At 39.2% G+C, this 72,089-nt stretch overlaps 1 protein-coding gene and 1 pseudogene across 1 annotated transcript in view; both read right to left on the bottom strand.

Annotated features, from left to right (window-relative positions):
* LOC120312444 (acyl-CoA (8-3)-desaturase-like) overlaps positions 1 to 18,789 on the bottom strand; it is a 19,084-nt gene extending 295 nt beyond the window's left edge. Inside the window, exons 1-11 of the mRNA XM_039353173.1 lie at positions 18,208 to 18,789; positions 12,857 to 12,967; positions 10,156 to 10,353; positions 9,510 to 9,611; positions 8,098 to 8,226; positions 6,899 to 6,956; positions 6,343 to 6,419; positions 5,161 to 5,258; positions 3,024 to 3,120; positions 821 to 900; positions 120 to 245 (exon numbers count right to left, since the gene is read on the bottom strand). Of these exons, the coding sequence (XP_039209107.1) occupies positions 120 to 245; positions 821 to 900; positions 3,024 to 3,120; positions 5,161 to 5,258; positions 6,343 to 6,419; positions 6,899 to 6,956; positions 8,098 to 8,226; positions 9,510 to 9,611; positions 10,156 to 10,353; positions 12,857 to 12,967; positions 18,208 to 18,429 (1,298 nt within the window). The 5' untranslated portion in view covers positions 18,430 to 18,789. The remainder of the gene's footprint in view (positions 1 to 119; positions 246 to 820; positions 901 to 3,023; positions 3,121 to 5,160; positions 5,259 to 6,342; positions 6,420 to 6,898; positions 6,957 to 8,097; positions 8,227 to 9,509; positions 9,612 to 10,155; positions 10,354 to 12,856; positions 12,968 to 18,207) is intronic.
* Positions 18,790 to 36,237: 17,448 nt separating this feature from the next.
* On the bottom strand, positions 36,238 to 57,259 carry LOC120312490 (annotated as a pseudogene).
* Between the last annotated feature and the right edge of the window lie 14,830 nt (positions 57,260 to 72,089).

The raw sequence follows: 72,089 nt of genomic DNA on the forward strand, positions 1-72,089 counted from the left end.
ACACATTTTCACAGTAGTGAGTTCTTTCCCGCCACTGTCCACTTGAGATATTCTCTTGCCCACTGATCTCCCCATGATGACATGCCTGCAAATGGACTTTCCTGTGGGCTCGTACTTACCGCCATATATCTGCAAAAGCAGTGATCATGGGCTTGCACTCATACTTAATGTTATGCTTGGCACACAGGGATTTCACCAGGGGAGCCACCTTGTAATAATTGTGACGAGGCACGGTTGGAAAAAGACTGTGGAAAATATCAAGAATAAAAGATACTTCTGTAATAAGGATCCAGCTGTCATTAGTGCCCTTCCCATCTCAGGACATACAGGCAGGTTCATACAAGAGATAATCTTTCACCTGCCTGGTTCCCAAAGAGTTTGGGACAGGGATGAACCAGCTGAGGTTCTTCAGATTATTGCAGAACCACGATCCTTCCTAATGAGACCCTTTGTATTAGGCTATTAGGAGCTGTAGTTCAGCCATATTGTGGAGGTGCTTACAGGTTTTGTAAACTTAGTTAAGAATTTTGAAGGTTGAAAAAAACCCCAGCATTTGACTTGGACCAGAAATGAATTATAATTATCAACCATTTGATCTGCTATAAAACGTGAAGTAAGATATGAAAGTCCCAGCTCTAGACATCAGTTTCATTGCTGTATTTTGTATGAAATACTGCTTCTAGGCATTTTTACATGATAGGTCCCAAAGTCTAGTCTGGAATAGCCACAGCATGTATAACTGGAACAAGATATCTGCCTTCTTTAGACATAGCCAAAACTCTTGGCCACAGCCATAGTTTGGATTAAACCTTGTACTTACTGATGTTCAATCTGGAAATTTAAGTGCCCAGTGTACCAGTCATTGAATAGAGATTGATCCACATTACATGTTGCTGTGAGCTAAGGGAGAAATTAAAACATGTAGAGTTTCAATGACTTCCTTCATGTTTCTTCCTAGTTTCTACCAACAGTACAGTAATTCTATCAATTTACAGTATTATAGACCATCATTCATTTCCAAATGGTTTTTTTTTTTTTACATTTCTAGTATGGTCACTGCCCAGAAAGACATTAGAAATATTTCTGAATCCAGGCCAGGCAATCCAGGCCAACTACTCCACTGATGCTATATGCATGGGATGAAATCCAAAATGACTTCCCTGAGAGCCATCCTTATTGAACTATTTCTTTAGAAGTAAACATGGAAATATTATGTGATTATTTCTGTGAAAGTTAGAACATTAGTTTAGGATCAAGGACAGTAGCATCCAATTCTCCAGCCATTAACAAACAGATTTAGACCACTTCCACGATTTTGGAATATATTCAAAATAATATTTAATATAAAACTTTTCTTCATAAATCTACTTTTATGGGCTTTAACTTTATTCCAAACAGAAATCAAAACTGGGTATAACAAAATCATATGAATTAATGTACCCTTTAATTTTAAATAAAAATAATAATATAAACATGCATTAGCAGTTAACAACTTCCCACCCCCAGGAGTTATATCATGCTACTACAAATATAAAACAAAACAAAGCAGAAATTAGAACAGGAAAACTGTGTATGAATAAACCAACTTTAGAGCCACCTTAAAAACTGGAAGTAAACCCCATAAAGAAAAGGTAGAATCCAAATGAAATATATACATGGCTAACACAAGGATGTACAAACAATAATTATATAATAAAGAATGGCACTAGTTTATATTTGGAGGACCTACAAGATGATATACAACTAGCAATGATTTACTGTTAAAAAGATAGAAAACCTGTCTTCTCTTTCTTTATCTCTCATTCTCATTTTGTGATAGGTCAGGTTATCTATGCAGAAATCATCTGTTATTAATGTTACAACAACTATATGCTGTTTTTCTTGTTAACTTACATCACTGTGATCAGGTTTCTAGTATCACCTTTAAATTGCCTAATGCTTGCCAGAGGACTGTTCATATAATCTGTTCATTTAGACTCATTCCTTAATTATCTTGTCTAAACAACAATGTGAAATTGTAGTGTTACAGACACAGAATGTATTTAACACAATCTCCAGTCCCATAATATTTGATACAAAGCTCTAAAGAAAAAGGGCACCAAGAAAGCATTAAAAAAATGCTTAAAAAAAGAAAGAAAAAATCATTGGGTTGGTTTTTTCCCCACATGTACACAGTCATTCTACACTTTCTGGGGAGATTGCTGTAACTACCACCAGGAGCATTAGACTTCCACCAATATGTTCTTCTCTACAATATCAAGAGAAAATGGCAGTGTTTCCTCCCTCACCATCAATGTTTGGCCACTCCTATCTGGAAACAATATGTTAGTTTTTTGGCTCTATGTTCTCATTCTGTAGATCAGAGCTGTCAGTCTTGCAACATCACGTGACGTGTCGCGACATATCACAACTTTTTCTCCATTGCTGACAATGGGGTGGGCATGGGTCAGCATGACGCATCCGGCCCACAGGCCTGCAGTTTCATACCCCTGCTGTAGATCAATGCATCTTACAAAGTTAATTTCTGATGCCACTGAAAATCTGGTTCATAACCACAAAAAGAACAATTATGTGAATTGGAGTATACTTGTGGGGACTTGGAATTGTACACTGTCCTTTTGGAGGATGAATAGTATTGGTGCTATTCCTGCCTTACTGAATTGTCATAAGAAGCAAGGGAGATTAACAGGCAATGTACTACATTGTTTATCATCTCATCATCTACCATGGACAATGAGATCATTGTTGGTCCCCCTAACTCTTCTCCATGAAAAGAAAAAGGGCCTCACTGAGCAATTTCCCAGAAACTGCAATATGAGAAGAGATTTCTAGCTGCCAGCATAGACGTTCCATTTGCATTAGTTGCTCTTTATAAGACCATGTTCCCATGAAGATAAGGGCATGAAATATTTAAGAAAATAGCAGCATAATCTCTCCCTATGTTTCAGAACTAAGGACCCAACATTTGAGAATAAGATTATCCAAAGAAAGGAAACTTCCCATTTAAATAGAAACTATCTCACCTGGGCAGAGAACCAATCTAAATTCTGATCATAGTCAATATTCATTGGAATGTGGTTCATCTGTGAGACCCAGATAAACCATGCATATTCTAAATACCTGTGTAGACATACAAGCATTAACAATAGTGATTCAAACAAATTCTTTAAAGAGTTTACTCACTAGAAAAAATATTTTGCTTTTATTAGCCAAAAACATGATAATTACTATTACCACGTCATTGCATTAACAGACTATATGGAAAAGTAATTTTTATAGGTAAAAGCAGAGAATTAAAGCTATGGTGCTTTGCAACAATCTTGTACATTAATCTATCACACTTTAAGCCCTCGTATCCAGTTAGAAGTTTTCAGTATTATAAAGCTGTTTAAACTCACATTCTTCAGAGTTCTCAATTAAGCAAGTAGTATTATTCATTACATAAGCTGATGAACTGCCCACATGTGGATTACCTATTGGGCAAGAAAGGTGGATAAAAGTGCTTAAATTCGGCTTAGTTTCTAAAGAAGGGATAAAGATTTGTCTGTATTTGCTTTCACAACTCCTTTTCCATCATCAGTCTTCCCATTTGCAAATAACTCTCAATATATTTTAAAACCAGCCCGATTTCTCTACTGTGTTCTCACTATCAATTGATCAAAATACTCTTAGCTCAATATTAATTATATATTTGCAAGTTTGGGTTCCACACATTTCACCCTGAGCCGATTGTTGCCCAGTTTGAACTGGCCAACAGCTAACACCAAGAATCCCAGCCACTGAACATTCATTCTTCTGGCTCAAAAATCACTATGTACATTGTCTCCAGAGCTTTTAGTGGGCATATGAGTTACAAACAGCTCCTTCCTCTAACTCAGGGGTGTCAAACTGCCGGCCCACGGGCTGGACGTGTCACGAGGAAACCGCGCCCATCCTATTGTCTGCCAGCAATGGGTGAAAAGCTCTGATACATCATGCAGTGTCACATGACGTCCATGTTTGACATGTCTGCTCTAACTTGACAGAAAATCTCAAAGAGGTTTCTAGTCCTTCCCCATAACGTGCACTATCTAGGCATTTTGCAGCATGTATATGTGTGTTTGTCAGTTTGTTTAGAAAACAATCTTTCAGGTACCGGTAGATTGCTAGCCAGAGTGTAACAGAGGACTGATTTGTGAAAATGTTAAAGAAATCTAAAAATCATTCATTTCCCTGGTGCCTTAAAGCTAATTGGTCCAAGAAGTTCTGAGAGGATTTTAAGGGCTACAAAATGGCATGCCAGCAAAGCTGCCTTTGAAGTCTTTTGCCTTGAGATACACAAGATAGGCGACAGGTTGTATATGCATATGGAAGCAGCTCCCCAAAGGCCCTCATTCCTTGGATAAAGCCACTGAGATGCAGTTTTTATCCAATTATGAATTGCAGGACAAATAAATAATGTTTTTTTCTGAGACTAAGAACTACCAGACCAATCTTTAAAGAAATATCTACTCCTGTACCAAACTGCTCATAGTCTAAGATCGAGCTTTTAGATCCAATCTCTGGCAATTAGTGAAGTACATTTGAAACATAATTAGTGGCTGTAAAAGTTTTGGTAAATAATAGTTTGATAATTGGTGATGACCAAATAATAACAGGAGTTTGCTCAATATCATTGTGGTGAGCTATGTTCTTTTAAATGACATGGTATTTTTCATTTACTTTCATTTTTATATGTTATAAACTAGTCTGAGGTGAGGTTGAGGAAGGATGGCATATCATTTTTTAAGTTAAAAAGCCCAAACAATATAGACATAGACATTACATGTTGCCCTTTGGTGGCATGCATCTTGTGGAAGATTTGTATTGCATCTCTCAAATCTATGTTAAGTAACTACATCCATAGCAAATAAAAGCCTTGTGATTATAATGGGACTTGGTCTCATGTAGAAACCATTGTGTCATGTGAAAAGAACAGTAATAGTGTATGCTAATTTTAACAGGTGTTTATTTGTTTTACATCCCCATATTAAGCCAATAAGAAATGGAGACCTCATTGGAGTTTTTTTGGCTGGTAAGCAAAGCTATGTACATATTGAAGGTCTCCTTTTGGCTTCACAGTTTTTAAAAGCACCAGTTGGGTGATAGCAGCAAGGTAGAGTTTTACATTATTATTATTACCTGGATAACCAGAGGTAAACCATAAAGCTCTTAAATCCCATTAAAGGAACATACATGAGGCAGACACGGAAGTAATAGAAAAGATTGGTAAACAGCTCCTGTCAAAGAACAGAGTGTTAAATAAACACAACTGTAACAACATGTGGATCATTATTATGAGTTGCTTTGTCAATTTCAGATTAATTAGCTGCAAAGTGGCAAATAGAGAGGCTAAAGGCTATAATGCAATAAATGCAGAGTAATAGGCAATCTGCAGTGTAGTGCTGAAGGACTTTCAGGGTCTCTTCATTTGTGTATGTAGCAAAACTCCCACAATGGTGAAAAAGTGAGGATGGAGCATACTAGCCTCAGTTCTGCAAAAACCTTGCTTTACATCAAAATGGAAAGAATTGCTTTAGGACAGAAGTGTAATTCTTGAAGCTACTAAAGGTCTCCATGTCTTTTGCAGTGGCTGAGAATTGCAATGGATAGTGACATGACTTAACCTGAGTAGAGTTATTTTTGCACTTTGGGGAGGACTGAAGTTTTCTGCCCACTCTATATCTAACTGTGGAGCATTGCTGTTATTATTATTAAATTGTATCTGTACTCCCCATATTAGTGCCCCAGATAATCTCTTCCCCATCACTCTGTAAATGCAGCACAATATCCATAGCAGTTAGAAATGCAATCTCCAGGCAATCTCTTCCTCTGCTCCTCATCACTTTCTACTCCACTGTTGCCACTGCCACTGCCTGGAGGAGTGTATGCTTGTTTTCTGTTTTTCAAGTTGGTTTGAAAAAGATTCACAGTCTTGGAAATAACTTCACTAATGTCTGAGGTAACCCAGTGGAACAGGCTCATTGTTAACATCAGGGTAGATACTGTGATCAGGGCTTTGCAGCTGTGACAAGCATTCCTTGGCTTTCATTGTACAATTTGCCTATTGCTCACCCTTCCCTTCCCTTCCCAAACAAACCAGTTACATGTTCTGTTCCATGGTGCTAACTAAAGGGAAGGCCAATGAAATCATAAATGGCAGTGAATGTTCCCATGATATTGTGGAGAATTAAGGAAAAGAAACAAGTTATGTTTTGTAATGCATCTCCTGTAGCTCATTAGAAAGGAGGAGGATTCAGGACATTTACATGTTATACTTGACCATATACCAATCCCCTAAAAGAAAAAGCTGTTATGACTTACCAACCATTTTTTTCTTTGAAATAAATAGCGATAGCAAACCACGTGGACACCAACCGTAAATAACAATGGTGCAAAAACTAATATAAAAATGCAAAAAGAGAATACAAAAATGATTGTGTGATTAAAATAAAGATAGACTATATCCTAGAAGAAAAAAATGGCATCTGCCTTTGAATCCCATTTTGCATTAAATTAACCACCTTAATCCCTGACCTATTGCCCCACTGCTCATGGGGCATTTCTGTAGTGATTGAGTTAAAGATCTGATGCACAGGGAATAGAGAATGGCCTTGAAAGCCAGGAGTTGCTATCAAGGCAATGAGCCCTTTCCAAGAAAGTAATTTGAGTAAATGTCTCAGGCAGCTCCTGGTTCACATAACGGGAGGAAACACATTCATATTCACAAGATCCTGTTACTCTAGGTCTTCCAATAAAAGTAATCCTGGCTTATATGGCATTGGTTTCTTAGTCTGTTCTGCTTTATAGTGCTGATATATGACTTTATTGGTTATTCTCCTCCAAATTTAGGCTCCTGTGAACATAGTAAAACACTTACAGGCAAAGTAATTATGTTGGTACTGGTAAGGCATATACTTCTTTTTCTTCCTTCCCAGCTGAACATGGAGAAAGAGGGCAAACAGTTAAATTGACAACTACGTAAATTCCACATCAGGGTCATCTTGTCATGACCCATTCTCTACAATATAGATTCTTGAAAAGTTTGATCTTTGCATATTACTATGTCACAGATTATTTGATCTGTGTCTCTTCAAATTCTGCCATACACACAGCTTTTGTGGGTTGAGGGTTGCACTTGATCTTTGAGAGAAGCTACCTTTCCAAAATAAACAGGGCCAGGAAAAAAAAAACACAGACAAGACAATAGCAAAATTAAATGTGATTTCATTTTAATTTGATTCAATTTAATTCAGTTTATTTCAATTCATACATTGAATCCCCATGACTTAAATTACTTAATCTTTGTTGTCAAATTAAAAATGATAGTTTCTCAATTTTTGGAGAGGCAGTGCATTTTATTTCAGTCCTAAATAGGCACAAATAACTTGGTTAAATTCTTTGACTTTGCATTCATCTAAGCACAACATTTGGGAAGGGGAATACATATTTAGACTGCACTTTGCAAGAAAATGTGGATCAAAACACATTCTTTAAAAATAATTTTTGAAAAATGTACAGATTAATGCAGAAGTGCAATGGAATTTTGTTTCATTAAGTCAGAATCATTAATACAATTTGGTTGGGGCCAAGAGAGAGAGAAATGTCAGAAAACCAAATATTTAAAATAACTGTAAAATTGATATGTTGGTTGTAAATTTGTACTATGAAATGATGCTCTGAGCAGGAAGGGAGTCTGTGCTGGGGAGCTATCAAGATCTGTTAAGACAGGAACAACTTTCTAATCATGGGGCCTTCTCTTGTAAGCCTCACTAGTTGGGAGAAAATGAAATGTAGCAACAGATTGTGATGTAACTGGCAGGCAAACATGAAGGGAATTGTTATCCAAAAAGAAAAAAGAAAAGAAGTTTGACAGATTCATTACAGAAAATAAGGTAGTACCTGAACCAATCAGCAGCAGCAAGAGTTGCTGTAAAGAAAAATGGGAGATAGAAAGAATCCCTTCTTCCTACTTTCCTAGATTGCTCATCAGAGACATGATGGTGTTTTATTTTCCTTTTAGTACTGCTAATATTTTTTCAGGGTCTTTTGTCTGTCTAGGACTTTCTATTTATTTACCTCCAAAGAAAGTTTCTTCCCGAGGCTGAAAAGGAATGGGTGCGTGTTGAGATCAGGGTCCTTGCGGAAGCAGTTGGGTTTGGCGTGATGCTGGTTATGCATGTGGTTCCATTGGCTCACTGGTCCTCCCTTGAGAAGCACAGAAATACAAATATGAATTCCATCTATTTGTGAATAATGCTGTATTCTATATATTCCCCACTGACTATCTACTTCCTTCCATCTAGCAGGAATTGAATTGTGTACAATGAGAGCACTCTGACCTCCATCACTTCCATGTAAGCTAACTCCATTTCTTCTTATTATTAATCATTATGATAAATATGCATCAATATGATAAATCTTCAGAGTCAGTTAAACCTACAATACAATGGAAGCTAACTGAATAGAAGAATAAACACAAATGGTGAGAGTCAGGAAAAGATAACATAAAGGAAGTAAGATAAACATATAGGCAAAAATAGTTGGGTCTGAGAAAGGAAGAAGAGAAGCCATAAAATATATATATAGTTGTAAAAGGAAATGGCTACCCTGGAAAGACAGGTTGAATGGGAGAATAGGAAACTAAGCCGAATAAGATAAGAGGAAAGGCACACTGAATTGAAAAGCAGAAAAAGAACTTATTGTTTAAAATGAGGACATAAATATCTACTGAGTAACCATTTAAATGTCTAATTTTTCTTATTCTTATTGTACATGTGAATATGATTTAATATGTTATCAGGAAATATGTATAAGCGGACGGAAAGAGTGTAACCTCATATTACTTCAGCCAATGGGGAAAGAGGAGGGATGTGGTGGCCGGGACAAGGGATGTATAAAGAAGGAAATATTTTGGGTTAAAACTTTGGAGAGAACCAAGCTTTGATAGCTTCTCTCCCCGCTTATTGCAATAAACAAAACAAAAGGCCTTCACTGTGTCTTGGCTGGTTATTGATCAGGCAAGCTTGCCTCTGGTCACGAAGGAAAGTAGCCAGGAGCACATAACAATCTGAAAAAAACTGCTTTCAAGACTGACTATTGAAAATTCCAGTTTTGATGCTAAATGTGTGAAACAAAAACAGACTAGAAATACTCCACTAGTTTCTCTTCAGTAGTGAAAAAGTAAACCAAATATAGTGCAGTACTGTTAAAAATGCTTCATAGCTATGAAATATAGACTGGCTATATTTTTCTTAACCCCACCCCTCCTTTATGTAAGGAAGCACTACTAGTATGATCATTTTTTAAGGGTTGTGGCAAAAACGATCTTATATTTTCTTATATTGTCAGCACTTCAGTGCTTAAAGTGTGCTATATTTTTCAAAACCCTAGAGACAGAAAATAACAATGGATTGACAGACCCAATTTCAAATATATAAATCATCACAAATCATCACTTAAACCATCCCTTCTCTTGGATGGATTCTGACCTTAAGAATGCCAAGCACCACAAAGTGAGCTACTCTGTTCCACTTGAGCTTTTCAAAGACTGACACATGGCCAAAATCATGCTGGAGAAAACCATATTGTATCTGGAAGTAAAAATCAACAAACATGACACATATGTATGTAATTTTTCCACATTTTTTCTGAATGGAGTAATTGGTAGAGGAACATCATTAATCACCATTAATTAATCAAAAAGAACCCCTGTTGTACTATATATATTATATGATTATATACTGTATGTATAGATATTTGTGTATGTCTGTGTGTACACACATACACAACTATATAATACTTTATATGCTGTATGCTGTCAACAAATACTATTATCTTGGAGAAGCGTGCTTTCCTTCCAAACATTTTAATTTCAGCAGACAAAACAGATGAAGCAATATCATTCATATTCTGCAATGTAATTTGCTCAGGCACTTTTCTTAATCTGAAGCAATAGGAATAGCACCTTTCTTAATCTGTGTGTAGTTGTATTACTACATTCAGGTTCAACAGCTGAAAGAATTGAAAATCTAAATAAGTATACAAGATGTTAAATTACTAAAGCAATTAAATTGTTCTAAATATGTTGGAGATTGTTTTACAACTCTGCTATGTTCTACTATGCAAAGAGGTTACCTGTCCAATGGTGAACATTGCTACTCCAAGAAGGAAAGGCATCCAGGATTTTCCAAAATACCAGATAATAAACCAAGATGTAATGTCTAGTAGGAAAGCATGCAGAAACATGAAAACAAAAAAGCTCAATCTTGACTTCAAGAGCCCCATCTTCTCCACTGTTGCACGCAGTTCATGAAAATCCTTTACCAGCATTTCCTACAAGAAGTGATGACAGTTTTTTTACTTGCTTCAGAACATAAAAACCCTTTTGATAGACTAGACCAAAAGCCAACGTTGAGTCATATGTATTAAATTTAAGGTTGGATTTGCACCAGAATGAACCACTTGACCATACATCTTATTGGGTGACTTAGTTCCAGTTGTTCCCTCTCAGAGCAAGCTGTAACACAGGCTTGCTGGGATGAATTAAGGAGACCCACATTTATGACATCTGGAGGTTCAAAGAAAGTGCATGATATAAAGGCAAAGTACAGCTAAATAATGATCTATTCTATCATCTTGATTCCACAGCCAAAGGTTTTTGGATTCTCTCATGTGGGGCATCATATCTTCTCAATCATATGTCCTTAGCAACGGCAACTAGAGTGTTTTCAAAAATTACTATGCATTCTCCTTTCAACAAAATAATAAAGGGAATGGAGTTAATACCCAAAGATTTATTTTAATGAAGCGACTTGATGACCAGAAAATATGATCTAGGGTCATTGACTACGTCATTGTTTCATGTGGAAAATGCGTCCCACTGTACTTCTGTCTTTACACTAAGTTTCTTAAAACAAAGAACCAAGCCATCAATATTTGGAGTTAATAATATAATAGCAATAGTAAAAATCTGTAATAGGGATTCCCTGGCTCCTTTAAAAAGCTCTCTTTCAGTACAAGCACAGATACTAATCCTAGATTTTCAACAATAGATTCCTTTTTGCCCCATGCTTCTCACCACTCTGGGCCATAACACTTGTAAGTAACCTCTAAAGAAGCTGAAGATCTCCTCCTCCATTGCCTTGGCCCTTGTGCATTAAGGAATACACCTAAAGCAATTCTCTTTCTCTAGTGGAATGTGCACCTGCAGCAGCAGAGAGGAAGAATTTTGCCAACTGAGAACTTTCCCAGACAGAGACCCAGATCAAGAGACAACACAGTCCAGAGCTGAGGAGAAGGGGGAAAGTGAAACTATACTCTAGATAGAATTTCTCAGGCTATATCAAGTAGTTTAGAAAGATAGAACAAGATCCTGTCTGTTACATGTAAATAAATAAAGGACTGGACTCAATTGGATCTCAGTGTCTCTTCTCTGGGCTTGAGCATAACATTCTCCAATTAATTGTGTTCAGTTTGAGTGAGATAATTGATGATGAACAGGTGCCGAGTGAATGAGAAATCAAATCAGAAGGATCCTTTACCAGCAAACCACTTTATTACTGATAGAAGCAAAGATTTTGTTGGTGATTGGGTACCAAGTCCCTCACCAGGGGACTTGGTAGGGTCAGATGACTGAGGAAGTAGAGTGTGCAATCATTGCTTGAACTGGGTATATGAAGGCACATGATTGTTTTCTGACTGAGTGCAATATTGAAAGCATTGGATGTGCACTACTTCTGACTTTGTTGCCTTACGTTCCTGTCAGACATGCTGTTGAGCCAGATAGAAATTAGCTTGAGTAGATATCAGCTTGCTTTTATAATGTTCTGGAGCTTCATAACAATCACATATTCAAGGTTCTACCATTTAATGCTGTATAATGTACCAAAGATTAAGATAATTTTGTTTGAGAGAGAAAATGGAATGAAGGATTACATTTAAATTCTGAAAAATTAGAGAAAGTACATGAGTTTTTGTCCTTTGATAGAATGTTCATTAAATATAGGAAACTGGATGGAGAAATGTTAGGCTGATAGGAATGGCTGATAGGAATGCAGTGGGTATTATGTGGTGTGTTGCAAATAATATTTTTTTGTTAAAAAGAAGTCAAATTATCTGCACATAAGAGCATTCTTCTGCAAATCTGCTTAAATGGAAATTTGCTATATCATGAGAAACATACAAGTAAATGTAATGCAATGAGAATGAGATACTGAAGAAATAATAAAAGAAAGAGGTAGGGTTAAAAGATCCTAAGTTAAGGTTATTAAATACAAAGGTGAGTGACTGTATAAAATAAATATGGTGAGGTGGTTTGATCAGTGAAAAAGAATGAATGGGGATCCAACTGCAACACAAATTAATAATTGGTGAATTGGTCAAGGGGAAGACTGAGAAAGTTGTGACTGGAAAGAGAAAAAGAGAGAGAAGAAGTTAAAAGTGCAATAGACAATGAATGAAATGGTAAATACAGATGACACAATTACAGTTTGTAAGAATATTTCTTGTCTGTCTATCACATTTGTAGTAGCCATTCATCTTTACTTTCTATAGAAAAATATGAAGAGATAAAGTGGATAGTATAGATGTAACCTAGATTTAGCTGTATTTTTCCTTTTATTTACCTTATATCTTTCATTCAATTGGTTTAATGTTACACTTCTGCATTTTGTATAATGTTGTTTGCCCTGAAAGGGATTAGTGTGATGGGGATATATACATACACATACACATACACATACCTATATACATACTTAAGCATACACATGTGTGCCTAAGTATCTACAATAAAGGTTCTGCAAAAGAAATCCGACAGCTGAGATCACCCAATACTCACATTTTTGGTGGGCTCACAGCACGGTTGATCTGGGGCAAGCTCTCCAATTAGGAGGGAATTCAAATATTTCTTTACCAGATTCTCATCCTTGTGGAAAGCTGCAAAGGCATCCTAAATACACACACACACACACAAACAAACAAAAAAAAAAGGTTAACATGGCTAGGTGTTCTTTTTGAAAATAATGAAAAGTGCAATGTAGCTGATGCTTCTGAAATGACTATCGAGGAGGCCAACTCTATGATCTTGATTATTTTGAGGACTGAAGCTGTGTTTTTGTAGTTTACCTGAAATGAAAATAAGGATCATCTTCCCCTGCAAAGCTCCTTACACAATTTATTTATTTATTTATTTACAAAATTTATATAGCTGTCTATGTGCTCATAGTGACTCTAGGAAGCTTGCAAACAATAAAAACATAATATATAGAAAAAATTAAAAAACAAAAACCTCCCCTGTCAACTGTCACCTTATACATGCTGTGTTTCACTGTTATCTGGTGACAGACTGCCATGAACTGTAGGGGATGAGGAGGGGGATGCTTGTGGAATTGAGACTGTACCTCCTCAAGACATTTCCACAAGGTCATTCCTCTTAGAGGATTATCTCTGATTGAGGGGTGCAATTCACCTCCAATTCTGGCAAGAGTTTTTGAAATTACTAGGGACAACCGAAGGATTTAGTCCTCAGACTAACGGGGTCTGTGAACATACCAATGGAGCAGTACCTAAGATGTTAGTCAGTTATTAGCAAGAAAATTGGACTGACCTACTCCCATTTGCAGAAGTAGCATATAACAATGGAGTAGAAAGTGAAGAGGAACTAAAGAGCCTCTTGATGCGGGTGAAGAAGGAGAGTGCAAAAGTTGGCTTGAAACTCAACATTAAGAAAACCAAAATCATGGCATCCAGCCCTCTCAATTCCTGGCAAATAGATGGGGAAGAAATGGAGGTAGTGACAGATTTTATTTTTCTGGGCTCCAAGATCACCTCAGATGGGGACTGCAGCCAAGAAATTAAAAGACGCTTGCTCCTGGGGAGGAAAGCTATGGCAAATCTAGACAGCATACTAAAAAGCAGAGACATCACCCTGCCAACAAAAGTGCGTATAGTCCAGGCCATGGTTTTCCCAGTTGCAATGTATGGCTGTGAAAGTTGGACCATAAGAAAGGCTGAGCGCCAAAGAATTGAGGCCTTTGAACTATGGTGCTGGAGAAGACTCCTGCGAGTCCCTTGGACTGCAAGGCGTTCAAACCGCTCAGTCCTAGGAGAGATCAACCCCCGACTGCTCTTTAGAAGGCCAGATCCTGAAGTTGAAACTCAAATACTTTGGCCACCTAATGAGAAGGAAGGACTCACTGGAGAAGAGCCTAATGCTGGGAACGATTGAGGGCAATAGAAGAAGGGGACGACAGAGAATGAGATGGCTGGATGGAGTCACTGAAGCAGTAGGTGTGAACTTAAATGGACTCCAGAAGATGGTAGAGGACAGGAAGACCTGGAGGAACGTTGTCCATGTGGTCGTGATGGGTCGGACACGACTTCGCAATTAACAACAACAACAACATGGCAGCACTGGCTTTGCCCCTTTCTGAGTTGCAATCAGCAGAGACTTTGTAGCAATGACGGTTGAACTTAAGTTACCAAAGAACCTTAGAAGGATACACTCTGTTTTCCACTGTAGTCTTCTTAAACCAGCCAAAATATCTCCCTTCAACCACCTGCAAAAGCCCCTCCTCCTCCCAATCTCATTGATGACGAACAACATTTCAAAGTAAAGAACATTTTGGACTACAATGTCTTATTCAATGGAATCATTTCCCCTCCTCTAAAGCTGAATGGGAAGCTGCCCAACCTGTCTGAGCACCAAAGCTTTTACATAAATTCCATGCCCAATATCCTGATAAACAACACTAATTAATCAACCTTTCTCCTTCTCTTTTCATTTCCAAGCCTAATGCCTTATTTCAAGAAGGGAAGAAAGTCAGCTGCTACCTTATACTTGCTGTGCTTTACTGTTATGTGGTGACAAACTGCCATGAACTGTAGGGAGGAGGGAGGAGTAGGGGGATGCTTGGGGAATTGAAAGTAGAAACTGTACTTCCTCAAGATGCTACCCCAAGGTCATCCAGCTGAAAGGAGGAGGGAGCCACATACCAAGCTGCACCTGGACTGACTGTTCCCTTCTTTTGGGTCCCACCAGATGTACCTCCTTAGGGAATGGGACATGCAATATTCCTTGCCTCCCCCCTTAGTACGTTGGCTGGATGTGACCAGCAAGAGAGGGTCCCTCAGATAACCTGGTCCCAAGTCATGAAGGGCTTTTAAGGTGACAAGCAGCACCATCAATTGCACCCAGAAGCAAATTGGCAACGAATCCAACTCTATAGGAGAAGTGATGTATATGCACACTGAGGTCTGCACAAAACCATGTGGGCTATTGCATTTTGAACCAACTGTAGCTTCCAGAGGCTTTTCAAGGGCAGCTCCATGTATAGTATGTTGCAATAGTTAAGATGGGAGGTGATAGACCACGAGTGACCATGAATAGGGATTGTTGGTCCAGGAAAGGGCATAACTAGCACACAATCTGCAGTTGCACAATACTCTTAGCAGGGAGTAAGGCTCTAAGAACAATAATGCTTTTATAATTAAACAAGCTGATAAAGGAGAGATAGTTGTCATTATGAATGTGGCTTATTAAGTTCATGAAGCTAAAAGACGACCCTGTACCACACTGAGTTATCAGAATGAACTGTGCAGTCAGCTGAAAGAATTTCCTAAGTACATGCAAGATTGAATCTATGTGCAGAAACCTTGATCAGGCATCTTTTACCTTCTACCCAAAATACATAAACAGGCAATCCTGTCCCATGTTCCAAACATTGGAAACATTACGTCTAAAAGTCTATGTTTCAGGAGCCTTATGCTACCAGTGCTCCCATGTCAGCTATACAAGAGAGACTACATACTCCCTAACAAATTTGAAATCCACTGACAACATCCCTGAAAGCATGGACAAGCATGGACAAGCATGGACTCCAAATTATCAAGAAAATAATAACCAATGACAATCCAGCTCAGTTTACCACCAGACTTCATGACTTTCATTCATCACTATTCTCACACTGGTAACAAATATATCTGTGTATGAATGGCACACTTATGTGCACATACATCACTCTGCAATACATTCATGGAAGATTTCAAATGTTTTCAACTCTTAACTCCTGAATTCATATGAAATTTATTGATAACATTTTCATGATCTGTACTCAAGAAAACAGTCCCTCATTAAATTCCATCAGGACTTCAATGCTTCCAATACTTCAGTCCCATTATCAACCTAAGCCTTGATATATTCAACAACAAGTCCATTTTTCTGATAGTAGACCATCATGGATGCATAAACTACATAATGGACACATAAACACCAGGAAGCTCATAAATCACCATGCATACCTACATGCTTCCAGTTTTCATCCAGAATATACCATCCAATGCACAGTCTATATTGAAGTACAGATTCACAAAAACCTTCACCAGCAGAAAAAAATGTGAGTCAGCTAAATCTACATATATCAAGAAGTACCAGGCTATCTCAGAAAGCCTTAACAAAGACAGTGGGGTTTTAACCCATCATGATTACAGTAGGTAACCTGCTTCAAGGAACCCTCATCTGCTAATTCCGCAGTTTTCCCCTTTCCTTTCCCATTCCCAGGTGTGTGTTTTGATCATAACAGCGCCTGAATGTCCCATAATGGGTGGTTTAATATAAAGAGAACCTTCAGTGAGAGGTTAATCTGAGGGCAGAATATATTAGGTATTTATCAGATATGTCTAGACCAGGGGTATCAAACTCAATTTCACTGAGGGCCGCATCAGCATTGTGGTTTCCCTCAAGGGGCCGGAGTGGGTGCAGCCTACTGGGTGGGCGTGGATAGAGTGGGTGTGGCCTACTGGGTGGGTGTGGCCAGCTCTACATTATTTGCATCAAGGATGCCTGTGGGGATCTGGGCAGGAGTGGGATAGATCTGAGGGTCTCTGGCAGAAGGGGTTGGGACCGGGGCAAGTGCCAAGGCATGGTCCACTGGAGGATCCTCACTGTTCCTCTTAGGCCATGTGAGCGGGGGGCTTATGGAGCTAAGACTGAATGCATTTCAGCATAGAGGGCCACCACAAAATTGTACATTGGCTCCCGACTGGCCTGGGTCAGGGCCAAGGCAGTGGGGGCAGTTCCCTCACTGTTTCCAAGGTGGCTTCGTGGGCCACATGAAACCATTTTGCGGGCTGCATCCGGCCCCCAGGCCTTGTGTTTGACATGTCTGGTCTAGACGTTACAGTCTGTTTCTAGAAAGAGTGATCCTTTTTTTTACCTGCCGCAGATGCTTCCAAGATTGAAAGCTCTGATAGATATGCAAGAACACAGCTGTTTGCATGCACTGATACTTGTACATGCAAATTACAACAGGTAAATAAAAAAAAGTCCATCTCTGACCTGGGAATTTTTTGTTTAGCTTATATTTATATATTTTATACACTGAAATAATAATGACATATGCTTAGATATACATGTATGTGTGTGTATACATGTGTGTGTATGCATTTAAACATTTAATCAAAATAAATCTTATAAATAAGTTCTGGGTCTATAAACTATTGTTGAAATGTACAGTAGAGACTACAGATTCCAAACTTACATAGAATTCAGTCCCCAGTGTATTTACTAAAAAATCCTAAAATCCAACAATCCTTGGTAGAGCACGCACTTCTCTGCTACCAATATTACTCATATATTTTCACTGAGAAAGTCTTCCTGACTGAATTTTGCTTAGGCAAAATATAAGCTATGTCCATGTCCATGCAAAACACCTTCTGAGCAGGTCTTCAAACCTAAATTGTATTTTGTTCACATTGTCTAAAAGTCAATAAAGTTAAGTAGCTGAAGTGCAGGCAAGCATTGACCCCAAACTGGAAAATTGAAAATCAGCAAATCAAAGCAACTTCTATGTCTGGGGGTCAGCTTCCAGGCCCCTGCCCTGTCCTTTTCCCAATAACACTTCTAAATTTTGTTCAGACACTACAGAATTGCCAAGCAATACAGCCACCACCTGGAGCTTCTTACATTGTGTCAAAGCATTGGACTGTCTAATCCAGAATGATATTCTGTAATGCCAGAATTCCCTATGGCTTCTGACAAGAGAGATTCTTTCCCCTCATTCTGCTATTCGAGACCCTTGGAGAAAGACTGAGGAAGAGACACCCTCAACCTGGAATGTGTGCATGCAAAGCAAGTGTTTTGTGGAAGCCTTCAGGTCATTCCAACCCTCTTTCCCCTCAGCAAGGACTTACCGTGGCATCTTGTCCAGAATAGTGTCTGATGAGACGAGGCCCACCTGGATGCTGCAAATAGAACTGACTGACATCATAGACTTTTCGGTTGATTACCAGCCATCTCTCTTCCTTCAAGTCTCCATTGCCTGTGCGGAGCGCCACCTCCTCCCAGGTGAAGAGCCGTGGGACCCCTAGCTCAGTCTCTGGCTTGCTTGCACTGGCTCCTGATTGAGGGGGCATCCTGGTTGAAAGCACTGAGGAATGCTGTTCCACTAACTCCTGGGCCGTTTGCTTTTTTTCCCTGTGGAAAGTTGAAATGACTCTACCTCTTCGTTCTGTTAAATGTTGCAAACAACTTTATATACACCTTTATCAGCTACCCACACTGCTATTAACCTTCTGTTGCTCCAGATTTGTTCTTGGAAGGCTTCCTCCTCCCTCGGTGGGAGGTATAAAACTGGATAGTATTACTGGAGCTGGATTAATGAGGATTGTTGAGGTTTTTTTAAAAAAAAAACAGAATAATAAACAACTGTGTAGAATATTCTGGGTAAGAACTGAATAAGTTCCATAACAGCTCTCTATGGGAGTCTAGCAGCCTCATCACCAACAGTTACTTTTAAAGGGCTTCCTTCTGTAAAATACCAAAAGCAGAAAAGCAGAGAATTGGGAAACCCATTCAGGGAGAGAAGTATTGCAAAAAATCAGCATTTTATAAGGCTGCTTCCAAAACTCTAAATCCTTCTAGGCATGGAAATGCTCCAACCCCTCACTTTTTCAAGAACATAATCACTTCTAATTTCATTCCCGATGCCAGTGCATGTTCAAAATGGTATAGAGAGAGACACTTATGTCAACATACTGTAGTTGTGAATTAAAGAAAAGAGATAGAAAATGAGAGGAGAACATACAATTTTCTGCCTTTTTGAAGCTTTGTCTTATGAATGTCTATTCTAATCAGCATGGCTAATAACCAGGGATTAAAAGAGCTATAATCTAAAATATCTAGAAGATTGCTAACATGCTGTAAACTTGGCTGAAAGTTTAATTTTAGAACCTATCTCCCCACCTCAGTCCTGTTCTGCTGCCTCATTGTGGCAGTAGAGTGCAGGATTCAGGTGTTTCTCAAATGAATGGGTGAAGAATCCTGGGAGTATTTAGGATTCTCCTACCAAAGTCAACAAAGCTATACATAGCTATATAAGGGAGCAGCAATGTAAAATACAGAAGCTAGATTGTCATTTAGTAACAAGACAAAAGAGTAACTTCATACTTAGAGAATGCAATGGAAAATCACATGGATAAATAAGATAAAGTGATTGAGAAAATAATGTTAGATAATGGGTATCTCAAGTCAGATAATCAACACGATATGAAGGCAGAGTGTACATCTTGCAGACTATTTAGTGCTTATGAGGCAACAAGATTAAAGGATTACAAACATGTAATTAACAAAGTTGTCATGCATTGAAAGAAATTCCAAAGATGCAAAGATAATTACAGTGGAAACAGGAAAGGAAAACAATGTGAGAAAGTTCAAAACAGTGAAAAATGAAATGAATTCATTTAACATATGAAACATCAGCTAATTGCAATAGATTTAAATTGGATGCTTGCCTTTATAATCAGGAAAGAAACAGCAAGGGCAGTACTTGGGTACAATGCAGTCCAGAACTGAATAAGATTGATTAGACTTCATATACAACATTTTAAAATGACAGACAGCCAAGTTTATGATCTAATCCCTAATGCAAAATAGGTGGTTGACAAGTATTGTGGTAAGCTTCAAAAAGAAGAAACTGGAAACTGGACGTGTTAACTATAGTTGGGGACTAGAATGTCAAAATTGTATTTTGTATTGTATTGTAACAGGAAGGAAGGAAATATAACTGAACTATATCATTTAGAAAACAGAAATGAAGTGATATAATGGTTCATCTATATCTATATCTGTTTGTGTTTGTGTTTGTCTGTATATACAATGGTGGGATTCAAATATGTGAATAACCAGTTCTCTGTGTGGATGCCACTTCCGGGAGTCCATTCTGGGTCTGGGCAACAAAAAATTAGCTACCGGTTCTGCCAAACTGGTGCAAACTGGCTGAATCCCACCACTGTATGTATATGTATATGTATATGTATATGATTAATAATGTCAGTGAAAACAAGTTTCCGACGAAAGCTCGATATTTATTAAATTTTTCCAGTTTGGATTTTTCCTGGTGGTCGTGATTGATTTATTTTATGACATGTATATGTATATGTATATGTATATTTAATAATATACAATCTTCGAACTCTGGGAGGAATATAGTGGATGGATCAGCAGGGTAAGAAAGAGCAGGGGGGTAGCAGTGGAGAAGCACTGACAGTGCCAATTCTGAGCACCCAGCCCAGAATGACCGCGGGGAGACAGCCAGTGGATGCAAGGATAGGATTGGCAAGGATGAGAGAGAGTGAATTCAGAAGCAAACCAGCAGGCAGCCCAGCTGATTGCAGACAGATGGGAAGGGCAGGGCTGCAGGCACACACACCCAGACATGAGGGGAAACTGGAGAAAATAGGACTCATAATGATAAACAGTGGAAGACAGGAGCAACAGGCAGATAAATGGAATGGAAGAGAGGGGAACAGCAGCGAAAGAGCATCTGGGATACTGGATCCAGACCCGCGGCCCAAAGCGAGTGCGGGGGAGCGGCTAGAAGGCATACCAACGGCAACAACACCAGGAAGGAGAAGATGGACAAGGAGGGGAGGGAGAGAAGTTGTGGAACTGGAGTGCAAACAAGGGGAGGCGGGACAGTCAAAGCAATTATGGTCAGTCAGGACGAATGGCCCTATCACACGGTAAGTGAGTAAGAAACTAGGTTATCAAGGCTTATAAGAGATCTCTCCACCCCCAACACTCTGAAGACGCTGACAGGGGATCAGCGAAAGCTAAGTTTGTTTTAGTATTGTAAATAGTTGCTTTTATTGTTTTAAATTTTTAACAATAAACAACTGATTTATATTCCTCCCAGAGTTCGAAGATTTTATATTATTAAATAGATATGCCCAGGATTTGGATTTTTACAGTCAGTAAGGACATATATGTATATGTATATGTATATTATATATAACATACTGAAGTTTTGTATACTAGCAATGGCAGCATCCACAATACTTCAGAAGTTATTTCTTTATTTATCAGAGCCTCTGGTACTAGAAGTGATGGAAGATCAGCACTTCAATTGTTACCAAGTCAGAAAGATAATGGTATTGATGGGACATCTATAGAAAAATGGGAAGCAACAGAAGAATCCATAAAGATTTTAACCAAAACTATCTGTAAATCTAGAGAACAACACAATTATCTAAAGATTGGAAGAGATAACTCCATGTATTGATATTAAAGAAAGGAGATTTAAGAAAGCGCACAAACTATTGTACAATATTTTTAAATTCACATACTACAAAAATAATGCTTAGGATGGTCAAATGCAGATGCCTACATGGCATGCCTAGTGCTGATTCTCAGGAATCTGACCCAAGATCGTCCTGTGGGACAGCAGGTTGGATTTCAGTCTGAGGAATTTTGGAGAATTCAATCAGCTGAGATTGATCAACCTGATCCGGAGATTTGCTGATCACCAAACCCTAGAAACAGCTGTGCCTGCTGTCAGAAGGTGAGGCATTGCAACTGGAAAGACCATTCAGCCTCAGAGCATACAGTGTGCAATGGAGGGCAGAGCAATGGCGTTCAGTGATTCTCCTTGTTAAGTATTCGGTTCTTGAAGACATTAAGTGAGACGAGTGTTGAAACAGCAACAAGTTTATTTAACTCTGAACAGAAGCAGCTCAAATAGCTGCTGTGCAGCTATTTATATGGTTAGCCTCCAGGCGGCAGCCAATAACTTTAAAGTAACAGTTTCCCACCCAAAACCTAATTACCAGCCTGGAGATAGCAAGTCTGGTTTAAGTAACAGCAACCATTACATAACAACAGAATCTAGATCAGACATTCAAACAAGTGATTAGACATTAAGCAAGTGATTCAAAACAATTGTGACCAATATATTACACCCCTTCCCCCTAGATAGTTCAAACTCTTAATTGTTTGACATAATTTTGCAGATATTTAGGTGGCCTTTTTGACCTTTCAGAACGCTTAAGTGTTGCCGGGGTTCCCTGGTCTACCTGCTTGCCTGCCAGGCTGGGTAGACCAGGACTCAGAGATTCAGTGGAGTCGGTTTGCCTCGAGTCCCTTTGGCTGGCCAGTCCCGGTCGGTCCAAGCCAAAGTCCACTCGTGCAGCAAAGTCTGCAGGGCTATCTCTCAGCGCCATTTGCCTGTCCTGTTCAGCTGATGCAGTCTGTGTGTCCGGAGGAGGCTCTACTACGGCCATTCCCCCATCTCCTTGAGGGAGGGTCCTGTGGTAGTGTGCAAACCCTTCTGTTGGACCCCTGTCATGCGGGCCCTGTGTGTGGCTCTCTTGGGAGTCCTGAGCCAGTGACTGATCCATCAGCCGCTGACACAGCTGATCAATGTGCCGGCAAATGACTCGCCCATCTTCAAGGACCACCTCATAGGAAAGTGGCCCTAACACCTTTACAACCACTGCTGCCATCCACAAAACCCCTTGCCCATAATTCTGGATCAAAACCTGGTCACCCACTTGCAGACTTCTGGGCACCTTGGCCATGCAGAGTCTGATGCAACTCCGTCGGGGTGGAGCCTGTCCAGCTTAGTGATCAAACGTCAGCCTCAACATAGCTTGGCTGGGCTTCTGCCCATGGCTGTGCAGGGAATTGTACACTGGCAGAGTAGAAAGTCTGCCAATCTGTGGTGCCAATTTCCTGTGACAATCCATTTTAGGGACTCCTTGGTTGTGCAGACCATGCATTCTGCTTGGCCGTTTAAGGCCAGGTAAAAGGGAGCCAACGTGGAATGCCTTATGAGGTTTGTCCTGAGGAAGGACTGGAATTCTGAAGCAGTAAACTGAGCCCCATTGTCTCAGTATGAGACATCTGGAAGCCCATGTGTTGCAAAGATTCTGTGCAGTTCCTGGATAGTCCTGGCAGTAATCATATTGGGAACTGGTGCAACCTCTAATCATTTTGAATGGCTATTAACCACTATTAAAAATAGCTGTCCCTGAAAGGCCCAGCAAAGCCAATGTGGATTCTTGATCACGTTGTGTGAGTATCCTCCCATTGGTGGACAGGGGCTCGTGGCATCTCCGGTCTGGACTGTTGACACATGATGTAACCATGTACTTGGGCCTCAATAGCCTTATCTAGCCCAGGCCACCGAAGGTAGCTCCTCACGAGTGCCTTCATCTGGACTATTCCCGGATGGCCCTCGTGCAGAGACTTCACTCTGGGTCTTAATGAGCTGGGAACTATGACCCTATTTACCCAAAGGATGCACCTTTAGGAGCTGAAAGCTCATCTTTTCACATGAAAAAGCTCTGAAATTCTGGGCCTGGACATTTGTCTAGCCATCCTGTGGGCACCCAATTCAATACACAATTCAGTATTTTGTCAGCTGCCGTCTCAGAAGCTGTGTCCCCAGTGTGAAGGGGAGACTTCAGCAGATCCTAGATAGTCAGGATGCATGCAGCTGGAGCTGGATCTGGCTCTACATGTGGTAGGGGCAACCTACTAAGGCCGTCTGCATGGCCCATTTCTTTGCCCAGTTTGTGAGCCAGCCTGTAGTTGTAGGCTGACAGAAAAATAGACCACATCAACATTTGAGGCGACAGAATCTGGGGTGTCTGTTTGTTCATAGTGAACAACCCTAGGAGTGGCTTGTGGTCTGTAAAGACCGTGAACTGGCGACCGTACAAGTAGTCATGGAATTTTTTAACTCCAGCAACAATTGCCAAAGCCTCCTTATCAATTTGTGGGTAGTTGCACTCTGTGGATGACAGGGTCCTAGAATAGTAGGCGATGGGAGACTGTTTCCCATCAGCCGACAAATGGCCCAACACAGCCCCAACCCCATACGGAGATGCAACACACGCGATGCAGACTGGCAGCCTTTCGTTAAAATCCATGAGTACAGAGTTTGAGGACAGCAATGATTTGACTGCTTGGAAGCTCCTTTCCTGGATGCTGGTCCACTTCCACTGGGCTTGTCTGTCCAAGAGCTGGTGTAACAGCTCTGCCACAGTGGCCTGGTTTGGAAGGAAGGCATGGTAAAAATTAAGAAGGCCCCAAAAGGCTTGAAGCTCTCCCTTGGACTTCGGGCTTGGGGCCTGCTGCATCGCTTTCAATTTTGAGTCTGCCAGATGGATGCCATTGGCATCAATGTAGAACCCCAAGAACTCCATTGATTCAACCCCAATCTTGCATTTTTCTTTCTTTAATCTGAGTCCCACTGTGCGGAACCGCTGAAGGATGGCTCTAAGCCATTCAGCCAGGACTGCTGCGTTTTCTCCGGTGATGAGAACATCATCAAAATATGGGCAGACCCCAGGAATGCCCTTGAGCGTTTGCTCCATTACTCCCTGGAAAATCCCTGGGGCTACACTCACCCCAAATTGTAGGCGCTTGATCTTGAAGGCCCCCTGATGGGTGACGATGGTTTGGGCAGCTACCATGGCCTCGTCCACTGGCAGCTGTTGGTAGGCCTCTGCCAAATCTAATTTGGCGAACAAGCAGCCACCTTGCAATGACCCCAAAATATGGCTGACAACTGGCACTGAGTACGTGTAGGTGATGGACTTGAGCGGTGTCAGGGCAACCAGGTTTTCCACAATGTCGAAGGTGGTGGGGCTGCACATGCAGAGAAGGGTTGCAGCCTTCAGTCCATCTTTGGCAACCTGGTTGGCACAGAGGTAGTTTTCTACGTGGGAAATGTAGGACACCCATCACTCCGGGTCGTTGACATCGAGCTCTTTGAGTTTCCCCACTTTCGCTATAGTGAGTTGCTTGCATTGCCTGTTGCTCGTGTTGCCTTGTGCTGCTGGCTTCTGCGTAGGCCCTAGAATGGATCCTTAGAGCGTGGATCTCCAACTTGGCTTCCTTGGCAGACCAAGGGAGGGAATGTAGTTCCTGCCAGGCTCTGTGCTGGCCTCACCCCCTAGTGACTTCAGACTCTTATGATGAAGCAGCACATCCCATCCTCATCGCCACTGTTAAGTATTCGGTTCTTGAAGGCATTAAGTGAGACAAATGTTGAAACAGCAGCAAGTTTATTTAACTCTGAACAGCTATTTATATGGTGCAGCTCTGTGCAGCTATTTATATAGTTAGCCTGCAGGCGGCAGCTAATAGGTTTAAAGTAACAGTTTCCCATCCAAAACCTAATTACCAGCCTGGAGACAGCAAATCTGGCTTAAGTAACAGCAGCCGTTACATAACAACACAATCTAGGTCAGACATTCAAACAAGTGATTAGACATTAAGCAAGTGATTCAAAACAGTTGTGACCAATATATTACACTCCTTGCACACCTTGAGTAGGAAATGGGGCAACTTGCCATAGCCAGTTCACTGTGGCCAACTCGCCACGGCCAACTTGTCACAGGACAACTCGCCACAGCCAACTTGTCACGGGAGAACTCACTGAGGAACACATTAGGAATTCTATTTAATTATTTAAAATAAATAAAAAATATTTTATTTTTTGTGAATCAAAATTCATTCTGTCCCTCCTTTTGCATCCTTTCTTTAATGATTCTATTCCACCATTATTTGTTATTAATGTAACTTTTATCCAGCAACAAGTTGTCCTGTGGTGAGCTGGCCATGGTGAGTTGGCCGTGATGAATTGTTATAGACCCCCTTGAGTGCTCATAGCCTTTCAAATAACTTTATTGAATTTCAAAAGAATGATAAAATCCAAAATACAATGGGGAAAAATGAAAAATACATAAAACAAATATATAAAGAGTGATTTTTTTTTATTTTTTTCAGTATACAGTAGATAGAATATATAATATAGTAGCCTCTTTCTCTAGCTTTAAGTAAATAGATTGAAATCTCATATAACAATAATACAATACAAACATCCTGTTATTTTAATCTCTCCTTCCTCTCTCTGTCCCTCCCTCCCTCCCTCTCTCTCTCTCTCTCCTCTCTCTCTCTCTCTCTCTCTCTCTCTCTCTCTCTCTCTCTCTCTCTCTCTCTCTCTCTCTCTCTCTCTCTCTCACACACACACACACACACACACACACCTGGGGCAGAACATCACATGGAAAAGGAAATGCCAGAAATTCAAGTTAGTTTCACAAAAGTGTGAGGAACAAAAGACATTATTACTGAAGTACTCTGGACAATAGAGAGTACCAAAGAGTAACAAAAATAAATCAGTATGTTCTTCATTGCTTATGTCAGTCAGGTGCTATGGGATATGCTTAGAAAAATGGGAATCCCATAATATTTGATTGTTCCCACAAGGAATATATGCACAGGACCAGGAAATTATAGTCCAGATAGAATGTGTCAAAACAATCAGTGAAGGAGTGAAATCCAAACTGATATCATTTCCTCTCACAGACAGTATAGCCCCCTTCATTCATCCAGGAGAAATTCCATTCTTGTGACCAGTTTAATCCATCTCAATATATTGGGGACTGCAAAGGATTATCTGGGAGGCCATTTGACCATTAAGGCCTCCATCCTGCCTAGGGACCATCTCTCCATGAACCACATTTTTGTGAGCTCCCATAGACCAGTTACAACTTAACATCACATGTTTCAACTTAGCAATTATCTTCACTCACCCCATGTATGTATTTGTCTCTATATAAATATGCTTTGTGTTGTCCCCAAACAACACAAAACGATGAAGAACACCAGACACAAGGTGCAGTTTTATTTCTTTTTATTGAAGCACTTCAGTAAAAGGTGTCCCAGCCAGCAAAATGCCAGGACCCAGAATAAAGGATTAAGAGAGCTTTACACAATTTCACTAAAGCAGAAAGCAGGACAAGGTGGGATTTATAAGAAATACCATCTAATAAATATTTTAGTAATTGAAGGGTTCTGGAACAAAGGGAAATTGTTTAGTCTACCTGTTGCTTTCTTGCATTTTGTAATGTGCTTTTGTACCTGAGAAATCTCATGCAACTATGGGAAAAACGTAAAAGGATGGGATATACTGAAGGAGGGAATAAGGAAGTGTACCGGAATGATTGATGTCTTCTTTATGATGTAATGGCTCTGTTGTCTGATTTTCATTGGCTAACAAAGTTTATAAAGCAATGCTACCAACTTTCTAAGGTGTGGCACTTCTGGATGTAACTCTGCATTCCAGACTGTTGGCCTCCCAGCTGCTTGATTTGATCAAATAAAGTGCTGCTTGATCAAGAAGTATCCACTTGGGTTATCTGATTAGATTGATATGGTATCTCAAGTTTAAGTAAGGGACTGGGACCTTACATAATGATATAACAATTTGTTCTATTGGTCTCTAACTGTCCCTATTCCTAAGCCTTGAATAATAATAATAATAATAATAATAATAATAATAATAATAATAATCCCCCAGTGAGGCACTACCTTGACGTGGTTGTGGGGCTTGTGTACTCTGAGGAAGATGAGAGTTATGCCAGAGGTTCAACCATACTGGACAGGTCTCATCAGAGGAGTCAGACAAAGAGTGTCTCTCCCATAAAAAATATGGTGAGGCGTAAATTTCAGAATGCCATACCGGCTCGGATGTCGCCTGGGTTAACAAGGTCCGCACTAGATATTGGAGTTCCTGGATATCTGGTGAAAAATGGGTTACAGGACTCAGGACTGTTGGCTGAGCAACCAGGGCCAGCAGCTGCAGAACTACCGGAAAAAAAGGTGTTTACCCGTCGCAGATACACAGTGACTGAAAACAAAGAAATAATGATCTGTTACTACAGATCAAGTCCAACAAGAAGAGGATATCTAAAACGAATGCACCAGTTCTGGAAAGAACAACATCCAGAATCAGAAATAACAGAACAGAGACTAGCAGATCAACGCCGATTTATAACACGAAATAAAGTATTCACAGAAACAGAATTGGACGAACTGCAAAGGTTTACCCAGGGCAAAGAAATCAAAGCCTTACCAGAAGTAATTCAGAATGTAGAGGCAAACCAGGGGGAGTTGGCAGTGAAGGAATCCAGCAGAGATATACAACTGTTCTCATTTGGAAACCAGGCACCTCTTCCTCAGGAAGAACAAAACCCTCTAACTAAAGAAATAAAAGAATTGAAACAAAGAATAACTGAGCATCTAGAACAGCACAAAAACAACAGAATAAGGCTGCCTGCATTGAAGCTTGTTCCAAAGAAACAGCTAGCACAAGCATTAAAAGATGCAAATACTGCAATATCAAGTATAAGCACCAATTCACTGCAAGAAACAAACCAACTAATGTACAGCACAGCTGCAGTTATAACAGAATACCTGGGATGCAAAATCAACAAAGAAGAAAAACAAACAAACAGTGCACCACAAAAATGGAAGGTTAGACTAGAAAATAAGATCAGCAAGTTAAGATCACATGCAAGCAAGCTAGAACAGATGAAAGAAAAGAAGCTGAAGAACAAGAAGACCAAAGAATACCTAATCAAGAAATACCACTTAGAAACAAGGAAGATCAAGGAAGCACTGGAAATAATAAAGCAACAAATAACAGCTATAGCCAGGAAAATCAGTAGATATGAAGCTCGAATTGCAAACTATAGGCAGAACCTCCAATTTCAATCTAATCAGAAACGTTTCTACCAATCCATCAATGGAGAAACTGCAAGAATCAGTCAGTACCTGACAAGAAGAAACAGTGCAGTTCTGGAAGCAGATATGGGATAACCCAAAGAAATACAACAAGGATGCGGCTTGGTTAAAAGAGGTGGATGCAAATAAAACAGAAGTTGAAATGAAAGAACTAGTAATAACAACAAAAATGGTAGAAAAAAGAGCAAAGAAAATCAAAAATTGGTCAGCACCAGGTGAAGATGAACTGCATGGGTTTTGGTTGAAACATCTAACTGTTATACACCCACTCATTGCCAAGCAGTTCAACAATATACTACAAGGAGGAGAAATTGAAAAGTGGCTAACAACTGGGAAAACCTACCTAATAATGAAAAATCCAGCAAAAGGGGCAACACCAGGTAACTACAGGCCAATTACCTGCTTACCAACAACTTTCAAATTACTAACTGGTGTGGTAGCTGATGCAGTACAACAGCATCTAGTTGAAAACAATCTCTTTCCACCTGAGCAGAAAGGAAACCGCCCCAATAGCAGAGGAACAAAAGATCAACTCCTAATAGACAAAATGATCTTGGAAAACTGCAAGAAGAGGAAGACCAACCTGAATGTGGCATGGATTGACTACAAAAAGGCATTTGACTCTCTGCACATGACTGGATAATCAAGTGCCTAGAAATAACAGGAGTCAGTAGAAACATCAGAATATTTGTATGAAAATCGATGGCACAATGGAAGACACAGTTGCAGATCAATGGTGAGAAGCTGGGAGAGGTTAATATCAAGAGAGGAATATTTCAAGGAGATTCATTATCACCATTACTATTTGTTATTGCACTGTTTCCTCTGTCAACAATACTGAATAACTCAGGACATGGCTATCAAACCTCAAAAACATCTGCCAGACTATCCCACCTCCTTTACATGGATGATCTGAAGCTGTATGGAAAAACATCATCTGAAATAGAATCGCTGCTCAACACTGTCCATATATATAGCCAAGATATTGTTATGGAGTTTGGCTTGGACAAATGTGTCACACTTACTATCAAACAAGGAAAAGTAGTGAAACTTGAAGGAATCAAGATGCCCCACAAAAATAACATTAAGAGTCTGGATGAGGAAGATTACTACAAATACTTGGGTATCCTTCAAGCTGACAACATCAAGCACACTGAAGTCAAGAAAAAGATTAGAGGTGAATACATCAAGAGAGTGAAAAAGATCTTAAAATCCAAACTCAATGGAGGAAATACCATAAAGGCAATCAACACCTGGGCAATTCCAGTCATTAGGTACACAGCTGGAATAGTGGACTGGACTCAAGCAGAACTAAAAGCAATGTATAGGAAGACCAGAAAAATAATGACAATGAATCATGCCCTTCATCCACGCAGTGACATTGACAGACTTTATCTACCAAGGCAAATAGGTGGGCATGGAATGCTACAAGTACATCAGATGGTTTAAGAAGAAAAAATGGCTTTGGAAGAATATCTGAAGAACAATGATGAAGATGCACTGAAATTAGTATATCAGGAAGGCTTACTGACTACTGGAGAGACCAAACTGTCCTACAAGAAAGACAAAATGAAGAACAGAATAGAGGCATGGGAAGATAAAGCACTACATGGCCAATACATTAAAAAAAATAGCTGGGAAAGCAGATATTAATAAGACCTGGCAATGGCTAACAGCAGGAAAATTGAAGGAAGAGACCGAGGGACTAATTCTGGCTGCACAAGACCAAGCCTTAAGGACAAATGCATATAAAGTCAAAATTGAGAAGACAGCAACAGACAGTAAGTGCCGCCTATGCAAAGAAGCTGAAGAAACAGTGGACCACTTGGTAAGCTGCTGCAAGAAGATTGCACAGATTGACTACAAGCAGCGGCATGACAAAGTAGCAACAATGGTGCATTGGAAGATCTGCAAAAAATATCATTTGCCTGTAAGCAAAAACTGGTGGGATCATAAAATAGAGAAAGTAATAGAAAATGATAAAATTAAACTGCTCTGGGACTTCAGAATTCAAACAGACTAGCATCTGCAACATAACACCCCAGACTTAACAATTGTCGATAAGAAAGACAAAAAAGTCTGGATAGTGGATGTGGCAGTGCCTGGAGACAGCAGAATAGAAGAGAAAGAGCTGGAGAAGATAACAAAATACAAAGACCTACAAATAGAAATAGAAAGACTGTGGCAAAAGCAAGCAAGGGTAGTACCAATAATCATAGGCACCTTGGGTGCAATCCCAAAACACCTGGAGCACCACTTGAACACCATTGGCATTGACAAATTTGCCATTAGTTAATTGCAAAAGGCGGCCTTACTAGGAACTGCTTCCATCCTGCGATGATACCTGTAATACCATCAAACATCCACATCTGCCTATCCCAGGTCCTGGGTAAGGACTCGATAGGTAGACAAAATGCCAAATCCAGTCTGAACATCTGGCTGACTGTGAAATAATAATAATAACAACAACAACAACAACAATAATAATAATGATGATGGAAGGGACCTTGGAGGTCATCGAGTCCAACCCCCTGCTCTGGCAGGAAACCCTACACCATTTCGGACAAATGGCTGTCCATTCTTAAAAACTTCTAGTGTTGGAGCATTTACCACTTCTGAAAGCAGGTTGTTCCATTGTTTAATTGTTCTAACTGTCAGGGAGTTTCTCCTTAGTTCTAGGCTGCTTCTCTCCTTGATTAGTTTCCATCTGTTGCTTCTTGTCCTGCCTTCAGGCGCTTTGGAGAATAGCTTGACTCCCTCTTCTTTGTGGCAACCCCTTAGATATTGGAACACTGCTATCATGTCCCCCCTCGTCCTTCTCTTCATTAAACTAGACATACCCAATTCCAGCAACCGTTCCTTATATGTTTTAGCCTCCAGTCCCCTAATCATCTTTGTTGCTCTTCTCTGTACTCTTTCTAGAGTCTCAACATCTTTTTTACATCGTGTGACCAAAACTGGATGCAGTATTCCAAGTGTGGCCTTACCAAGGCATTGTAAAGTGGTATTAATACTTCACGTGATCTTGATTCTATCCCTCTGTTAATGCAGCCTAGCACTGTGTTGGCTTTTTTGGCAGCTGCAGCACACTGCTGGCTCATATTTAAGTGATTGTCCACTAGGACTCAGAGATTCCTCTTACAGTTACTACTATTGAGCAAAGTACCCCCTATACTATACCTGTACATTTGGTTTTTCTTGCCTAAATGTAGAACCTTACTTTTTTCACCAATGAATTTCATTTTGTTAGATGCGCCCAGTGTTCTAATCTGTCCAGGTCCTCCTGTGTCTTAAGCCTGTCTTCTGGAATGTTGGCTATTCCTGCCAGCTTGGTATCATCCGCAAATTTGATGAGTTCCCCATCTATCCCCTCGTCCAAATCGTTGACGAAGATGTTGAAGAGCACTGGGCCTAGAACAGAGCCCTGGGGAACCCCATTATACACTTCCCTCCATGTAGATGCAGTTCCATTGAGGACCACATGCTGAGTATGGCCGGTCAGCCAATTACAAATCCATCTGGTGATGATGCTGTCTAACCCACATTTTTCTATCTTATCGAGTACTAGGTTGCCATCTACTTTATCAAATGCCTTACTGAAGTCCAAGTAAATTATATCCACAGCATTCCTCTGATCCACTAATTTTGTCACTTGGTCAAAGAATGCAATAAGGATGCATTCTTTGCAAAGAATGCAAAAAATGTTCCAGGAGTGATCTAATACACATTCTATTTATTCCAGGCCATTCCTATTTCTAACTTCTAGCTGAGGTATGCAGGATGTCTAACTCTTTGTTACTGTTTATCAATTCTCTAACTGCCTAGAATAGGTACAAGTGTTCCATGTGCATATTCTCTATGAATAAACATTCTTTGTTCTTGCCAGACAGACTCCACAAATATAGGCTTCCCAGTTTTCTTTCAAGTGTATGCCGTAGCATTGCTGTGTTTTCAAAGACAGCCCATCATTTGCATCAAAGTCCAATTTCAACATCATTCTTTTCATAATAACAGAGCTGGAAAGGACCTTGGAGGTCTTCTAGTCCAACCCTCTGCTCAAGCAGGAAACTCTATACCATTTCACACAAATGGTTGTCCAATTTCTTCTTAAAAACTGCCAATGTTGGAGCATCCACAACTTCTGGATACATGTTGTTCACTGATTAATTGTTTTAACTACCAGGAAATTTCTCCCTAGGTCTAGGTTGCTTCTCTCCTTGCTTTTTGTCCTGTATAATGGGCCAGAATACACAGATGTAGTTGATTGGTTGAAGAGTGGGGGCTCCTGCAGGAGGTAATCTATACTGTGATTGGTTGCTGTGTGTAAGACGGGGGAGTTTCCCTTTTTCCTGCCTTTTTTTCTCCTGTGTGCTCTGTATGCTGTTCTGTGATTTAGCTGAGGATTTACCTCATGATGTAGTGATATGCCTGACTATATTGTTTGCTGCATATATAGATGTAAAATATATTTATTTATATAAAACTACATGTTTGTGTCAGCATCTCTGACTCCATTTGGACACTTGCTGCACAATTCCCTTACAGTCTCCATCCAGTGCTTCTTCAGGTTAAATAGATTGACCCTCTCTTTGTGGCTATCATGTCACCCCTAGACCTTCTTTTCATTAAACTAGACATACCCAATTCCTGCAACCATTCTTCATATATTTTAGCTTGCAGTCCCCTAATCTTCTTTGGTGCTCTTCTCAGTATTTTTTCTAGAGTCTCGACATCTATTTTATATAGTGGCAACCAAAACTGGATGCAATATATCCAAGTATGCTGTTACTAAGGCATTATAAAGCGGTACTAACACTTTGTGTGATCTTGATTCTATCCCTCTGTTAATGCAGCCTACAACTGCATTGGCTTTTTTGGTAGATGCAGCGCACTCTGCTGGCTCATATTTAAGTGATTATCCACTAGGAATCCAAGATCCCTCTCATAGCCAGATTTCACCAAATCTGTACCTGTACATTTGATTTTTCTTGCCTAAGTGTAAAACCTTATTTTTCTCTACATTGAATTTCATTTGGTTAGATAGGCTCAGTGTTCAAGTCTGTTAAGATCCATTTGGATCTTGAGCCTGGAGTGCTGGGTATTCTTGCCAGCTTAGTGTTATGTACAAATTTGATGAGTTCCCCTTCCATTCCTTCACCCAAATCACATAGCCTTGGGGTACCCCACTGCATACCTCCCTCCATATAGATGCAGTTCCATTAAGGACTAAACATTGAGTGTGGTTGGCAGCCAGTTACAAATCCATCCGGTGGTGATGCTGTCTAACATAATCAAGTAATACGTTTTTGTCTACTTTAACAAATGTCTTACTAAAGGCCAAGTAAATCATATCCACAGCATATCTCTGGTCCATTAATTTTGTCACGTTGTCAAAGAATGTAATAAGATCTGTCTGGTATGATTTGTTTTTGACAAGCCCATGTTGGCTTCTGGTTATGACTTTGTTAGCCTCTAGGTGTCCATTGCTTATCTTTTCCAGAATCGTCCCAGGTATTGATGTTAGGCTGGGAAGATTCTGGAAAAAATAATCAAGTAACAATGCTGTGTGTGGCCTTATAAACTTCCTTCAGATGAGGCCCAGGCTATCTTGGAAGGCTCCAACCAATCCTTATCCCAGAGAACCACAACCTGCAATCTATTTGCAGCCTCCAGCATCCATTTTGCAATTCTATGCAGGGAGAAAAGCCGGGATATTTTTTTCTTTAATCTACATGAATCTTATTTTATTTGGAACAATAAGATGTTCAGAAAAGAAGCAGTTTAAAGATTAACTCTTTAGATCAAATCTATTTGAGAAAATGGGGGATTGATCCTTTTGGCTTTAGGTCATTAACGTCTTGATTTAAGAGGGTAGTAGCATATACAAAGTAGATGCGTGAATGACAAATTGCTGGTCTTGTGAACTGTGGAAGTAGAAAAAGCAACAAAGGAAAGAAATCTGGGGAAAAATGATTTTAATTCATTCTCCCCTCCCCTGCAAAAGGTCTCCTTTGGAAAGAAGTTTTATGTTGGGGACTATGAGGGAAAATATTGGTGCAAACTATATGATCTTTTATTTCTATTTTTTTTCTTGGATAAGCACACAATAGGGTGGAGATATGAGAACATTAATAAAAACTGATTGGTAAGACTGGTCAGCCAGATGTTACTTGGAATATGTTTGTCCCACCAGTTGCTGAGCAATACATTTGATATGAAATGGTTTCTCAGGATTTTGGAAATGAAAACAGATGACCACTTTTCCCAGGACAGGTTTCAAGGCAATGATCCAGATTTTAGGAGCACATCCTGACCATCTTACAATAGAATCTTTATGGGCAAAAGGCTCACAGAACATTTCAGTCACCAGAGCAGCCACAGATAGATGCAAGCCCTAATACAAAACCTTTCTGCATTGACCACCCATTATACCTGCACAAAGGTTTGATACAGAACAGGAAGAATGGAAAGTAATAGTCTCAGAAATAATTAAGTTGTCTTAAGAGTGTCTTGGTTTTCTTTCATTCATTAGAGTTAGGTGTGGAGAAATGGACTGTGTTAGTATAAAGAGGACAATATGGAGAAGGAGGCATTGGGTCCATATGTGCAAATTTCTTGGAATAGGAAAGATTGGGGATTATTCTGGTGAGGAAGGAACAAACCCTGAAAAACACAGACAGTTCTGAAAAACCCATCCTCCTCATACAAGCCAGTCAAAACTGCTTTCTTTGCATGTTTCCTCCTCTTCAATTCCAGACCACCTTAAGGAAAAGGATTTGTCGATGTCTGATGACCAGATAGGGATAGTTGGTACAAAAAGGAATAAAACCAGCAAACCCCAACAATTTTATGCAATTTGTCTGCATTCAATTACTTGTAGGCTTCATTCCTCAGTAGTAAAGGCTCGTCTGTTGGAACAGCACAAATTATGCTGGAAGAGAAGAAATTTGTGTGGTATTGACGAGAAAAGCTCTGGAAGTCAATAAGAAAGACAATTTGCTGTACTTCCTTCCAATGTCTCCCCTCAGAACAAAAGGATGATTGAGAAATTAACTGGAGATTAAGCTGAGAAGACCATACCCTCCCTCCCCATTGTTGAATTACAACTCTCCACAGCCCTTGTCAGCAGGGATGACTGTAAGGGAGGTTGAGATTAAGAAAGGCAGGATGGTAGCAGTGCCTGCACTGAAGCCTGTGCAATTATCAGAGCATGTGATCATGAGCATCGTCTTTACTGTTTTCACACTATCACCATCCATTGTATACACCTCTGCCAGCCACCATGCTCTCTAAGGTGGATTTTGAGTCTCAGCAAGGCCTCACCTGGGAGATTTCATGTCCTCCACTATGATTAAGATTTAGAATAACAGGATGAATATCCCCCAAAGGAAGCAGCTCTGTTGTTCATCTTAGGAAATGGAGTAAGGTAGAATTAGGCATGTTGGCTTAAAGAAATGGCTGAGCCACCATTTTATTTATTTTTATTATTTATTTACTTATTTATACCACCCATCACCTATCCAAAGTGTCTCTGGTTCTCCCCCTGCTTCTTCATTATCCCAAGAGAAGTCAAAATCAGAAGTTCAAATTTCACCTCAGCTTTTTATATATACTTATCTCTGTTTTCCCACCTCAGACAATTTTCAAAAAACTATATAAACCAGAATAAAACAATGTCTAATAATATTTCACATAAACAGTAGAAGTACTGAATACTATACATGTTCCAATATCAATAGGAATTGTCAAATGGTTTCCCAAAATTGTAAGAAAACAGAAGTTTTGGTTTGGAAACCGAGGGGGAGAAAGAGAAAGGGAGCCCATTTCTGGTAGCATCACAGGAAAAAGATGGTCCTGACTTTACATCTAATGGAAAAGCTCCTGGAGGAAGGTCCCCACCAGCCTTTACTTCTTCAAATGAATAAGGGCAGGCAGTCATGAGAACTCAATGAACCACTGTCAAGAAATGAAAAAAGACTCATTAAAGAAACTCAGATTGGAAAGTGCTTCATAACAATTGCTGATCATTACACAAGGTTGGATCTTGCAAAGTATAATTATTTCTAACTCCAAATTAGAGTAGTGGTATCCCACTGGAATGACCTGGGTGGGTGTATGACAGGTGCAGTCAAATAGGGCCCCTAAAGAGATGGGAACAGTAGGCAAGCCAAAAGAGTAAATTGAATGCTTATCAGCTCCTTTGTTAATGTTCCCACCTACTTAAACAAAACACTCTTTGTGTCATTTCCCTTTTCCTACTTTTGCAATCAATCAACACAAAGTGAGAGTTCCCAAGAGGTCCACCAAAACAACTTTCCACTCAGCCCCTGCTTGTCTCCCATTCATAAATGGTGATACACAGAGGTGATCAAATCTTGATGTCTCTGTTAAAGAAGGGGAACAGAGAGGTGATCAATTCATTATTGGAAATATCCCATTCTCTCCATAATTAAAAGTCATCCTGTCTTACCAAGTTTATGTACTTCTGTTGCTGTCTGAGCATCTCCCAGTCCTCATTCATGGAGATAAGCTTCCTGCCAGTCCTGCCCATATTCCTTCAAGCTGCTGCAGAAAGACAAAGGAGAAAGGGATTGATGGCAGTGAGAACATCTTCCTCAGGCAATCTCTTCTGTGCTCTTTCCGGCTTCAATCTCTTCTGGATATGCCAGTGCCCAAAAGGAGCCTCCCTCAGCCATGAACTTACTGCAATACATCTGCAAAAGCTGTGAGGATGGGCTTGCACATATAGTGAACACCATGCTTGGCACACAGAGATTTCACCAGAGGAGCCACCTTGTAATAATTGTGTCAAGGCATGGTGGGGAAAAGGCTGCAAGAAGAAAAGAGAAGAGAAGAGAAGAGAAGAGAAGAGAAGAGAAGAGAAGAGAAGAGAAGAGAAGAGAAGAGAAGAGGGTGGCAGGTGACTATCCCAGAACTTTTGGTAGCTCCATAACATGGCAGCCCTGCTTATCATTGGCCATGTGTGATGTATGACATTTCTGCGGTCTGGCCTCTGCTCCGGCTCATACTCACTGATGCTCAATCTGGAAGTTCAGATGCCCAGTGAACCAGTCATTGAACCAGGAATGATCATCATTGCATGTTCCTGTGAGCTAAGGGAGAAAGAGAGAGTGGATGAAGCTCTCCAATCAGCTCTTTTCTTTCCAGCCACTGCTGCTTCCTATCATCGAGAGGTTCTGTAACAAGCAACTCTTATTTTTGGCTTGTGGGTTTGGGCTTCTGTTTGGTTTCTCTTTGTTCATTCTGGGTTTTCTAAACATTTGAATGTAAACACTCAACTCAGGCCAGCTCTAATGGACAATGTACATTGTACAGTAACCTCGTGCCTAAGAGAATGGCACTTCCATCTTACAGGCCAGACATACACAATCTGAGGGTCCAAGAACAATTGTTATCTCAATTTGATTGGAGAAAACAAAAAAAGGAGAACAGGAAGAGAACATTTTAAAATATAAGACTGGAAAGTAGGCATTTATCTTTAGCTTTAAGTACAGTAAACAGAAATGAAAGTGAGAGTCAGTTTGGGGTAGTGCTTAAGGCATCAAACTAGAAACCAGAAGATTGTGAGTTCTAGTCCTGCTTTAGGCACAAAACCAGCTAGATGATCTTGGGCCTGGCATTCTCTCTCAGCCCTAGGAAGCAGGCAAGAACAAATTACTTCAAAAATACCTTGTCAAGAAAATTGTAGGGACTTATCCAAGCAGTTGCCAGGAGTCAAAAATGACACGAAGGCATATACACACACACAAATGGAATGAAATAAGTTGTAGCTTTTATCCTGATTCCTCCTTACAGTTTTTGAGATGGCATGTCCAGTCCAACATTCAGAGGCCAAGTGTGAATATCAGCACATTTAAAAATGTTATTGACAACTGTACTCTCCATCTCCACCTAAGAGCCTGTTGACCACTAGGGCCAACACATAGATAAGGAGAAGGTGTCTGTTTCTCATGAGGCCTATGGTTAATTAAAGAAGGATGTTTCCTGTTCCTCGCTCCTTCTCTCTCTAGCCTCCCTCTCTACAAGGTGTAGTTCAGATAGAAGTCAGGCTTCCTTTTTCCATAAATTGAACTTTGAACTGTTTGCATTCATTAATAGCTGGGCTGAGGTTATACGCTGCATCCAAGACAGTGATACTGTGAAGAATTTCTAACTGGAGCTGTCTGCTGCTTATTACTCTGCATATGCTCAGCACATCCTTTAATATGGATCTTGTTCAACTCAAACATCTTTAATGTGAACCCTATTTATATATGCCTATCTGCCAATCCATACAAAACTTAAGATCTTCTTTTTTCCCAAAGGTTATAATGACTAGAGTACTTTAGTGGTAGTCATGAAAGCCCTCTGTTCAAAGTCCATGAACCCCAAAGCATTAATGGGTTAAGTGAAAGAAAGATGGTGCTTCTGAGCAGAAAATGGAAATATTCTTACCTGGCAAGAGACCCAATCCAAATTCTGGTCGTAACTGATGTTCATTGGAATGTGATTCACTTGAGAGACCCGGAGAAACCATGCACTTTCTAAGAACCTGTGGAAATAAGTAATTTTGAGAAATAAAATAATAAGAAAATTTTTAAAATTTTGTTATCATTGTCTTTATCATTATTATAATTTTTATCATTGTCTTCTCTGACAAGCCTCTCTTTTGTTCCAATTTTATCTATTGACTTTGCCCTCACAAAGTCCACCACTTTTTTCAGGGCTTAACTTCCAGTGAAAGGCAAGTAATTAAGAGTGAGTGAATAACTTATTTCATCTGTTACACAGGAAGGCATTTATTTAATTATACTTCAAATTCTCAAGGTCTTCCAATGCACTTCTTTTTCTTGTTCCATATCCATTATCGGACGTTGGTGATCATGTTGGTGATCCTGTTTTTATCAGCAGCCACACGAAAAAGTGCTGCTGAGTTTTGTCCAAACCAGTCCCTTAGATTTTGAAGCCACGATGTTCTTCTTCTGCCTGGACCTCATTTGCCTTCAATCTTTCCCTGGAGGATTAAATGGAGTATGCCATATTTTTCTGGGTATGGTATCACATGTCCGAAAAATTCTAATTTTTGTTTTTTAATTGTTTTGATGATTTCCCTTGGCTTTCCCAGGCGGCTTATCACCTCCTCATTTCTGATCTTGTCAACCCAGCTTTTACGTAACAGCCACCTGTAAATCCACATTTCAAATGCTTCTAGGTGGCCTTCTGTCAGAGACCAACTCTCTACTCCATAGAGCAGGATAGAAAAAATATAGCATCTGACAAGTCTGATTTTCAGTCTTAGGCTTATGTCGTGACTGCAGAAGACCTTTTTCATTTTGAAGAATGCTGTTTGAGCTTTTTCTATCCTTGTGTTTACTTCAACAGTCAAGACTCATTGCTCATTTTAAGCAATCATATTCTCAGATATTTATCTGAGGAGAATTTAAATTGGGAAGAACAATAGGAGCTATTTTATATAATTACATTAGCAAAGGAAATGTAAGCATCTTCATCCTATTGAAGGAAACCATATTGGTTCTGGAAGACAAGAAGCTACACCAAGTGTGTATGATTTTCCCAAGCAAGATCTAGATTTCTAAAGACTGGTTGCTTTGTTTAAGCACTCATTTGGAAAGTGATTATATTTATAAATACAATGACAGCTATTTATGTACCAACGTTAGCAAAGAAAATTAAACCAAAATGTAAGCACATTCATCCTAAGCATTACTGATTCGTAAAAGGCTAAGAAGAAACAGTTATATTTCCTAGTAAGGCCATGTCTTGCAGAATGCTTTGCATTATACTTCAAAGACAACTACATATTGAAATAAAACTTTTAAATATAATGGGAGCAGAGTGGGAGCAGCATTCTGTCCAGAGTCATCTTGTAGGGGAGATGGGCAGCATAAAAAAATTAATAAATAAATAAAGTAAAACAAATAAATTCCCATCAACTCCCGTGGGGCTGCTGTAATGATTTCAAGCCTCCAACCATATGAAGAGGATTTTAGAATAAATGTAACCATTTCCAAGAGAGTAAGGGCTCCATTTATGATAAATGTTGGGAGAACTGGCCCATTACATTGTTGTTAGCCTTTAAAAGCTATAGCAATGAGGCAGGTTGAAGTTATACAAAAGGACTCCCACAGCTGCATTGTAATATTTAGGTACAGTGTAGATGTATCACACAAGAGAAAATTTGACAACTCTCTCCATGGTGGCCCAACAATATTTTTGCCCACAAATTCCATTAACACTAAGATTCTCCTTCTTTAATAAATGGAGCCAATGGGAATTGCAATTGATTGTGGTCTGCATGATCAGAGATAGAAACTTACTAGTAGATTACTTGTGGAGTGGTGAATATTACTATACTACTAAATTAAGTATGTGAAGTCTGTTCTACAACCCTGCTATACTGTGCAGCACAAAGAATTACCTGTGAAACAGTGAATAGTGTTACTCCAATAAGGAAAGGCACCCAAGATTTTCCAAAGTGCCAGATAGTGAACCAGGATGCCACATCCAGCAGGAACGCATGCAGAAAGATGATGGCAAAAAAAGGAACACTGGACTTCAAGAGTCCCATCTTCTCCACTTTCATGTGTAATTCATGAAAATCATGTACCAGAATTTCCTATGAGAAATAGTTACACTTAATTATGCCCCCAGCAACTGGTTTCCCAACCATGTTCAATAACTGCTGTATTTTCATCTTCCATGAGATCACAAAAGCAATGAAAGTTATACCCAACTGCAGAAAGACTTCTGGTTTTGTGCGGTAGAGACCGGTTGCAGGCTTGCAGATTCTCCACACCTCCGCAGCTAATTTCTCCCTGCCAGAGGACACTAAATGGGTCTAAGTCACCCCAGAGAAGTGCCCCAGCGATTCTGAAACAACAGTGGTCATTCCGTTTGACTAGGGGAAAGCCATCTAACCCAACAGGAGAAAGGGTGGCCATATTGCTTTGACCAGCCCAAGCTACTTGCAACCAAAGTCCAAAAGTATTAATCAGCACAACTGTGAACAGCGTGTTTGAAACTATATTTAATTTCCTGGAAAAGATCCCCAAGAAGCAAAATACCTCCAAAAGGAAAGGAGTGGGATTTCCACCTCACCCTTATACTAACGGAAGTGGTGAATTAATCTTTTTATGGAGGATCAAAATATATGGAAGCAAAATAAATATAAAACCTGAAACTTAAATTTTAAATTTGGATAAATCTAATATTGTTGAATGGTTCAGACTCTCATTCTAAAGACAATTGTTCATTTTGGAAATTGAAAAAAAATAGATGCTGACACCTAGTAGTGGATGAAGAATATGATAGCTATGACTTTCATATAAGACTTGGCAAAACCTGGGAAAAGTTAATCTGTGTTTGTGACCTTCAAAGCTTTAACAACAAAGAACAGCTGTGACAAAAAAGACAATAATCTGGGCTGTAGTCAAAGAGAGAATTATAAATTTCAAAAAAAAAAACTTTTTTGAACTATTTGGATTATAAATATCTATTTAACCGGGACTTTAAAGCTATTTGCAGAGAAAAGAAAAGAAGAGAAAAATTCAAATTCTTGGCCATCATGGATCAGAGACATGTAGAAAGAGCATATCAAGAAAACAAATACTCCACAGGAAGAGATATATAGTATACGGCAACTAATTCAGACAACAATGATTTTAAACCACAAAGAAATTCAAAATAACTTTGAAAATATAAATCAATCTATTTCCAAGTTAATTTTACAGCAAAAAATTCCCAGAAAACAACAAAGAAGGAGTAGATAAAACAAATAAATGGATAAAGAATTGAGAATAGAGACTTAAAGATGGAACTGAACAAAATAAGAAAATACAATTTAATCCTAGTGGAAAAAAATTCACAAGAATTGGAAAAAACAACTTATCCCTTAAGACTACAAAATAACTCTGAGGACAAGAAAACAGATTGGATAAAATGGACTGTAGAGATGTCAGGAACATCGGAGAGAAAGGAAATGATAAGAGAAGCAGAGAGAAAGAAAAAGAAAAAAGTTTTGCCACAAACATGGAAAGGCAGAAGCCCCATACAAAGACACTTCACCTGATTTACTTTTTAAATCTACAGTAACATTTATGAACATACGGAAAAACCTTTTGATTCAGCAAAATACATTGATTAGGAAAGACACCGGGCAAAGGAAAAAGACTAAAGTGGAAATCAAGAAAATAGATGATGGGATCTATCAGAGAGAATACTTAAAAAGAAACATTTGTTTGAATATGGTTAAAGAAGTAGAAAAGATCTGGAATATATATGTCATTCTAAGAGGGATGAATCCCTCAAATAATATAGTATGCTTTTTCCCCTTTTTTATTCTCTTTCTTGATATGAATAATATAAAAAAGTTGAAATGACTTAGATAAAGGAAATGTTTTAGATATTTAAATATGATTGAATTTAAGAAAATTTTAATGGATAAAAATGTTTTGAATAAGAGTTAAAGGACCAGATGACTAAATGTATTAAATGGAATATTTAAAGATTAAACATATTTTTAATTATGGTTAAAAACAATAAGAAATCTTGGAAACAAATATATATTAGCTTAGGAGAGAGATATATTTTAAGTAGTATGTTATTTTTTATGTTTCTTTACTCTTGTTCTCCTTTCTTTTTTTTTACTGTTTTATCTATTCCTTAAGAAATGTAAAAGTGCTGAGATGGTTCATGTGGCAAAAAAATAGACTTACATTTTTAAATGTAATTAATTTTTGAGAAATCTTAACCAGTAAGAATACTTTGAATTTTGTGAGAGAAACAAATTTAAATAAGGACTGTAACAGGATCTATGATAAGGCAATCAGAATGATTGGATAGAAAAAAAATATTATATTAATGTGATTATTATTTTTAGGAATGTTGGGGAAAAATATATTTGTTATCTATCAAAACAATAAGAATTGTATTAACTCAATGTTTGCAAAAGAGGACATTTGGGGGAAAAGAGGAAATCAACTAAAACTATTTTGTGGATTATGCAGTGCTTTTTTTGTAAAAAAAAAAAAAGTGCCCGAACTCACACACATCATACAACTCGCCTTGCCTACCCTACAAGGTTCCATACCAAAAAGATGCAGGAACTCTGTTCTGGGCTTTCTATGACAAAAAAACCCTGGGATCATGGATTAGAGAAATCAATTGTTAGTGATTGTTTTACAAATTTAAACCCAGACAACACACTGTTCACCAATTTTTAAGTGATGTATGTTTTAAAAAATCAATAAAATAATTACAAAAAAAAAGAGAAAATTATACCCAACTGCTTATCTGTATTTGAGTCAATGTCTCAGCAGGTACATGTGAAACGTACTTTCTGCTGCCTCCTCATCTTCACTTTAGCCATAACAAATATTGCATAAGAGATAGTTTAAAGAAATTAGTGAAGGTGCATTAATTATCACAAGGTGAATGAGGCTCACTGCAGTTTATCAACATATGTCAAGCTGCTCTGTTTAAGAAAGAACATACCAAGGGAGGTTTTAGCTCATATTTAAACTGTGTAATAAACATCTATTCTTACAACAAACTAGTCATTCTTGAATGCTATACATTCTCAGACTATGATTTGACTTGTGATAGTGTAAAATGATTCTTTTTTACTCCTGAACAAGCATGCAGAACCTTATTTAACACATACATATGCATATAGCTATACATATGCTTGTAAATGCATTTTCAGGTTTAAATTTTCTTGTGGGTTCCACTTGATTAGACAAATAAAGTATAAATTGAGTAAATAAATACAACAATGAATAAATCTTGTTTAAAAGAATGAAGATTCTGATCCTACAAAGAAAATCCTGCATCTAAGGTCATCATTGCCCTGATGGGCATAGAGTTATTTGATGTAAAAATGGGCAAATTTTCAGATCTATCAAGATGCATCAATTGTAATCAATCAGAAAGGCTCAACAGAGACTCTACTTCCTCAGGGTCTTGCGGAAGAACAGGGTAGAACAACGACTTATGACCTTTTTCTACCGTTCTACTATTGAAAGCATTCTCACATACTGTATTGCAGTTTGGTATGCTGGTCTGACACCTGCGGCCAGGAAGGTATTGCAGAGGGTGGTGAGCATGTCACAAGACATTGTGGGCTGTTCCCTGACACCACTGGATGACATTGCCAGGTCTCGTTGCCTTGGCAGAGTGAGGAAAATTCTCAGGGATGACTCACATCCTGGTTGGTACCTCTTTACTCTCCTACCATCGGGTAGGAGATACAGAAATATAGCCAGCCATACCAACAGGCTGAAGAACAGCTTTTATCCATGGGCTGTCAGGCTTCTGAATGGGACATAACTTTATGCATGACAGACTCGCGAGGCCGGCGTAATGTGCAATTAGCTCACAGGGTGTAATAAGTTGGGGGTTTGTAGTCACTGTGAGTTGTGGGGGGGACACGGAGGGATGCTCAGCCAATTTCACTGTATACATGTTATAGTTTGATAATAAAGGTTCATTCATTCATTCATAAGTTGCTAAATTAAAGGCTAACAGGTGACACAGGGCTACTATTATTTATTTCCCCTGCATAAATTCCAGCATCTTCAAAATACTGCTAAATACATGTTCATCCTAAGAGTTTGTATTCAGTGCCAGAACTAGAGTTTGTGTTAAGCATATTTTCTTTTATATGCATATGCTAATTTTAGAGAGGTGTCTTCATTTAAATTGTTTAATTTAGCAGAAGACAAATGCCTTGTTGTCATTCAGGAAGAAATTAGTACTGCAAAAGGTAGAACTCTAAACAAATCACTAAGGGAACTTTCAATGCAACTTCATGTATTTTATGTTCTGTCTAACCCATGCTCTAATTGTAATACAGGATTTTGCCATTTTGTGCATGGATTTTATTCTCTCTCAGACTCAGACACACATGGACACTGTTGTGTCCTGAGCCTGCAAAAGCAGGCTCAGGATGTTGCTATGGTCCCGGGCTGTTGCAAGCTGCCCGGGACCAGACTAAGTGGCGCCAGCCTGCGCGCATGCGCAAGGCGCGAAAGCGCACCATTTTGTATTGTAACCTTTTTGCCCAGGGATTTTATTTAATGTGAGAGAGGCCTGTGAGCCTCTGAGTTGTGTTGGAGTGAGCAGAAGAAGAATAAACAGTTGTTGGCTAAAAATGCATGCTCTTCTTTCGCCATTAACTCGAGACTTAACACTGGCGACGAAGGTGGGATGGCTTGCAAGCTGAAAGAAGAAAACTTGTAAGACTTACCCAAGGAGTCCTTGAGGAAAGGAAGACGGCGTTAAATTCAGCATCTGGCCTGCCAGTACAGTGTCACTGGAGATAAGCTGACTGATAGACCCCTTCCTAGACATAGAAGCAAGGATGGCAAAGATAGAGCATTTGTCCGAATTCGACGTTGCTCACCCAGAAAGATGGGAGTCCTATGTTGCTAAAGTAGAAAATTACTTTAGAGTGAATCAAGTTAGAGAAGATGGCTTGAAGGCTGCAACTTTGTTGTGTGTCTGTGGTCAGGATGCGTTTGAAATTGTGGAAAATTTGGCGGCCCCTGCTCCTCTAGAGTCTGTAACATATACAGACTTAAAGAAGCTATTTAAAATATTATCAAAAAATATTATCAAAAAATGAATTTTAATTTTGATAATATTTTGTATAAAGAATTACTTATTTGGGGTGGGAAGAAATCAAGGGTAAAGTTTAAGATTTTACAAGATGCTCGAGAAAGAGGTGGACTTAAAGTACCTAATTTGAAATTATATTATGATGCGGCCACTTTAACTTTAGTAAGTGACTAGCTTAATTTAACAAATAAAAATATTCTTGCTCTTGAAGGTTGGGATTTATTATATGGTTGGCATGCATATTTAATTTTTGATAAGAAAGTAGATTGGGTTTTTAAGTCACATATTTTAAGAAATGCTTCACTTTGAGTATGGAAGAAGTATTATTAAACTATAAAATACCTATTTGGGGGATCCCTGGACAAGCAATTCAGGGGGTTTCTAAGGGGGTGAATTTTGATAATATTTCATATAAAGAGTTACTTATTTGGTCGGGTACTGATTGGCAATTAAGGTCTTCAGATGTGCTAACGCAAGAAAATATTTTACAATCATGGTTTCAGTATTTGCAAATAGCGGAGAGATGGACCTTAGATAAGAAAGTGGGAATCACTTTAGCAGATGAAAATTTGGTAATTCAGATTAAAGATCAGAAATGTGCTCATATTAAAAGAATTTACAATGAGTTAATAAAATTGGATTCGGAAACAGAGTTAGTAAAAGATTGTATGATTAAATGGGCTCAGAATATTCAATTTTATTGGACTTATGGGAGTTAATTTGGATTAGAAATGTTAAATTTACGCAGGCTCAAAATTTGAGGGAAAATTTTTATAGATGGCATCTGGATTCTAAAAAGTTGTCTTGTATGTACCCGAACCTGCAACCTAAATGTTGGAGATGTGGTTGCTTGGATGCAACTTATTTTCATGTTTGGTGGACCTGTAAAAATATTAAAGCCTTTTGGATTATGATTTGGTGGAACATTCAAAAGGTTTTTAAAAGGAAGTTTAAGTTTACTCCCCAATTATTTCTTTTGGATATTTTTGTGGATTTTGATGCTAAAGAAACTATTTTAATGTTGAATTTAATAACAGCAGCAAGATTATTGGTGGGTCAATATTGGAAGAAAGATTCTCTGCCTTCTTTAGAAGAATGGGTATTTAAGGTTTCTAATTTAGCAGAAATGGCTAAAATTTCTGCTTATTTAAAGGATCATTCACAAGAGAGATATGTTATTGTATGGAGAAGATGGATAGAATATGTTCAGAAGAAATATGGAACTACAAAGTTTCATTTATTTTATGAGTAATGGATTTGTTTATAAAATTATGATGTTAAAGTTTGAAGAGAGTTAAGGGTTAGTATGATTTTGGTTATTATATAATTATTAAACTTAAGTAGATTATGTTTAATATGTTTGTATAACCCTGTACTTGGCTCTGGGAAGTCGGGGGGGAGGGGGCAGGGGAGGGGGGATAGGTTGGAGGTTAAATAGGTCAGATAAGTAGAAATAGTTTTATTGTATATAATATTGATGTTTCAATTTGGAGAGAGGAATTGCTCGGGCATTTCCCCTGGACTGCATCTGGAGTGAGAAGATAGGAGGAAGGGGAGAAGTAAGTAGGAAGGTTGAGGAGAAGGAGGAGAGGGGGAGAGTGAGGAAGAAGAGGGAAAGAGGGAAGTGAGAGAAGAGGTTAGAGGGTGGGTGCAGTTTGGGGGGAAATGGGCGAGCAATACCGAAAGTTGTGTGTATAAATTTATTCTATTCTTTATCTGAAGTATTTTTTATGAATGTAATGAAAAATCGAAAATAAAAATTTTTTACAAAAAAAAGAAGCTATTAAAAGAACATTTCCAGCCCAAGATGTCTGTCATTGTGTGGAGACACACGTTTGAACAGAGGGATCAGAAAGCAAGTAAATCAGCCAAGGAATTCATTGCAGCCTTGAGAAGAGCAGCCAAGCCCTGCGAATTTAAAGATCTAGAAGAAAGGCTGAGAGACCGTTTTGTATGCGGTTTAAGGAACAGAGACTTGCAACAGATATTCTTTGCAAGGGAAGATATTTTGTTCCAAGATGCTTTGAGAGAGGTAATGGCTGAGGAGGCAGCAGGTGGGGTGGTCAAGAACATGCGGCCCATCAGGAACAACCCAGAAACAGTTTCTGTACACCATGACGAAGTCCAAGAAGGTTCGAAGGAAGATCCTGAAGAAGAGGTGGATTGTCTTTACCCATCCACAGAAAGAAAACAGAAGGAAACTAAAGTAAAGAGAAAGCTCCAGCTGCATCCAAATGCTTCGGGTGCGGAGGTCGCCATAAGAGAGCCGACTGCAGGTTCCGTTCCGCCATCTGCAGAGCGTGTGGCAGGCAAGGCCACATAGCATCTGTTTGTCTGGGTCGCCAAAAGGTACAACCTCGAGAAGAATTGCATCTGAAAGGTACCAGGGTCCCCAGCCAAAACAGGGTGGGTTTCTATGCATCGCGCAGAAGTATTTGCAGAACAGGCACACACAAACCACTTTAAAAGAAGCTGTCACTTAAGGTGAGGTTGCAAGGAGTCCCTTTGGTTATGGAGCTGGACAGTGGGTCTGCCCTTCCAATCATTTCCATCCATACATTTAGGAAGATTTGCAATAGCAAATAGCACATTGACACTGTTGCGTCCTGAGCCTGCAAAAACAGGCTCGGGATGTTGCTATGGTCCCGGGCTATTGCAAGCTGCCTGGGACCAGACTAAGCGGCACCAGCCTGTGCGCATGCACAAGGCGCGAAAGCGCACCATTTTGTATTGTAACCTTTTTGCCCTGGGATTCTATTTAATGTGAGAGAGGCCTTCGAGCCTCTGAGTTGTGTTGGAGTGAGCAGAAGAAGAATAAACAGTTGTTGGCTACAGAATGCGTGCTCTTCTTTCGCCATTAACTTGAGGATTTAACAGACACACTTTGAGGTCTAAAGATAATGCTGAGAAATACTCTCATTTTTGGTGGGCTCACAGCTAGGCTGATACGATGTTAGCTCTCCAATTAACAGGAAAATCAAGTATTTCTTTATCAGATTCTCATCCTTGTGGAAAGCTGTAATGGCAGCCTAAGAAATTCAGAAAGAAAGGTGTATGAAGGAAAATGTATTGATTTACAACATTTGTATAATCACCCATCTTAAAATCAACACTTGGGTAGGTGGCTTTGAGTTTTTTGTGAAAAGATGAAACATCCTGAGGGTGATTTTCTCCAACAAGCTTTAGAGGAAGCCAGCTCCACAACAATGGCTCATTTTGAGGGCTGAGACAATCTTATTTTGGTTTATCTGATGGAAGAGCAGAGCAGGACTTTCCTCCCTTGCAATGCTGGGGGCTTGAGATGATCCGGTTCTCTCCTGGTTTTGCCATGATTCACCGTGCCTCTCCACATGGCCATTGGAAAGATCTTGCTCAACATCAAATTCAGACTCTACTAGCAATAGTAGAGTCTGAATTTGAATTGGGCCACCTTATCAGTAAGTCTAATCTTAATTCTCCTGATAATTAAAATAATGTCTAAGCCTTTTCATCAAGCCCTTTCCTTATCTACTTTCCATCTGCTGGTTTCTAACAAGCCACTTTCCTCTCCATTGGCCCATGCATAGCTCTTCCCCACAGCACACAACCATGGTTACAGCTATAGTGAAAAGCCACCTGGGTATAAATGGCTGCCTTGTTCTCCAAGCAAGATAGGCAGGGAGATGGGGAGGCAGAACAGGGGTGTATCAAGGGAGCACAGTCTAAGAGCAGGTCTGACTTGGCATTCTATGTTAAATATCTTTTCTATGGGATCCAGCCTCAGAGAAAAATTCTTCATGGTGACTTCCATAAAAAGAATAGAGGCATGTCTACCATTTGGGTCTGAAAAACAGAGTTTGGCAGAGTAGCTGCCTCCTGAGCTCTCAGGCCTGAAGGCTGGAAAGGAAGGAGTTGATAAGATAGAAAAATGTGGGTTAGACAGCATCACCACCAGATGGATCCATAGCTGGCTGACTGGCTGTACTCAGCATGTGATCCTCAATAGAACCGCATCTACATGGAGGGAAGTATGTAGTGGGGTGCCCTAGGGCTCTGTTCCGGGCACAGTGCTCTTCAACATCTTCATCAGTGATTTGGATGAGGGGATAGATGGGGAAATCATTAAATTTGCAGACAACACCAAGCTGGCAGGAATAGCCAACACTCCAGAAGACAGGCTTAAGATACAGGAGGATCTGGATAGACTTGAACACTGGGCACTATCCAACAAAATGAAATTCAATGGTGAAAAAGTAAGGTCCTACATTTAGACAAGAAAAACCAAATGCACAGGTATATTATAGGGGGTACCTTGCTCAATAGTAGTAACTGTGAGAGGGACCTCAAAGTCCTTGTGGACAGTCACTTAAACATGAGCCAGCAGTGTGCTGCAGCTGCCAAAAAGGCCAACAGTGCTAGGCTGCATTAACAGAGGGATAGAATCAAGATCACATGAAGTATTAATACCATTTTACAATGCCTTGGTAAGGCCACACTTGGAATACTGCATCCAGTTTTGGTCACTACCATGTAAAAAAGATGTTGAGACTCTAGAAAGAGTACAGAGAAGAGCAACAAAGATGATTAGGGGACTGGAGGCTAAAACATATAAGGAACGGTGGCTGGAATTGGGTATGTCTAGTTTAATGAAGAGAAGGACAAGGGGAGAGATGATAGCAGTGTTCCAATATCTCAGGGGCTGCCATGAAGAAGAGGGAGTGAAGCTATTTTCCAAAGCACCTGAAGAGAGAAGCAACCTAGAACTAAGGAGAAACTTCCTAACAGTTAGAACAATTAACCATTGGAACAACCTGCCTCCAGAAGCTGTGAATGCTCCAACACTGGAAGTTTTTAAGAAGAGACTGGACAGTCATTTGTCTGAAATGGTATAGGGTTTCCTGTCTGAGTAGGGGGTTGGACTAGATGACCTCCAAGGTCCCTTCCAATTTTTTTATTATTATTTAAGAAAAGAGAAGGGTCTGTCTACATGATTGTGTGTCAAAAGCAAGCATGGAGAAAATAGGAGTCAGAAAACAAGAAGAAAATGTGATTTTCTAATGTCCCACGGAGGCAATCCCTTCCTTTCAGCATTGAGCTATTTCTTCTGGAAGAAGCAGCGTTTTTCCTCTGTGCTCTAAAAAGGAGGAGGAGGAGGAGGAGGAGGAGGAGGAGGAGGAGGAGGAGGAGGAGGAGGAGGAGGAGGAGGAGGAGGAGGAGGAGGAGATTTAGAAGGGACCGAAGTAGCATGATTAGCTCATGGGAGGTGAAGGCTGCGGAAGAAGGAGGGGTCTCACATCCACAAGCGCCACAAGGTGAGCTGAGAATCATCATGCAATTTTAGTAATTTATCTTCTTTTAAGATACAATAAATCTTCCCATATCCCATCTCTTTTTTATAAACAAATCCATAAAGTACCATTATTTCAGTCCTGATATCAGCAAAAGTCTATTAAGAGTTACCAGAGAGTACATCATATCTATTTCAACTTTGATCAAATAAACCAACTTTATATTTTTCTTGTACTTCTAACAATCTTAATGCCAGGCACAAAAGATCAGGTCTACACATGAAGGTCTAATTAAACTGATTTATTGCTACTGATGCCTTTGTATGGGAATATTTTCAACTGACAGCACTTGCTTGGAGTTAGATAAAAGTTAACAGAATTCAAGCAAGGTTGAACTTAGTTTGCTTGTGGCTACATAGGGATTCTAAATTGATCCCTCTTTTAATTCTGACCACAGATTCTGCGGGTGTTTTCCTACACCTAATAATTAATCCATTCAAATAATGTCGTAGAACATGCTTTCATTATTTCTTTATCCCTTCTTACAACATTCTCACAACTTTAACAAACCTCTTTTTAAAATCCAGTATAGAACACTTATCTAGGTCACTCTTGGTTTATTGTTTCCAGGACCTTCTTAATTATTAAGACATCAGCCAATTTCTTTGTTATGTCCAGTATAAGATCTTTACCTCATCATTCTTGCAGCCTACTATTTTTAAGTCCACTTTCAACTCAGGCAGAATGTGTTCTTCTTCTAAAATACGTTTTTCACACTGTCGCTACTATTTCAAATAATACCCATTTTGAACAATGATGCACATTTTAAGCAATTTCAAAATAGATATAGTTATATTTATATGGCTTGATAAGAAACCAAGGGTTAAATCTAAAATTCTTCAAGACACATAAAAAAGGTTTTATATTATCTGATTTTAAATTGTATTTCACGGCCTGTGATTTGGTTTGATGAAACAGTGGGGGTTGCTAATTTTTTTTTAATTAGAATTAGAAAAACACAACCTAAGATTTGATAGGCGTGGATTTTTAGAGTATGATAAAGTTAAAGTTAATGCAGATTTTTTAAAAAAAAATGTGAGAAGTGCCATAGTAAGAATCAACTTCCCCCCAAGGTTCGAACTACTGCCACCCTGCCGGCCTTTAAGAAAGCCGTTAAAACTCTCCTGTTCCGGCAGGCCTGGGGCTGATGTCCCCGGGGGGGGGTGGGATATGATCGGACTCGCGGTATGACTGTATTATTTTATTATTTTATTGTTTTATGATTGTTTTAACTCTGTACGCCGCCCTGAGTCCTTTGGGATTGGGTGGCATATAAATAAAATTAAATACAAAAAATACAAATATTAAACAAATACAAACCCAGGTTGTGTCTGAAGATACTTTTATTGGCCTCCACACAGTTAGCATTTTATAGAAAAGAAACAACAGAAAAATGATTAACATATCAAGATTTATTAATATAGGAACAATTAATATTAAATTCAGAGAACAACTGATTGCAGAGAACAACTGATTGCAGTTTCAATAGTTTTCATATGAACAATTAAGAGAAAGATTTAACATAGACAAAAGATTTAACATAGGCAGCACAAGACAGAATTTGAAAATGAACTATATTAATGATAAGCAAGTGATTGCAAAACTGTACAAATATCTGTTAAGATTTGAAACTGAAGAGGAACAAGTTAAGGATTGCATGACAGAATGGACTTCAGTTTTGGTTTATACACAGCTAGATAAATAGGAGATAATAGAGGTAAATGAGATGAAATTCACACTGTGTTTAAGAGAGGACTCCTATAAAATGATGTATTGTTGGTATGACACCTGGGGAATTATCAAAGATGTATAGTTCAAGTATTGAAATGTGCGGGGGGGGGGAGATGAAGAGACATGGCAGACTTCTAAAACAAGTCAGAAAATTTTGAATACATACAATGATACAAGGAAAATAGAAAGATCTGTTATCTTTTAAAAAAATTAAGAAAAGTCAGAACTCTTTCTATTGGGACTTATGGACATACAATTAGAAAAGATTAAAGGAAGATTGATTTTATATATAGTAACTGCAGCAACATTATTATATGCACAAAAGTGGTGGAATATTGAAATTCCCACAATGAAGATACGAATAGGCAGAAATGGCAAATTGACCTGACTGGTGAGGAACAAAACACGAAGTAAATTTTTAAAAGACTGGAAAGTTGTGCTGAAAATAGAAAAACAAAGTGGTGATTTATGGATTTATCACTGAAAAGGGGATAGAAAAGGGCCTGAGGGGATTTCTGTAATACTAAAGAGAGAGGGATAATTATTTTGTTAATATTTGTTGAAAAGAAGTTTGGAAGTCCTTCCTTCCTCCCTTCCTCTCTCTCTCTCTCCCTCCCTTCCTCCCTCTTATTGCACTTTTTGTTTTGTTTCTTTTTCTTCTCATTTTTTTCTTTAGATTTGTCTTTCATTTATGGAAAATTTTCAATACAATTATATTTTAAAAAATTAAAAAATATGTCATTTGGTGACAGCTTGTGAAGGGGCTTCACATGGCATACAATTTTCAGAGCCTGCATGTAGACTTTTCTTATATAAATATTTATCATTTCTTCCAGTAGAATATAGGAAAACATGTATAGCAGATTATTTAATATTCAGGAACGATAGGCATAACTATGAAGTCATATGCTTAATGTATTATAATTTTTAAAAACCACATAGTTTCCCCAAGGGCTCCACAATTCAACCTTGAGCTTATATATATATATGATCTTCTATTGATAGACTCCAAAAGCCTGGTCTTTATATCTCATTGGAATGCCACAGATGGAACCATCCAGGTCTCAGGGGGAAAGCTCTTTCCAGAAGACAGGTGCTACATCAGAGAAGGTAAGCTTCCTGGGCCCTGATAGGTAGCTTTTATTATTTTATTTTTGTAGAATCAAAGGAACCCAGAGTGCACCAACCCTATCAGCATGAATCAGCAATGCAGGTATTGGAGAAGATAGGCAATTCCTCCAATAATTAAGATTTATCACATAAAGAGCTTCATGTGCTATAGTCTACACCTTGAATCACACTTGAATGCAAAATTACAACCAGTGCAATTTACAGAGCAAAGATGTCACATAGACATACCAAGGCATGTCCATAACAGCCTACTCTGTTTCATTCTGGATCAGTTGAAGTTTCTGAATAGTTTTTAGGGGCAGTCCTATGTAGAATGCATTGTACTAGTCCAGTCATGAGATAATCAGAGTAGGTAGAGTCTCCTGATCCAGAAATAGGGCAATTGTTGTACCAATTGAAACTGCAGACCAGAGATGCCATCTGCTCATTAAGCAGAGTTGTAAGTCCAGGAAGACTATCAGATTGCACATTACCCTTGAATGGAGAAGTACAACTCCATCCAAGATCAAAGATGGAATATCCCTGGAGTCAGGCAGTCCCCAAATCCACAGCCACTTGGTCTTGGTACAGTTAAATCAGACTGTCATGGTTCCGAAAGACGAAACTCTTTAAAAGAGCTTCGAGGCATTGTTTACCTTAAAGCAGACATATCAAACACAAGGCCCAGGGGCCGGATGCGGCCTGCAAAGTGGTTTCATGTGGCCCGCGAAGCCATCCTGGAAACAGTGAGGGAACGGCCCCTGCTGCCTTGGCCCTGGCCCAGGCCAGCTGGGAGCCAATGTACAATTTTCTGGTGGCCATCTTGGCACTTGCCCTGGTCCCACCCCCTTCTGCCAGAGACCCTCAGATCTGTCCCACTCCTGCCCAGGCCCCCATAGGCACCCTTGATGCGAATGATGTAGAACTGGCCACACTCACCCAGTAGGCCACACCCACTCCATCCATGCCCACCCAGTAGGCTTCACCCACTCTGGCCACACCCACCCCTCCCCAGGGCAACTGCAATGCTGATGCGGCCCTCAGTGAAATTGAGTTTGACACTCCTGCCTTAAAGAATCTTTTATTCGAGAAACAACTGAAAAAACTGAATTACCACCCCCCCAGACACAAAGTAGCAAAGCACAATTCCCTCCTCCAATTAACAGTCATAAATCACATCCCCCAATTAGCTTGAAGCCCGGGCTTTCTCCCCAGCTCTCCAGCCCACCAAATCTTTATCAGCTCTGGGTGCAATAACCTTGATTCCCACGGCTGAGTTATTGTTGTTATGACTAACTGGACTCTCATCCACATCCCCCCTCCCAGCATCATCTAACTCTAAAAGCAAAAGAGAAAAGATGGCTACATTTCCATCTGTTGTCAAAGCAAGAACATCCAATGTTAGCAGTGTTGACACAGACACAGTTCTTCCCCACACAGTACTGCACAGCCTCCGAGGGCTGGATCAAGATCTCAACATCTTCATTTGGCCTGGAGTTGAAAGATATATTGTAATTGGGCATCTTTAAATCCCAATTTGGTGAATAATCTCACTCAATGATTTCATGTAGATGTTGAAAAGGAGGGGAGAGAGTGTAAAAGCTCTGTAATAGCCCACAGATGAAGAGCCTAGGGAATGATCTCTCCTCTCTTTCAAAAAATACTAGTTAGAAGCAGCCCTGAAGAAACAAAGAGAAATACTATAAAATGGTGGCTCCCTCTCGAAATCCATGGAGCCAGTCCAGAAAAATACCATGATCACTGAGAGATCAAGGAACATAATATTCAGTGGGTAAGATTTTGTTTGGTGTGCAATTCTTGCAATTCAAGAATGGGTGAGGAGCATTTTATCTTGGAATTTGGCAAAAGGGCCACCTAGTACCCATGATGTGGCTACAAACAAAGATGTCTTGACATTCCTAAACACAGGAAAATCACAATTTCCATCCTATCATAGCTAGCACTGATTAGTTTGGATTTTCATGCCATCTTTCTTTGCAATAATTCTATGTGTGCTTAGTAACTGTGGATGGATTTAACTATGTAATTGCATACTTTTTCACCTCCCAGTTTTCTGACTGCATCCAGAGGATTTCTCAAATCATACAGTTTATATTTCAATTTAATGGGATATTGAAATCAATAGATTTTCAGTTATGACTCCACATATTATAGTTTATCATTTTATTTAGCAATTCATTTTGTGTAAGATAATATTTATCCTTGCTCAGAGTATTAGTTTAGTTTCTTAAAGACAAACACACACAAGACAAATGTCCTCAAGTACTATAGGGGAGACAAAATTGGACTGGGAGCAAATGGAAAGCAGGGATCAAAATAGATAAAATCTGTTAGTTACTAGTCTGCAAGTTCCAAAATCAGCCATTGTTAATGAATGTTTTTATACAATATGTTGCAATTAATTTAAAGAAAAAGATAACAAAAATAAAATTAAAGGTCTTTCCAAATACAGGCATACTTACATCAGACTGGCATTGTTTAATCTCAGGCTTGAGCAATTTTACACTCCTGTTTTCAGATCTGATTCTCTTTTACTCTTTGCCTTCTGACAAATCTCACTATACAGAGTCTTTGGGTCAAATTAAGAATTATGCAAAAAATAAAGAATTTGAGTGGACGTGTGTTGTTTTGATTTTTTTTATTGCTAGAAGTAAAGAAGCCAACTGAATGAGAAGCATTGTAAAGGCATAATGGAATAGCAGCCTCTTTCAGTGGTGGGAAACAAATATGTGAACAGCTGGTTCTCTGTGTGGGTACCAGTTCCAGAAGTCCATTCTGGGCCTGGGCAACAAAAAAATGGTGCAAACTGGCTGAATCCCACCACTGGCCTTTCTCTCTTCCTCCAACTTTTCAGTTAAAATCCATCTTCAAAAACAAAGCAAAACAAAAGACAAAACAAAACTGCTCTCTCTCTCTCTCTCTCTCTCTCTCTCTCTCTCTGTGTGTGTGTGTGTGTGTGTTTGTGTCTGTGTCTGTGTCGGTGTGTATAGGCCAGATGTAGGCTCGATATTATCTGACATATTGTGAAATGCCACATTACCTTGGCATTACACTGGACTAAACATTAACCTTTAAAAGACATTGTTGAATTTAAAGTAAAATATCTCCACCCATAATTATCTCCCCCCCCCAATAGTCTCCTCAGAAAGCTGGCTGGAACTATTTGGGGTGCCCTATTACTCTATGAATGGCTGCCCTTATATTGTGTTACTTAGTGAGTGAGTACACCTGCCCTATTTGGGGCCAGTCCGCATACTCTACCCAAGTGGATAGGGCACTTAGTGATACATACTGCATTGTTATTGGATGTCCGCATCCCATCCCACTTGACTATATATCTTGACAGGAATAGCCCCCCCTCAGATGTCAGAAGGAGTGTGTCACTAGACATGGAATATGGAAAGTTGTTACATGATCCAACACACCCATTATTTAGCCAAGTAATCCCTACAAAAAGATTGAAATCAAGGAGGAGCATTTTAGATTGCGCCAAGGAAAGTATTACTTACCACAAAGAGAATAATTAAAAAGATGGAAACTTCTAATTAAACATTTTCATAATTGGATAGAACCACTTGAGGAGTTGCCTGGAGGTTGAGAGGAAGGTTGGACAATTTGGAGATGTTTAAATAAACTGTGCACTGACTAGAACTAAAGACCATGTGGAAAAATTAGGGTTTCTCCCAGAGGACAAGCATATTTCCTGAGATGTGGTACTATTCAAACAACTATCCATTTTTACAATTCCCCCTGACACACACACAGAATAACTTGCTGGTTGGAAATATCCCTGCCATCAACGTGGCCCACCATTGGGCTACAACTATATAAGTTTATGTTTTTATTAAAGTTTTTCATCTTTTTTAATTTAAATTAATAATTTCCCCCTTTCTAGTTCCTGCATTCCTGACATGAGACAAGACTGTACAGGAGCATCCTAAAAGTAAATAGAAGAAAACAAAAAAGAATATTCTCTACTTTTTTAGGCAACAGTAAATCTCAGGTTCAGAAAAGAAGTTCACCCGCCTCCCCCATCCTCAGCTAAGTTTCTTTACAATTTGTTGCCTCACTCTTTTTTTAAAATTCCTAAACCACAATCTGGAGTAAATGCAACTATTATAAAAATATAAAGAGACACTTGTATCATGCTAGCCAAATGATCACGGAAGTGTCATCAGACAATGCTGGGTCCCTCAGGTAAGAAACTGAGAGGAGCACCGCCCTCAGAGTCAAGCACAACTGGACAGAGGAAACCTTTACCTTTACCTTTACCTTCACCTCACTCTTTGTTTCCAAATTCCCAAACCACAATCTGCAGTAAATGTAACTATTCCCAAAAAAATGTGAAGAGACACATGTATCATACTGGCTGCATGACCATGGAAGACAATGCTGGCTCCCTCTGCTAAGAAATGGAGATGAGCAGTGTCCCTTACAGTTGGACATGACTGGACAGGAGGAATCTTTACCTGTGCTTCACTTTTTTTTTCTAAATTCCTAAACCACTATATCAGGGGTCTTCAAATTTGGCCCTTTTATGACTTGTGGACTTCAACTCCCAGAATTCCACAGCCAGGCACGCTGTGTTAACACCAGGTGTTAGAGCAAGCCATCTAACTTTTGAATATCCTAAAAGTTTTTTGTATTGAACATTTGCTTCTTCACAAAATTGTTTTAAAGCAGCCACACAAACGGTAAAACAACTAAAATACAAATAAATTGTAGTTATTATTACTTCTACATCAATTGGCATGGCACATGACGCCGTGTTGATTGCATTTGACAAAATATGTGCATTACAACCTGTTCCTAGTATTTTCTTTTGGAGTAAATCTTGTAATTTTACATACATATTATTCACCCCTTTGTATCTTCGCCCACCAAAATTTGTGTTTGTATTATCAGCTGTTAGTGCAACAACTTTGGATTTCAAATTGTTTTCATTTATTACTCTGTATAGATGGTTTGACAAAATTTCAGAAGTTTCGCCCTCAATGGATTCTAAATTTAAAATTTTTACTTGAATGCCCTTGGTAACATTAAAATATCTTACTAGTATTGGATACAATTTAGTTTCATTATAATTGGATGCATCAGATAAAACCGTTACAAATGCTGCAGTTTCCAAGTCTTCTGTAAGTATTTTGTCACAGTAATTTTTAAATACTGATTTAATAATAGCCTCGCATTTTGTCCTGGCGCATGCAAATTTAGCATCGTGAAACTTTTTTAATAACTTAGTTGTACAATCCATACTACGAAAACTTTGATTGTGAATTATGGTATGGTATAGAATGCAAATGTTCCCCCCATTGCAGCTAACTGTTTTTCATCTTCAGAATACTTTGAAGTTTTAAAAAAAACTTGTTACTTTACAACTGGAAGCAGATACATCTGATGATTGCTTATGTTTCTTGGTGGTCAGGTTTTTCTAATAGCTGCTCTGCCCCCAACTGTAATACAAAATTCTCCACTGCAAATATTGCAGAAAACAATGTTATCCTTTTCTGATGTGATGAATGGAAATTCCTTATTCAATTTATCGTTGAAATGGCATTTCCTCTTTTTTTGATTTTTCCATTCCTAAATGGAAGTTAGTCTCCTCCAGGTATCTTTGGGACTAACTAGGAGATGGTGTAGTTGGGTAGCAGGGAGGGGTGCAAAGTTCCTGCCAATTCGCCGTCACTGTAGACAACTTGCATGTGCAAAGTTTGCCGGCCGGATGTTTTGGCGCGCTCAGCAGCAATTCCTATTGGCTTTCAAAAGCCAATAGGGGGAGTAGCACAGCTCATGCAAAAGTTGAAAAAAAAAACATCAAAAAAAAGGTGCCAGAACGCCGTTCTAAGCGTTCTATGAGAGAAAAAACCCTGCAGATTAGTCTTCAAATATTGAAAAGGAGGACATGTAGGAGGACACTTTTTGAGGGAGGACAGAACTTACAAAAGGAGGACTGTCCTCCCTAAAGGATGACGGTTGGTCACCTTACAGTAATAAACATTTTAATAACAATCCAAAAATTATTCTATTGGTCTCTACCTGTCCCCATTCTTAAGTCTTAGCTAATGAACGTTCCAGGAGTTATCTAATACATATTCTATTTGCTCCAGGCCATCTCTGTCCCTAACTTCTAGCTGAGGTCTGCAAGATGCCTAATTCTTTGTTACTTTTTTCAGCTTTCTAACCACCCAAAATTGTTACAGGCTTTACACGGCCATGTTCCCTGTGAATAAGCATTCTTTGTTCTTGCCAAACAGACTCCACAGTTACAGGCTTCCAGTCTTCTTTCAAGTGTATACCATAACCTTGCTTTGTTTTAGCAGACAATCTGTTATTCCTCCCCTTTGAATCTGAAAATGGTTTAATTTTCCAAGATTCACCCCACCTCAATATCCGTGTATGGAGAGACCACGTAGTTTGCTTACAGGCAGAAAGGCAAAGCAGAAGGCATTGTAATCCACAACAGGTTATTAAGAGAACAATGGCTATACCCACCAGAGTCATTATTAGGGTTCTTAACCAGCTGAAATCAGATTACCATCCTGTCAGCCAATTCCTCCAGCCTTCCCATTCTTTCATGTGGGGGATTGCGGCTATCTTTGCTATGTGTGCAGCTTGGTATTGGATTTCCTCTGATTTGTCTGGGATATACACTCAGCATTGTTGTCCAATTAATTCACACACATCTCCTTTGGATGCCTATACCATATCTAGAGCCATTCTATTCCAAATTGTCATTTGTCGTATAGCTTCTTGTTCTTTTGCTGCAGCAACAAAGCACTCCCCTGTCTCATTAGCTAGAATTTCCACCACTGGCTGTATACAATACATGACATTATTGAGGGATCGGAGCCCACCAAATCAGGTAAGGGGTTGGTAGTCCTTTAGGTACTTTCTGGATTGTTCAAGGTCCCTATAGTTTCTAATCTTCCCTTCAGGTAAAGTGGGTGTAATATAGGTGGATGGGAGGAGCACAGCTACATAACAAGTCCCCTTCCAGTTTCTCGGAAGACACTTATAGGCACACTCTCCATAGTCAAAATACTGTCCTACTTATTGTGTTTTTATCATAGTATCTATTTTGTACCCATATGGTCTTGTGAATAGGGTTAATACCCAGCAAAGTTAGTGGGTTTCCACATTGGACCTAGCTCGTCCTGTCATAGCTCATTAGTAATTAGCATAGACTGACATTGGAATATAGTTGTCCACTTGGGCCGAACACACCTAGTGTAGGTTGCAATTAAATCCAGACCCCTGGCCAATTTTCCAGTTTCATCAAATGGGATGTAGTATGAACCCCAAAAGTTGTTCTCGACTTCCTACCTGATGGTGTAGTATAGTTCCATAACACCTATCTTCGGTAATCAACAACATAATCATAGATGGAGGGTCCTATATCTATGTCATGATGGCTGAACCCAGAGCTATGAAAGCAACAATGTCCTTTAGTTACCACTACATGTAAGAACTCGGTGTTATTGTCCTTTAAATTTGTTGAATTTTCTCATATGTCAAATGTTCGGTCCTTAAGCCATCTGAGATCTGCTTTCTCCTCTTTCTGCCATCTGATTAAAGTTTAATGGAAGAGGAATCAGAAGGAATCCATGTTCTGAGCTTACAGGCATCAAAGTGCAGATCCAATATTTGGACTTTCCCATAACTGAGGCAACTATTTCTGACATTGCTAGAAATGAATTAAGTTGTCATCCACTGAGGTTATGTCTGGAATTAGTCCATACATTTGTCCCATCTCCCCTAGGCATGGAAAGAATGACCCAAAGACTAATGAGGCTGCACCAGTTTGCCCTTCCTGTCCTCATAATTTTGCCAGTTTTGATTTTATTGGGTTTTTTTTTCATCAACATATGTTAATTTTTCCAATCAACAAGTTGTCTGAAGTTTGCTATGCTAATACATGTTCAATTCCTAATCCTTCATTCTTTCCTCTAGCCAACAATAAAATAGGTCCCAAATTTGATAATAGTCTGTATCTTCTTTATCTTTCAACCTCATAGTTAATCTGTCCATCTCTGCACATTCCAATATTTTCCTGATTATTTCTTCTTCTGATGGCAATCCTTCATTCTTCCAGTATTGTGCAAAAATTATTCTCGCTGCTATAGTGATGTATAAGATTAAATATAATTTCTGCTTATTAGTCTTTTCAGGCATAATATCTAGTAAAAAAAGTTCAGGTTTAAAATCCACTTGTTCACCCAATATTTTTTCTAACCACATATGTACCTTTCTCCAATAGGCCTTTGCCTTACCACATGTCTACCAAATGTGATAGTACATGCCTATGTTATGTTTCCATTTCCAACATCTATCTGACATATTTTTAAACATTTTTGCTAGTCTTGCTGGCGGCAGGTGCCATCTATAAAACATTTTATACAGATTTTTTTTGTATAAAGTTGACATTGTTAATTTGTAGTTTCTCTCCCATAACATTTGCCATTTTTCTAATTCTATTGTTATGGTTCTGGCTAATGAAACATTTCAAAGAACTTCCAGGCATTATTTTCCTAAAAGTCTTTAATTGTTACAAAATGTCGGCACAGGCACAATGGAGGGATGCTAGGATCTAAGTTCTCTTCCTCTGAGTAGTTAAATTATCAGCACGTTCCCTCCCTAAATTAGCCCTCATATCTCACATTATCCAATTAGTGTGAAGGTCAAATGTTTTCTTCCTCTTTCTTTCCCAGGCTTTACTCCTAACCCCCCTTCTGCTCTGTATTAACCCCATAATTACCAGACAATTCTGCATATTGTCAAAAGCAAGATATACAATATTTGCAGCATTGACATCTATATTATAGCCAAAAATTTTCGCCCATCTTGTCATTGTTTCTTTCACTTGTTCACTTTCCATATCCAAAAGTTATACATTTTCTTAATTAATTTCTCATCTGAGGTTAACAAAATCTTATCAAACACAGTTTGATCCTTATAAAATCCATACATTTTTACATCTTTTTCATATCAACTTTGTATCTATAAATGTGCCCACCATAATTTTGTCCTCATAATTTTGATTAGCTGAGGGAGACCAAAGAAATGTTTGCTCAGATAAACAGATTGAGAGCCAGGAAAAAGTATGATATGTTAGTCAGCTTGGACCGCTAGGTCTATCTTCTGAGTCCAATACTGCTTATGTCAAACTAGGCCTTCACAGTTTGGGTCTTCATTTAGGCTCCTTTGTTTTGGTGTCTCTGATATTCCCTTTGTCTGCAATAAAGGGGATGTCAACTTTAAAAATGAGCATGGCTGTAGCCATCTTCCTTATTCATTTTCGGTTGACACATAGAAAGGCAGGAGGGGGGATTGCCACGTGCTTTGCTAGTTTAAGTAAACTTTTATCTTGTGGGAACCAAGGTCATCAGCTGAGCTGAGACTGCAGGCTGGGTGTTTCGTGAAAAGTCTGCCAAGAAGATGTATTGGGGAACATAGTTGCTTGCATAGCCTTAGGGGGGGATTTCTTAACTTTGTACAGGTAATCCCTCAGTTATAAGTGTTCACTTGATGCTCGTTCAACGTTACGTGATGAGCGTCCACTAGTGCTTATGAGCAAGTCCCAAATTTATGAATATTACAGCAACATGGCAGTTGTTTGCCCTTATGAGTGACCACAATGGCTCTGCAACATTCACCCTGGTTATTCCCTCCCTCACCACCCCTGCCCCAGGTCTCCCTAGGCACCAGGTATTCAATACTCTCCCTGCGAAAATCTTCTCTTTCTTGGCTGCTCCAGGCCTTTGGTGCATTCGCAGAGGATGGAAGCTTAAAGTAATACAAGATCACGTGAGATCAGTGGGGCAGAAGCATTCACCAGCCTCAGTTTTGGGAGGCAGTGCCCTGTAAAAGGCATCCGGAGCCTGGATTGGACTGCGGGGGGGGGGGTGGGGGGGGGAATGGAAGCATTCCCTGGCCTCAAATCTAGGCAGCAGTGGCCTGGAAAAGATCTCCAAAATCCAGATCAGGCTATGGTGGGGCACAGAAGCATTCCCCAGCCTTAGATTCAGGCAGCAGCGGCCTGGAAAAGGCCTCTGGAGCCTGGATCGGGCAACAGGGGGACATGGAAGCATTCCCCAGCCCCAAATCCAGGCAGCAACAGCCTGGAAAAGGCTTCTGGAGTCCGGATTGGGCCATGGCAGGGCACAGAAGTGTTCCCCGGCCTTGATCCAGGTGGTAGCAGGAACCACAGCAAAGCGGAGATGGACTTTTCCAGTGAGTCCAGCGTGGCATGAAGGGAGGGGGAAGCGTGCGGTATCTTAGTGGGTCAGGGAGGCCTTGGGGTCCTGTTCCATCACTAGACCCTCCATGGCCTTCCCCATTGAGAAACCTCATGTTTGCTTAATGAGCCACGTGCGTTTTAATGAGCAAGGGAGTAATTTCATTCGAGGTACGACATTCATTCTACAAGTTTTTGAGTTATGAGTGTAATGGGCAGGCACCGTTATACTCGTAACTCGAGGACTACCTGTATTGCGGAATTGTTATGTGTATCTTCAGACTTGGTTTCACTTTTTATGTGCTGATACTTTGTAACTAATAAACATGTTCTTTGAGGAATTTGCAAGCATTGGAGTTCTGCTTTATTTGTCTCTGTCTGTTGGAACCATGACATTAAACCAAGTCTCATAAAATTTGTAGACCCGAGGTGCTGGGCCCCGACCGCCTACCCACTCACTTTTGGAGAGCGGTAAAGGCTTGGCAAGATGGAGGAGAAAATTGAAAATGCTGCTAGCCTCAATGGGACTCAGGCTGTCAGACTGCAGGCAGGTGCTCCAGCCACAGAGGAGGAGTCACTGGCAGGGGCTTGGCCGAAAGCCAAGTTGATCCAACCTGGGAAGCTGGCACCATAGGAAGGAGCTATAGCCCTAGCAGAACTCTTCCAAGCCGAGGCTACCCATCAGTGCAAGAGCACTCCTGTTACCACTGGAGAGGAGCTCTTATTGCTGCTGTCCCAGGGTTCTTCATCTGCAGATGGCAAGAAAGGAAAGGGGTCAATGTGATGGGACGACTCCTGCGAATGGAGATTTCAGACCGCAGTCCACAGCTCCTCACTCAAACAGCTGAAGGAGAAATTTGGCTGGCTGGAGATAAAAGATACGGTTCCTGTTGCCCAAGAGGTGGGTGCCATGGGGGAAAATGCCAAGAACTACCCATCTCTTCCTCCCACTCACTGAAGCTCCAGCCCAATTGCTGGAGCCCGTACTACTTTGCCCATCCTCCAACCAGCTGTGATACCAAGCCCTGTATCCAGCCAAGTCCGTTGCTACAGCCTCAGGATACCAGTCCCGAAGCCCAGCCAAGAGGAGTCTGGACAGTGATTCAGCCATATCCCTAGGACCAGCAAACCACCCAAGCCCAGCAGTTGGTGCAAGCAGCTCCACCAAGGTTTGAGCTACCTCCCAACAAGCCCACTTTTGATGGGAATCCCGAGAAACTGTCCTTCTTCTTAAACCAGATGTGGGCTCATTTAGATCGCTATGCTTATACCTACCTGGATGGGGCTATGATGGTGAATGCTATGTGGAAAGTTTAGAGGGGGAAGAGGCTGACTGGGTGACCAACCTCCATGATGAAGGGGCTCCTGAATTGCAGGACATTAATCTATTCATGGAGCAACTGAGAGGTCAGTTTGAAGATGAATCTTGAGTCCTACTGGCCGAGAAAGAAATCCACTGCCTGAAGCAAAGAGGTAACCCCACAAAGGAGTACGTCCATGAATTCAGGAGAGTTGCTAACCTGCTGGGCCAGCGGCCTGAACGATCACTGATCAACTACTTCAAATAGGGGCTGGACTGAGACTTGCTTCAACCCTGCATCATTCAAAGTCTTCCTAGACTGTTGCATGAGTATGGCAGTGGTGCTAGACATCAAGCTGGACTACCCCCGAAAGTCCAACACCACCGAAGGGGATTGCCAGGTGCTTCACTAGTCTAAATAAACTTTTATCCCATGGGAACCAAGGTCATCAGCTGTTCCCGAGACTGCAGGCTGGGCATTTCATGAAAAGCCCGCCAAGATGATGTATTGGGGAATGTAGTTGCTTGCATAGCCTTAGGGGTGGGATTTCTTAACTTTGTACTGGGGAATTGTTATGTGTGTCTTCAGACTTGGTTTCACTTTTGATGTGCTGATACTTTGTATCTAATAAACATGTTCTTTGAGGAATTTGCATGCCTCGGAGTCCTGCTTTATTTGTTTCTGTCTGTCGGAACCATGATGGGGTTCTAGACCCACCCATGGGTAATTCAGTCTTTCATGTATGATTGATGGGTGGTGATACTTGTGAGAGGAGCCCTTTCCCAACTATGGTCTTATCCTGACAGTTACTGAAGTCAATTTGGGTGTATGTCAACTCATTTTGAAGTGGAAAGGAGCTCTGCATGATTAATTATATGACATCAAGTTGGTATTGATTCTTAGTAATAGCACAGATTCATCTTTAGCTGTATCTACTGTTTCAATTGAAGGCAACTGTATCTTTTAACAATGAACTCTATGGAACTCATGATATTTCTTCCTATGCTAAGTTTTTATTTTTTTTTAAATTTCAAAATAATAGTAGTTTTAACTTTTTAGTCCTGTTTGATTCTTGGTGACAAGTGCTTTCCATATTATCCTGTCAAGCATAGCTTCTTTCAGTTGCATGGTAGATGTTCATCTTTGTTTCAGCTAGGATGATATCAAGCCGGAGAGTTCTTTGCTTGTCCCTTCTTCTTGATCCACTAGCCATCAAATCATTATTGATTAGGGTCTTTCAGGTCTTCCAATGGTGCACCCATCACTACTGAAACTGAGTCTATCCATCTTATTGCTCACCATCCTCCTCCTCGATCCTTCTTCAGAGAGGTAGATCTCCACATAATGTGTCTGAAGTAGGAAATTGTCAGATTGCAGGGACCATTTCAGATGGCCCATATCATGCTTGCTTCAACAATCCTTGACTCTGCTTTGCTTCTGGAAACTACTTTATCTTTGCCTGTGCCTTAATCACATTTCTCATCTAAGGCTCCATACTGAATTGAGCTTTTGCCAAATGATTTTGTCTAACAAGCTATTCATGTTTCCAACTTTTACCAGCTCAACTACTTCCCCTTCTCTTTATCTGTGGGATAGAACAAACACAAACCCATATGAGGTATATACAAATTATCATTTTTGAGACAACCCAAGAGTTATGGGGCATCAGCATCCCTGCCAATCAGTGGCACAATTCAAGCCATTTTGAGGCAGAAAGCACCTGAAAATTATTGTATACTATTTGAAGCACATATTGAAGCATTTAGCATAATTGTGACTACAGCTAGCAATTAAGATGAGCAATGATTTTTAGAGTTGCCATGTTATTGGGTTTCTTTCATCTATTTACCTGCTGGCCCTTCCCCCCCCCCATGTTCCATTTGTCCCCCTTTCTGTCCCATGTATTATTTTGTGTGCATGGTATTTGTTTACATGTGGTAATGCATCAGGTGATTGTTTCATGGATTCTGCAGTTTTGTAGTTACAAACTATTAATTATTCCATCTCTTTCCAAAAGAGATCATATCTAACAATTTATATTATGTGAATCCATGCAGTTTACTGAAATGTTTTCCCATGACTCCCATCACCCATTCCCCAAGGTTTTATTAAACCAGATGGACATATTTCAGGTATTAGGTTACTAATATATTTGTGGTCCAATAAAACACTGCATTTCACCTTTCAATCAACTTTTGGTCAGGCATCTCATTTTTATGACAATAATCATCGTGTTAGTGTGTTTTTTAAAAAATAGCTTGAATTAAGTTTTGAGTAGAGAGAAGAGATAATGCAACAATTAGAATTAAATTTAATTAAAACCATAATCAAAGGATGCAAGAATTGCTGTTGAGGCCAATTATTGTGAGAAGGTTCATCCCTTTGTCCACTGTAGTCATCAGAATCAATGAGTTTTGCTTGTATTGAGAAGTTGCTGATTCCAAACCAAGAAAATCATAAAATGCTTTCCATCAAATAGTTTGACTATGAAAAAACATATAAATCTGATTAACAATTGATTTAGAATCAAAGGGTAACCTCTTAGAACAGTTTGCTCAGCAGTAAGGACAAAGTGGGCTGCTCACTTTAATCCCATTAAAAAGTTTTCAGGGATTGCATCTTTTACTATAAAAAAATAATGCCAGTCCTTCTCTTAATTTAACTCACAATAAATATTTGTTTTCTTAATAATAATGTTTTGTTTGATTATGGATGGGTTGCATATAGACCTGGTGTACAATTTGAGTCCCCGTATACTGCATTCCTGGCAGACAGCCATCCAGTCTCTGTTTAATCACCTCAAGAAAAGGACATTTTCCATGACAGTCTGTTCCACTATTGAACAGAATTTAAAGTTTAGTTGGGTCAGGAAATTTTTCCCTCTGTCCTGACTTCCGGTTTTGTGTGGTAGCAACTGGTCACGGGCTTGCGGACTCTCTGCACCTCTGTGACTAATTTTGCCCTGCCAGGGGATCCTAAATGGTTCTAAGTTGCCCGGGAGAAGCGATGAAGAAAGAAGGGTGCTCCAGCGATTCTGGAATGGCAGCGGCCATTCAGTTCGACTTCGGGAAAGCCTTCTAACTTGACAGGAGAAAGACTGGCTGTATTGCATTGACCAGCCCAAGCTACTTGCAACCAAAGTCCAAAAGCACTAATCAGCACAGTGGTTCTCAACCTGTAGGTCGGGACCCCATTTGGAGTCGAACGAACATTTCACGGGGGTCGCCAAACAACGCAATCCGCCATTTTTCCCCCTTTTCCGTAGCTGTGCTACTCCCTTTTATTCTATTGGCTTTTTAAAGCCAATAGAGTAGACTCTCTTGAACAGACTAATTCTATTGGCTTTCAAAAGCCAATAGCAATTGTCCAGGCTGTCTCTGCCCTGCTGAGCCTGCCAAAAGTCCCATTCTGCAAACAGTGCTGCACCAGTTGAGTAGTCCTCAACTTACAACCGGTTGAGTAGTCCTCAACTTATGACCGGTTGGGGGTCGCGGCATTAAAAAGGTTGAGAACCACTGAACCAGCACAACTGTGAACAGAGTGCTTAAAACTGGGTGAGGAATTTGATATTCTCTTTTCTCTTTTACATTTAATTTCCTGGAAAAGATCCCCAAGAAGCAAAATACCTCCAAAAGGGAAGGAGGGGGATTTCCGCCCCACCCTCAAAGTAATGGAAGCAGCAAATAATCTTTTTATGGAGGATCAAAATATATGGAAGTAAAATAAATATAAATTTAAAACTTATATCTGGATAAATCTAAAATTGTTTAATGGTTAAGACTCTCATTTCAAAGATAATTGTTCATTTGGGAAATTGAAAAAAAATAGTTGCTGACACCTAGTGGCAGATAAAGATTATGACAGCTATGACTTTAATATAAGACTTGGCAAAACCTGGGAAAAGCTTATCTGTGTTTGTGACCTTCAAAGTTTAACAACAAAGAACAGTTGTGACAAAAAAGACAAAGAGAGAATTATAAATTTCAGAAAAAAAATCTTTTTTGAACTATGTGGATTACAAATATCTATCTAATTGGGACTCTAAAGCTATTTACAGAGAAAAGAAAGGAAGAGGAAAACTCAAATTCTTGGCCATCATGGATCAGAGACTTGTAGAAAGAACATATCAAAAAACATAAATATGTCACTGAATGAGATATATTGTATACTGCAACTAATTCAAACAACAATGACTTTAAACCACAAAGAAATCCAAAATAACTTTGAAAATATAAATAATCTATTTCCAAGTTAACTCTACAACAAAAAAATTCCCAGAAAACAACAACAGAGAAGGAGCAGATAAAACAGATAAATAGATATAGAATTGAGAATAGAGACTTAAAGATGGAATTTAACAAAACAAGGAAACATGATTTAATCCTAGTGGAAAAAAATTCACAAGAATTGGAAAAAACAACTTATCTCTTAAGACTACAAAACAAATCTGAAGACAAGAAAACAGATCAGATAAAATGGACTGTAGAGATGTCAGGAACATTGGAGAGAAAGGAAATGATAAGAAAAGTGAAGAGAAAGAAAAAGAAAAAAGATTTTTAACAAACATGGAAAGGCAGAAGTCCCGTACAAAAACACTTCTCCTGATTTACTTTTTATATCTATAGCAACATTTATGAACATATGGAAAATCTTTTTGATTCAGCAAAATACATTGGTTATGAAAGACACTGGGCAAAAGAAAAAGACTAGAGTGGAAACTAAGAAAATAGATGATGGGACTTACCAGAGAGAATACTTAAAAAGAAACATTTGTTTGAATATAGTTAAAGAAGTAGAGGAGTTTTGGAATATATATGTCACTCTAAGAGAGATGAATTCTCTAAATATAATATGGTATGCTTTTCCCCTTTTTTGTTCTTTTTCTTGATATAAGTAATATAAAAAAGTTGAATGGCTTAGATAAAGGAAATTTTTTAGGTATTTAAATGTGATTGAATTTAAGAAAATTATAATGGATAAAAAATGTTTTGAATAAGAGTTAAAGGACTAGATGACTAGATGTATTAAATGGAATGTTTAAAGATTAAACATATTTTTAATTATAGTTAAAAAGAATAAGAAATTTAGGAAATAAATAAATAGGAGGGATATATATTTTAATTATTATGTTATTTTTTATGCTTCTTTACTCCTGCTTTTCTTTCTTTTTTTCTACTGTTTTATCTATTTCTTAAGAAATGTAAAAGTGTGAGATGGTTCATATGGAAAAATAGAGTTAAATTCTTAAATGTAATTAATTTTTGAGAGAATCTTAACCAGTAAAAATATCTGAATTTGGTGGGAGAAACAAATTAAAATAAGGACTGTAACAGGATCTATGATAAGGCAACCAGAATGCTTGGATAGAAAAGAAATATTATATTGATGTGATTATTTTAGGACTATTGGGAAAAAATTATATATTTAATTGTTATCTATCAAAACGATAAGAATTGTATTAACTCAATGTTTGCAAAAGAGATTATTTTGGGAAAAGAGGAAATCAACTAAAATGATTATGTCGATTATGGATTATAGAAATCAATTGTTAGTGATTGTTTTACAAATGTAACCCAGACAACACACTGTTCACCAATTATTAAGTGATTTATGTTTTTTTAAAAAATCAATAAAATATATTACAAAAAAAATTCCTTCTGTCCAATTAAATTCACTTTCTTTGCAAGTGAAACACTTTATTTTCCATCCAATCGTTTCAACAATTCTACCATATCTTTCATGCAATAGGTGTTCGGATATGTGTAAATACCTATCATGATTTCTCCATGCTTATTAATACTATTTCTTATACATTTTTCCTTCCAGAACCCTTATCA

This window comes from Crotalus tigris, unplaced genomic scaffold, assembly GCF_016545835.1.
Source record: "Crotalus tigris isolate CLP2741 ecotype Arizona unplaced genomic scaffold, ASM1654583v1 scf7180000018504.2861643, whole genome shotgun sequence".
Taxonomy (NCBI): Eukaryota; Metazoa; Chordata; class Lepidosauria; order Squamata; family Viperidae; genus Crotalus; species Crotalus tigris.